This window comes from Miniopterus schreibersii (assembly GCF_964146895.1).
Source record: "Miniopterus schreibersii genome assembly, chromosome: 4".
Classification (NCBI taxonomy): domain Eukaryota; kingdom Metazoa; phylum Chordata; class Mammalia; order Chiroptera; family Miniopteridae; genus Miniopterus; species Miniopterus schreibersii.
This window is the reverse complement of record NC_138105.1, coordinates 91,839,576-91,911,664: the sequence shown is the minus strand read 5'-3', so window position 1 is coordinate 91,911,664 and position 72,089 is coordinate 91,839,576.

Sequence of the window (72,089 nt, the reverse complement as noted above, 5' to 3'; positions counted from 1 at the left end):
ATGCATCTCCAGATAGCCCCGCACCTCCCCTCCACCCAACACTAGCTACCTTTATTCAACAGATATCCACTTCTCTGCAGTAATAGATCCAACCTCACACCTCCCTGACTCAGCTTTAATTAAAGGTGCTTGACAAGTTTCATTTAGAATATCAATACAATAGTTACAGTAAGCAGTGCACAAACCATTCATTATTTGAGCCTAAGAAGATTGTGTGTGTGTGTGTGTGTGTGTGTGTGTGTGTGTCTTTCCCTAAGCAAGCTGAGTCACTTGTGTGGATAAAGAGAAAAAAATTCAAATGTTGTTCCTGTGCAGAGAAATGCAGTGTCAAAGCAGACCTACTGGCCCCATAGGCAGTTGTTCAGCTCTGCTCATTAATTGTAACTTGCAGTCTATTACATACTGCTGACCTCAGTGCATGGCATGAAACCTGTGTAGGAATGCCAGGAGGAAGCCCTGTTTAGGACAAAAGAGATATTGTATTAAAACATAATTATAATAAAAACTTTATTCTTCCTCTAAGACAAATCTTCAGCTATTTTAATCCTAAGTGCCAATCAATAAATTTTAATAGTCAGTCATTTTTCATAATGATTTCTAGTGGAGAACTATGTAAACATTTGAGTAAAATATCAGGAATAACTATAGTAGTCACTAGAATCATGAAATTGTGGAATATAAGATATGAATGGGAGTTTAGAAAAATGTCTGGTTCAATCTTTGATGAAAAAATAATACTAAAGTCTAGGGACTAATCCTTATCAGGACTTCATCAGAAGCAAAGCTGAGTCTAGATTCTGTCTTCCTTCAGTGTTCTTCCCAGCATGTTCTGGAATTACTTTTAAATGTAGGGAATTTTATACCCAGAAAGAATTTTGATATTCTGCCCAGATTTTGACCACGCTGTGTCACACTTCGGGGTAAACCCTAAATAATTCTACTCAAAGCATTCTTCTTCCTCACCCTGACCTACCTCAAGCAATCGTATCTGCCTCTCCTTGGGTCAAGTTCACCTCAGTTAATCATGGCTTCCCCACCCCTACTATCTGGTGGGAACTCCATATTCTGTGTTGTGTCTATTGTTAATCTAATAGCTTGCGAAGTAGTAAGAAAGTACTCAATAAAAAAAATTTGTGTTGATTGAATTAAAACAACCCAATATCTTGGCTCCCATGTGAACACTTTCCTTTCACATGCTGTCATCCTCTGACATATCCATGAGATTACATTAAGACAATCTGATAGCCACCCATTTCCACCCTTACCCCTACAGGATGTTAAATAACAGGTTTTCTTTTCCTCTGAATCAACAGAGAGCATTCTTGCCCATCAGAGAGCTAGAAAGAATGCCAATGAAAGCATTACCAACTTCAATGGAAAGAAAACACGTAGATAAGCCTTCAGGCAGAGGTGGACCTCAGAGTGCTTTGAGTCTTTGCCTGATCTGCTTCTGGACCTGAGCCTTGGAAAAGAAGACTTTGGTGTGCACCTCGGTCCTCCCCCACCACATTAGCCCCAGCAGAGGGGACCTTAAGCTGAGGGTTGTTGATAACTCCAAACAGTGTACTCAAGGACAATCACAAACTGTGTCTGACATTGGCTTGCACCAGGGACCCTCCAAAGAGACTGAGAATCCTAGAAGATCTATATAATACATAGAAACAAACCCAAATAGGCAGCCAAAATGGGGAGTCAAAAAACCCCACAAAACTGGGGAGACAAAAAAAAGCCACAAATGAAAGAACAAGAGAATTCTCCAGAAAAAGAGCTAAATGACATGGAGATAAGCAATCTATCATATATGAAGTTCAGAGTACTGATTGTAAGGATGCTCAATAGCATGAAAGAAGATGTGGAAACTATGAAGAAAATTAAGAATGACATATCAGAAATAAAGAATACATTGTAAGGAATAAACAGAAGATTAGAGGAAGCTAAGGATCAGATCAGTGAATTAGAAGACAAGGTAGAAAAAAATCACTCAATCAGGGATCCAAAAAGAAAAACAATTAAAAAACAGGAGGGCAGTTTAAGGGAGCTGTGGGACAACATGAAATGTAACAATATTTGCATTATAGGAGTGCCAGAAGAGGTCGAAGCAAGGGTTAGAGAACCTGTTTGAAGAAATAATGAGAGAAAACTTCCCTAACCTGGTGAAGGAAAAAGTCACACAAGTTCAGGAGGCACAGAGAGTCCCAAGCAAAAAGAATCCAAAGAGGTCCACAACCAGACACATCATAATTAAAATGCCAAAAATTCAAGACAAAAAGAGAATCTTAAAGGCAGCTAGAGAAAAGCAATATGTTACCTACAAAGGAGCTCCCATAAGGCTGTCAGCTGAATTCTCAGCAGAAACTCTACAGGCCAGAAGGAAATGGCATGACGTATTCAAGATAATGCAAAACAAGGATCTGAAAGCAAGATTAGTCTATCCAGCAAGACTATCATTCAAAATAGATGGAGAAATAAAAAGCTCCCCAGACAAAAAAAGGCTAAAGGAGTTTATCACCACAAAACCAGCATTGCAAGAAATGTTAAAAGAACTGCTGTAATTAGTAGAAATAGAGAGAAACATAGGCATACAGAATTAAATTGGCAATAGATAAGTATCTATCAATAATAGCCTTAAATGTAAATGGATTAAATGCTCCAATAAAAAGACACAGAATGGCTAAATGGATAAGAAAACATGACTCAGATATATTGTGTCTACAAGAGACCCGCCTCAGAACAAAAGACTCACGCAAGATGAGAGTGAAGGGATGGAAAATATTCCATGCAAGGGGAAATGAAAAAAAAGCTGGGGTAGCAATACTCATATTGGACAAAATAGACTTCAAAATGAAGACCATAACAAGAGACAAGAAAGGTCACTACATAATACTATAGGGATTGATCCAAAAAGAGGATATAACCCTGATAAACATATATGCACCCAATACAGGATCACCTAAATTTATTTTAAAAAACCCTCCAGAGGACATTAAGGGATAGATCAATGGCAATACAGTCATACTAAGGGACTTTAACACCTCACTGACTTCACTGGATAGGTCTTCCATACAAAAATTCTACAAGAAAACAGTGACTAAATGACACACTAGATCAGGTGGATTTAATTGACATTTACAGAACATTCCACCCAAAAGCTGCAGAACATACATTTTTCTCAAGTGCACATGGGGCATTTTCAAAGTTGGACCACATGTTAGAACACAAAACAAGTCTCTATAAGTTCAAAAAGATTGAAATCATATCATGCATCTTTTTGGATCACAATGGCATGAAATTAAAAATCAACTACAATAAAAATACTAAAAAATATTCAAACACATGGAGGCTAAACAGTATGCTTTCAAACAATGAATGGGTTACCAAAGAGATCAAGAAAGAAATCAAAAACTTCCTGGAAACAAATGAAAATGAACACATAACAACTCCAAATCTATGGGACACAGTGAAAGCAGCCCTGAGAGGGAAGTTCATGGCACTACAGGTCTACCTCCAAAAACAAGAAAAACTTCTAATAGACTCTGTAACCCTACAACTTAAAGGTTTAGAAAGAGAACAACAAGAAAAGCCTGGAGTAAGTAGAAGGAAGGAAATAATAAAGATCAGAGCAGAAATAAATGACACAGAGACTAAAAAAACTATACAAAAGATCAATGAAACCAAGAGATGGTTCATTGAAAAGATAAACAAGATTGATGCACCTTTAGCCAGACTCATGAAGAAACAAGGAGAGAGGACCCAAATAAACAAAATGAGAAATGAAAGAGGTGAAGTAACAACTGACCCAACAGAAATACAAAGGATTCTAAGAAAATGCTATGAACAACTATACACCACCAAGCTGGACAACCTGGATAAAACGGACAAAGTCCTAGAAAAATACAACCTTCCAAAACTCAATCAGGAATAGTCAGAAAACCTAAATAGGCTGATAACTGCTGATGAAGTTGAAGCAGGAATCAAAGGGCTCCCAGCACACAAAAGCCCTGGTCCGGATGGCGTCACAGGGGAGTTTTACCAAACATTCAAAGAGGAACTAACACTTATTCTCCTCAAACTATTCCAAAAAATCCAAGAGAAAGGAACATTTCCAAACTCTTTTTACGAGGCCAGCATTAACCTAATTCCAAACCCAGATAAAGACACTACAAAGCAAGAGAATTACAGGCCAATATCCCTGATGAACATAGAAGCTAAAATCCTCAACAAAATACTAGCAAATCAGATCCAGCAATATATTAAAAAGATCAGATACAGTGACCAAGTAGAATTTATTCCAGGGCTGCAAGGCTGCTACAATATTCACAAATCAATAAATGTGATACATCACATAAACAAATTGAAAGACAAAAATCACATGATTATATCAATAGACAAAGAAAAAGCACTCAATAAAATCCAACACCTATTTTTGATAAAAACTCTCAGCAAAGTGGGAATAGAGGGATCATACCTCAACATAATAAAGTCCGTATATGACAAACCTACAGCCAATATCATACTCAATGGGAAAGAACTAAAACCATTCCCCCTAAGAACAGGAACAAGACAGGGGTGTCCACTTTCACCACTCTTATTTAACATACTACTGGAAGTCCTTGCCATAGAGATCAGACAAGAAGAAAACATAAAAGACATCCAAACTGGAAAGGAGGAAACAAAACTGTAATTATTTGCAGATGACATGATGTTGAACATAGAAAATCCTAAAGATTCCACCAAAAAACTATTAGATTTAACAAATGAATTCGTAGCATGATACAAAATTAACATTGAGAAATCAATGGCATTTTTATACTTCAACCGTGTACTCTCAGAAAAAGAAAATAAAGAAACAATCCCATTTACCATTTCAACAAAAAAATTAAGATACTTAGGAATAAACTTAACCAAGGAGGTAAAAGACCTGGACTCAGAAAACTACAGGATGTTGCAAAAAGAGATAAAGGAAGATATAAACAAGTGGAAGGCCCAGCTGGGAGTGGCTCAGCCGTTGAGCGTCGACCTGGGATCCAGGCGATCGGGGTTCGATTCCCGGTCAGGGCACATACCCGGGTTGCGGGCTTGATCAACGACTCTCTCATCATTGATATTTCTGTCTCTCTCTCTCTCCCTCTCCTTTCCTCTCTCTGAAATCAATAAAGATATATTTAATAAATTAAATAAATAAATAAACAAACAAACAAGTGGAAGAATATACTGTGCTCATGGATTGGAAGAATCAACATCATTAAAATATCCATACTACCCAAAGCGATCTATAAATTCAATGCAATCCCTGTTAAAATACCAACAAAATATTTCACAGATCTAGAGCAAAGACTGAAAATTTATATGGAACCAAAAAACACCCCGAATAGCCATGGCAATCCTGAGAAAGAAAAACAAAGTTGGAGGGATCACAATACCAGATATTGAGCTATACTACAAAGCCACTGTAATCAAAACAGCTTGGTACTGGCACAAGAACGGGCAAACAGATCAGTGGAACAGAACAAAGAACCCAGAAACTGATCTACACCATTAAGCTCAATTAATATTTTACAAAGGAGGCAAGAACATACAATGGAGTAAAGACAGTCTCTTCAATAAATGGTGCTGGGAAAATCAGAAAGGAACATGCAAAAAAATTAAACTAGACCACCAACTTACACCATACACAAAAATAAACTTAAAAAGGACAAAAGACTTAACTGTAAGACATGAAACCATAAAAATCCTAGAAGAAAACGTAGACAGCAAAATCTCAGGCATCTCTCGTAGAAATACTTCTGCCAATACGGGACTACATCCAAACAGAAAGCTTCTACACAGCAAAATAAATCATCAACAAAACGAAAAGGGAGCCCACTGTATGGAAGAGCATATTTGCCAAAGACACATCTGATAAAGGGTTAACATCCAAAATATATAAGGAACTCATACAACTTTACAAAAGGAAGACAGAAAATCCAATTAAAAAATGGGCAAAGGACCTGAATAGACACTTCTCCAAAGAGGACATACAGATGGCCAAGAGACATATGAAAAAATGCTCAACGTTGTGGATGCAAATTAAAACCACAATGAGGTATCACTTCACACCTGTCAGAATGGCTCCATCAACAAATCAATGAACGACAGGTGCTGGCGAGGGTGTGGAGAAAGGGGAACCTGGTACACTGCTGGTGGGAATGCAGACTGGTGCAGGCACTATGGAAAACAGTATGGAGCTTCCTCAAAAAATTAAAAATCGAACTGCCATTTGACTCAGTGATCCCACTTCTAGGAATATATCCTAAGAATCCTGAAACACTAATCAGAAAGAATATATGCACCCCTATGTACATAGCAGCGCAATTTACAATAGCTAATATCTGGAAATAGCCCAAGTGCCCATCAATAGATGAGTGGATAAAAAAGCTATGGGACATTTACACGGCTATAAAAAAAGAAGGAAATCTTACCCTTTGTGACAGCATGGGGGAAGCTGGAGAGTATTATGCTAAGTGAAATAAGCCAGTCAGAGAAATACAAGTACGACATGATTTCACTCATATGTGGAATGTAATAAACAAAATAAACTGATGAACAAAATAGATCCAGAGACATAGAAGCATGGACCAGACTGAGGGATCTCAAAGGGAAAGTCAGGGTGGGAGAGTGGGTGGGGAGAGATTAATCAAAGAACTTATATGATTATAAGCATAACCCATGGACACACACATTGGTATGGGGAAGGCCTGGAGTGGGGTGGATGGGGGGGTGGAGGGAATCAATGGGGGACAAAAGGGGACATCTGTAATACGTTCAACAATAAAGATAAATTTAAAAAAAAAAAAGTCTCCTGGGATTGCTTGTGGGGATAGTTTCCTAGCTTATAACACAGATCCATAAGAAACGGTCTGTCTCTCCTCTTTCCCTAGTCTAGACTTTGTTGCGTCTGCAAGTGATACCTATAATGACTGGAGCCACCTTCCCACAAGCCCAGGCCAGGGCCAAAAGGGTTGCCACGAAGCTGGGCCAGAGCCCTGGTGTATCATGGCTGGAACCCATATGAGCTCTGGCCTTCTTGTTATGTGACATAATAGATTTGATTATTGCTTACGCCAGTTTGAGTTGGGATTGCTGTTACTTGCAGCAAAAAGTAATTTAGCTGATTCAGAAGCACTATTTTTATAGAAAACCCGAATTGTTAATAGTCATTTAATTTCACGTATTTCTTGAGTTGCTCATATACTTGATTGCTTTGATATAACCGTATGAAAATTGCTAATATTCTTTGAGTTCAAGTTATATGCCAGGTTTTGATATAGGGGAGAGTCCGCAAGGAAAAAAAGAAACAAAGAAAGAAAACATGTAATCCTCTGATTTTTAATGCCATCTTTAAGGTCTGCTTGAGAATATATCTAGAGGCCATTTCAGTCCTAACATGTGTTTCAATATGATGTGAATTTTTCATTCACGAATGAGATGATAGTATTAGCAGATGGGCACATAGTATATTTATACGACTCATAGCAGCTCTTCTAATTTAGTGGATATATCTCTCTATATATATATATCCCTCTCCCCACTGTTTTATTTGATTCAGTTACAAGGAGGCACTCTTTCTAACCCCACTATACCACTAATAATTATTCTGCCCAAATATCACAAGGCAAATTTGTAAAAGAACAAGAGCCCAGTTTTGCCATCTATTCAACACAATAATCAGAGAGCCTTACATTTACGAAGCACTGCCCAGTTTTCCCACGTGCTACCACCTCTGAGGTCATACTGTGTGACAGGCAGAGCAGGTCTGACTGTCCCCATTTGGCTGGTGGAGTTGGGCCTTGGATAAAGCAGGTGACTAGATCAAGATCATACAACCAAAAGGAAGCACAATGGGGAAATCACACCACAGATTTCTAACAAAATCGGTTCTCTTGCCTTGGCTTGCTTTGCATTTCCTCAAAAACATTCAGGTCTATATGCCACAAAATACAACAGATCACTAGATTGACATGGGTTATTTCTTTAAATTGTACATGTTCTTCAAATTTTTGAAAGGAAACAATTTTGTGTGGAAAATACATACAGATATGTTAGAAAGGAATGTAAAACTTGAAAATATAAATATACTATTCCAGACTTTTGAGATGTGGGCAGGACAATTGGGCTCTGCTCAGAACACAGAAAAGACAGCTTGGGATTTATAGCCACTCAGCAGAGGGAGGGGGTCAGTGGATAAAAATGTACTAAGAGGAGACATCAGGAATGAGAGAGTCTAGCTAAAATGACCTAATAGGATCCTTCCTGAAGTAAGGCCAATATAATCACATATTAAGGGTTGGAAATTATCCCTAAACTTTAGAGTTCTTGCTACATCTGGGCCAAGGAGGTTGAAGGTAGGACTGGGGGTCAGAGTTGGGGGCAAGGCTGAGGCCCAGTCAACAACAGAGCTCAGAGAAGCCTTGCTAAAGACTGTTCAAGGAGAGACTCTATGTCAATTCACCTGACATAGTGCTCTTAGTGAATCACCTCATTGGACTAGTTGCCACAGAACACATTTTGGAAGCCTTGGCCCTACTCTAGTCTTTGGGTTATAGTCCATTTGTGACACTACCAGACATAGCCCACAGATTGCACTGTATTATTTCTACAAGTCAACCACAGAATAGGTTACCCCATCTTGTAGACAAAAAGTTAACCTTGGGTCAAAATATTGGGATTCTATAGGTAGAGAAAATAAAGAATGGATTTAAGCTTCCCATTGTTCAATCTGAATTTCCTTCTAAAACAATATTTTCACTCACTTGCTGAATAAATTTGGGTAAGCCACTTAACCTTTGGGTCTTCAATTCCTCATTGGTATAATAAAAAGGGTTTAACTGAATGATCTCTGATGCCCTTTCCATCATAAAAAAAAAATACCTGTTAGGTTTTCTGTGTCTCTATGCAATTAACGTTTTATAAAGAACAGATTGAAATAATCAGTTTTCACTGTCATGGGCTGGGGAAATAAATAGATTTCGGAGAGGAAGGCAGGTGTCAGTTTCTAGTGTCGCCTGACAAAAGACATATCCATTCTGGTTTTAGGGAAATCTTTCCCAAAGGAAAGCTGGATTCTCTAAAAATAGAAAAAGGTTGTTTCAGGATGTAAAACTGAGGCACAAACATGAAATATAAATCCCAAATGAACTGCAAATAGAGAATATACACATCTCTCTTTGTGTCCGATCTGCAGTCTAGGATGTTGACATGCAAAGTCCTGTATAAATAAAGGTGTAGACACTTAACTAAACAGATTAAATTCACAGGGCATGCTTTGGAGGAGAGCGTTTTGGTGAGTGAATGTCTTCCAAGAAGCCAACCTTTCTTTGGCCTTTAAATGTACAAAATCAACATATCATATTTAAAGTTGGAAATCCCTTACTTTGCCCTATGTTTTAAAAATTAAATAAAAGTGAGAAAAATCATTCCAGTGTTTATTTTACAACTGTGTATATAGAGAGATAGAGATAGATTTTTAACTCAGAAGCAAGACTTGAAGAACAGACATTGAAATTCACACCTTCCCCTGTTTTGATAAAAATTGTCAAATATAATTACAATTTTATAGAAAAATTCAGAGTTGCAGTTGGAAGACACCCTCAAAGTCATCTGCTCTAACCCCTTTGTTTACAGATGTGAGGAGGGAGTCTCACAGAGATGAAGCCCACAGCTGGTGAGGGGCAGAGCTGGGTGCGGAACCCGGGCTCCTGGACTCTGGATGCCGAGGAGTTAGACCAGCGATTCAGGAGGCCTGACACTGGGCTCACTTGTGGAGTCAAAGTGCATTTGTCCCATGGAATTCGTTATCTCCAGTCGTGTCCCTGTTATGGGATTTGTTGTTCTGTTGTCTGACTCTGCACTTGATTTGCAGTTCGGGGCCACTGCAGTATGCTTCCCAGGGCACTGAGCAGTGGTCAGTGAATTTAAGGGCTCTCCTTGAGATCTGTGAGCTGAGCTGTCACAGCTCCACCTCGTGGAGAAACTCACTCAGAGGGGGACTGCGAAGGAGCCGGGCCCTGCTGAGGGCCACCCTGCGCAGGGCACCGGGCAGGGTGCAGCACAGCACAGAGGGTGAAAGCTGCGAAAGTTGCCCCTACGACTGGCAGTAAATGGAAGACTGTCATGGAGAAATCAAAGGATAATTATTAGAGGGGGGGAAGAAACCCATCAGCTTTCTCATTACTTCGAGGACCTCTAGAGATTTTTATAGCTCCTGGAGGATGCTGTTAGGTATGAAGAGAGACGAGTCAGAGGATGGAATTAATAGAGCTCAGAAGTGAAAAAGAATTCTTGGAATTTTCCTGAAAGTGAACACAGACAAATGTACTCAGCCTTTGGAGTCTGACTGCCTCCCCTGCCCCTCCCCGCCCCCCAAGATCCCTTAAGGCCTGCACAGGAAGGCAAGTCCTGGGCCAGAGGCAGACAAGCAAGCCTACCTGCCCGCCCAGGTTCATAGCAGGAGCACTGTGCCCGGTGCTTCGGAGGGGCCTCACTAGTTTATACCCACCCTCTGTCTTTCTAGAAAGACGTGGCCAGAAGCCAAAGGTCTGAGATAAGACACTATGATCCCCTGAGAGCAGAGGCAGTGCCCTGAGGAATGAGGTCCCCAGACCATAAGTGCTATGTGTGAGCCTGTGTGGAGGGGGCAGGAAACACCTGAGAGCCTTTCAAGATAATTGTCAGGGCCAGTCCCCCCCCCACCCCTGCCCCTTTCTCACACCTTGGGTGCTCATTACCAAGGAGCCAAGGAGCTTCCACTGCATGGTTTCCTGACTGTGCAAACATCCCTGGGCCATTTTCCTTTCCGAGAGCCGCGGACAAAACGACTGCTGATTTCCTTTTATTCCAATCAAGTTCATATTTTTCTTTTGATCAGCATCTATAGAGTGTGTTCAGAAAGCTTTCGCATCGATAGCAATTTTAAGAATGTCCTTGACGTTAACAATTTCTATATTTGAGACACAGCCTCTTCTGAGGAAAGTGTGTGGCTCTCTGAGGCAGCGTTGGCATAAACACAGCCGAACCACAGGTAAATGACACCTGGCATGTCGCACACAGTCAATAAATGCCTCTTGAATTGAATTGGAAAGGCAGTTTGTGGCGTAATAGGTTTGATTTGACATGGTTCCTGAGGCAGCTGGTTGAGCAACTGCAGCGAGAACCCCAGAGGGTCAGGACCCGCAGCTTCATGCTGAAGATTGTGGGGTTGGCGACAGAGCTGACATCAAGCCAGTTCTGCCTCTTACTTGCTGTGTGATCTTAAATAAGCTGCCTGAACTCTCTGTGACTCAGTTTATTGGACTAAAAATGACCAAGTAGGGATAGTATTTAAATCAGAAATTTCTGATGGTAACTAAAATGTACATAAAGTCCTTTGGACAATGTCGGGCACAGTAGCCCTGGATAAATCCTGGAAGCTTGTGGGCATCATGTTATGAAATCAAATATTTTGATAGAGAATGGATGCTTTTAAAGGCTTAACTTACAAAGGATGGAAAAAAATGATGAGAACAGAGGTAACTGACGAAGGATTATGTATTACTCAACTAATTTTTAAAGCGCCAGGAAGGACTTCCTTTTTTAAGCAAATCTCTCTGTGTCACACGAGTTTGTGAAACGTATTAAGCAGAAGTGAGCCAACACTCAGCAGGCGAAACTAAGAGGAGCTGAAGGGGCACAAGCCTGTACTTCGTCCTTGGTCCTTGGGATGTTGACAGTGTTAGTGAAGGAAGGCTGACAAAACACACGACGAACTGGCAAAATGCCCGCCCCGCAGGAAAAAAGGACAGCATGTATGAACAGTTCCTGCGAATAATGGGAATGAGTCCTACGTGCTAAGCAGAGGATACTGATGATAGAGAAATCCAGAAAAAAAATGGGCGTGAGGTATCGAGGCAGTCTCGCAGGATGCGAGCTCTGGAGCCAGGAGAGTGACACAGGTTGGTAGAGAGAAGACCAAAGGTATTTGGGATGGTTGGAAACATACAGCCATGTTTCCTGTGCAAGTAGGGGGGCGAAGAGATCATGAGATTTGTAATCTAGCCTCACATAGCTTCTGCTTTTGTGGTCAGTAAAAAGATATAATTTAAAGTTCTAAGCTGGCCCATGTGGGAGGCAGAATAATGGCTCCCCAGAAAAGCCCCCATCTCCAGAATCGGCGACTAGGTTACACACCGCGACAAGGCAGGTTAGGATTGCAGATGGAATCAAGGTGGCTAATTAGCTGATTTTAAAATTAGGAGATTAGCCTGGATTATGTGCCATATTCCAGATAATCATAAGGGAAGAGCAAGGCAGAAAAGTTAGTACCCAAGTGATGCGGTTTGAGAAACTGTCTACTGCTGGCCTTGAAGACAAAAAGGCGATGAGCCAAGGACCACAGGAAGCTTCTAGAGGCTGGAAAGGCCCAGAAAGAGATTTTCCGCTAGAGTCTCAAGAAGGGAGTGAAGTCTTGTATCCACCTTGGTTTTAGCCTAGGGATACCTGAGTCAGATTTCTGACTTCCGGGCCTGCAAAATCATAAACGTATGTTGTTTTAAACCACTAGGTTTGTATTAATTTGTTGCAACAGCAATAGGAATTAACGCATTCGGCCTCTCTACTTCTGGGAGTGTGGATTCAGGAAGCTCACATTATGGAGGTGTAGTTACAGCAAGACGCCTAGAGGGAATTTATAAATTAAATCAAGGAGGAGGAATTAGAGCAGAGATGATCCATTTCAGTTGCTAAAGATTGAGGTAGATTCTGTCTTCCTGGAAGTCCCTAAGAATGGGCTTTCTAGGGGATATACCATCAGACCCTCATATTGATCTGAGACTTAAAGAACTGGGGCAATTTTGACAAAGTGCAACGAGGGAGGTTGGCCCTAGAAGCACAGGGAAATAAGACTTACAGCAGCCCCGGCGTAAGGATGTAGCAATAAAATTCACACAGTATGCAAACTGTCGGGGAGCAGAAGAGGCCAATGAAACAGCCTGGAGAATAGGGCCAGTGGGTAGACTTCTGTGAAGCCCTGAATGTGTAGAGGCATTGCAAGAAAAAAAATGAAAATTTTGGCTGCATTAAATGTTAGTGAGGGAAATAAATTCACCTGATAGAATCAATTAAAATCCTGCCCGGCAGTGTTGAGCATCAACCTAGGACCCAGGCGATCGGGGTTTGATTCCTGGTCAGGGCACATGCCCGGGTTGCGGGCTCGATCCCCCATCGGGGGCGTGCAGGAGGCAGCTGGTCAATGGCTCTCTCATCATTGATGTTTCTCTCTCTCTCTCTCCCTCTCCTTTCTTCTCTCTGAAATCAACAAAGATATATATAAAAACAAAACAAAACTAACAAAAAAACCCTACTCTAAAACTATACTTCTTAGGTTTATATACCAGCTTATTTACTCACAAATTCACTAATCTATCCTCTTGATGTTAGGTAGTTTTCTCTCTAAAGTGGAAATAACAAGATCTGTGTCATGTAATTATTTCAACAATTGTATCAAGTCAGACAATGAGCATAACATCTAGAGCACAAAAAGCTATCATTATTGTGGTTATCAGCTCTGACTAACAAACTATCACAAATACACGAGAAGGAAGTAATTTATGATTAAGACTCTGTGTTTTTATAGCTTCTTATATCTCTATAACAGCCACAGATTAGAACAGTGTCTTTCAAATTCTAGTATGTATTTGAAACACTGGAGAGCTCATTAGAACAGATTGTTAAACCCTATCTGGAGAATGGGACAGGGCTTAGATTTTGAGTTTCTAACAAGTACGCAGATAATGCTGATGCTACTGGTCCAGGTATCTCACTCTGAGAAAACCTGGCTGAGACTACACAACTTGGATTTTCACTATAAATTGTTTATATTATGGTATTGTCAAAAAGGTCCTTGTAGTTTTAGACCCTATAGCACATTAGTGTATGTCTGATTGGAAAACAACATATACAGAAAGAGACTAGAGTCCATATGATTACCTCCTTTCAGTGAGATTAGAGAGGAAGTGATGTGTATTACTTCCAACCTAAATAATTTAAGAGCTCATATGTGACCCTCACGTTTTCACCTTCTTTGGTCAGTGCTAAGGAATCACGGGGTCACTGTGTTCCAGACAGTATCTCTACCAGACAAAGAAGGAACATGCCAGCCTGGGTTCTTGAGCAGAGTCTCTCCACTGACTCAAGTAAGCTTATAATGTAATCAAGGAGAGAGAGAAAAAAACAACCCAACAACTTTCACCTACGGTTCACCAAGGAAGTGATGTTACTATAACCCCTCAGTGCCTTCCCAACCTCAGTGCCTTCTAGGTAGCAGCAGCAGTTCACATATGCTTTTTTTTCACATCTAAAATAGTTTATTTTAAAATGTGCCATAGAGAATGAATGTATCCATATTAGTTTTATAAATGAACAGACGCACACAACATACTCATTTTGACACCCATCACATTTGCCTTTCCCTCTGTCCTCACACATTCATTTTTCTTTCTTCCCTTAAGGGCTGTGCACTCTGGTCTGCCCAGAGCAGAAACAAGGAGCTGTTTGGAGAAACAGAGACAAGAGATTCGATGACCTTGGAAAGACCTTGACTAAGTATTTGCCTGGATTCATTAGCAACTGGAGTGCAGGACCCCAGATCCTTGAAATAACTCCCTTTTCTACTATAGCCAGCATGAGAATGTTCTAATCTAGACCTACCCAAGGGACCCCTCGCAGAGTTCCTCAGGGGGCCTGTTCCCCACGCACATCCAAAATTCAAATCATACAAATGAATGACAGGTTTTCCAGAGCTGATTTGAAGCAAAGGTTGGAAGAAAACCAAGCAGGAAAAAAATGCAATTATTACAGTATTTGTTTAAACAGTTCTAAAAACAATCCGTTGACATTTGTTATGTCAGTTTTTGTGACATGGTAACACTTTCTGCAAGAGGATAACAACTGGAATAGGTCTTTTATAGAAGCAAAGAAACAAGTAGTCTGTATATAGCTCTCTCTCTTTCTCCCCCCCTTCCCCCACACACATTCCATAACCTTTATTCTCATGATAGGCTTTAATAAATAGAAAGTTAAAAATTCTAGTATAAAATATTCACAATCCTTAGAACTGCTTCTTATTTCTCCTTACTCAACAATCTACCTTTTAGGTTCTTCTTTAAAAAGTGATAAAAAGAAACAAAAATAAAAAAATAAAACATCTCCTTAAAGTTAGTTCCCCGTAGAAGCCTCTCCAGCAGCTGGCTGGAGGCGCAGGGTCACAGCTGGTGGGAGCCCCCTGGTGCGGCGCTTCTGTTCACGCGTCGTGGGAACCCCTCTCCCTTTTCCTTCATGACCATCTGCTTTCTACTCTAGATTGTAATTTGCTTGAGGGCAGACACTGCGCCGATCCCTTTGTCCAGCACAAGGATTTTGAAGCAGCCCTCAGTATTAGGAGCACTCAGGAGTTTGTTGATGATAGTGATGTTTCTGAAAATGTCTAAGGGAAAAAAGCAGACAGCTCTGACCTGCTGTGGCCTCCGCTTTCTTAATCTAAAGTACCTTTCCTTCCTCCCATAAACAATAATGCACCCAGGCAGCGCGCAGGGAGGAGAGCGAGCCGGAGGAGCAATCCGTTTTTCCAGTGCCCTTATGTGGCTCCTTCAGTGCCTTAGAAATCTGCGGCAGGATTTATGTTAAGCGTCCTAGCCGTGCAGCTTCCAGACTCCATAAGCACCAGATTTGATTCCACTCAATCCGCACATTCTTAATGCTTAAACTGTGCCCTCGCGACTTTTCTGTTAGTTAAGAGATGTACAACATAGGGGCAAAAATCAATCTTAATTAAGGTGAACTCTGGAATTATGATCGAAGGAAGGTACATTAGCCCAGTGCTTCCAGCCCCCCATACACTGTTGTTATTGATGTTTGGACAGATGGGGAGAGTGAAACAGGAGTCAATACTTCGATCTACTGTGTTCTCTAAGGATCTGAATTTTAACACATCCATAAGGAGTACTGGTGGTGTTTAATAAATACCCAGCAGCCCCAAAGAGTGGCTCTGCATGTGAAAGACACCAACAAAGTCCCCGAAGCGTCCGGCTGCTGCAAAAGTGGACGCAGCCTGGTAGAAGTCAGAAGGTAAGCGTGGTCTTGCCAATCACTTTAACATCGGGGGAGCCTTTGCACCCAGGAGACCATCCATAACCTTAGGCTCTTACCATGCTATGTGAGACGTGGAGATAGAAAATAAACTTTCTGCCCCAAATAGATCATGGGGTAATTGGTAAGACAGGTAGTAAAGCAACAAAGTGTAACTCAATGCTGTAAGTGAAATGAAAGAATCACTGTAAGACCTGGAGTCACTCAGCAAGTGGGTAGATTGACAATGTGGAGAACAGGTTTGAAAGGGGAGGTACTACCTGAGACAGGTTTTTAACGGTCAAAGATGTTTCCCTGGTAAATAAGAAGGCTAAAAACATTGTTTGTAACAGGGACAGAAGATATAAAAACAAAGAGGCCTAAGAAAGTAATATGTACTTGACGATATCAGCAACAAAACAATGACAATTATTTTGACTTTTGAATGCAAAACTAGCCAACAGAGAAAAAAGCTAAAGAAAGAGAGAAGGTTCTGATTCTACTTCCTCCTAAAAAGCTTAGACTTCTGTTACATTTTAATAGGTAACTTACGGACATAGGGACAAAGCTACACTCATTGCTAAGGAAAATGCCCCAAATGGAAGCATCTCAAGTACTAGTGTCAGGCCAGCAACGGAGGCCAATGGATAAGAAGGGCCTCCGAAGTCTCCGAATACCAGCTGCTTCTCAGGGCTCGCTCAGATTGTTAGGACTCCTGCAGCCCGCACAATCCCGCTGTGCATCTAGTACATGTGGATTTGGCAAGGATCTATCCTCCATTCTTGGCTTATGGTCAGCCTGAGGATGCCCATTTATCTTTGCTTTTCACTAAACCTCAATAGGTCTCTGGAAAAGGGAGGGATTCCGCAGGTAGAGAGTAATTTGCTTTGGCGTGAAGAGATTGAATCCATCTGTCCATGATGAACACATTCCCAGTTTTCTCATATAGCACTGATTATTCCAAGAAAACGGAGAAACCTTTCAAGAGGGAGTTCTTTTAGAAAGAGTCGTGGGTCACAGAACATGTAGAGAAAGTAATGATTTGTATTATCGCAAATTACAATAATAACTAACTTGCTATGGAACCTTTAGTAGGTATCAGGTACTATGCTCAATGTTTAATGTATATATTCCAATACAATCTTGCAAGAATCCTCTGAGTTATATATACAATTATGGACCCCAATTTAAAGATGAGAAATAGAAGAATTAGAGATATTAAGTAGCTAGATGATTTTATACAACCAATAAGTTTTAGGGACACTTCATACATTATCTTTAATTTTTACAATAATGTGAAATATCTTAATACACTAATTTTTATTTTACTGGTAAAACAAAAACAAAAACAAAAAAACCCCAAACAAAAAACACTAGACTCCAAGCACTAAGTTATAGCTACTATTTACTAAGAGCTATTTTTGGCCCTTTGTTTCTTCTAGTTCATTTAATCATCAGAAATACACTGTGAAGCTGATACTGTTGTTATCACCATAGAAGACTAATAACAGGAACTGAAGCATCTGTCAAAATTAGCACTTGTGCTAGGTAAAATAAAGGTGCTTTAAAGGTGTATATATCCTAGTGCCCTTAACAGGTCAATATGTTAATTTATATGGCAAAGGAAAATTAAGGTGGGAGATAGAATTAAGGTTGCTAATCAGATGACCTTAAAATAGCTGGATTATCCAAGATATCCAGGTAACTGCAAGGTAAACCACAGGGATCTTTAAAAGTGGAAGAAGGAATTGAAAAATAGAACTAGAGACATGTCAGCATGAGAACTTAGTCTTATATTCTTGTCTTTGAAGACGGAGGAAGGGGCTATGAGCCAAGGAAAGTGTGTGGTCTCTAGGAGCTGTAGAATGCAAGGGCAGGACTTTTTCCCTAGGGCCTCCACAAAGGAAACCAGCCTGCCTTGATCTTAGCAAGTAAAATCCACATAGGACTCCTGTTCTATAGAAATGTAAGATAATAGATGTTGTTTTAAGCCACTAAATTTGTGGTAATTTGTCACAGCTGCCATAGAAAACTAATACAGCACTTTACAACCATTTTGTCACTTAATCCTCACATGGGCCTTACAAAATTGACCTTATTATTCCTATTTTATTGCAACTTTGATTCCTTAATTAACTTTCCCAGAGGCATTTACCTAGTAAACACGAACCTGCTTTCCCTGATTCTGAAACCTCTTCTGGGCACAGATCTACTGTGGGTGACCCAATAATTTTATCAAGTTCCTAAGAGACATTTTGGTTGATTTATAATTGGGTGTTTCAAAGAATTAAATAGTTCTCTAAATTTCTTAACTTTACTACCAACGACTTCTCACATCAAACTGTAGAAATCTTGCTGTTCCTCAGAGATATGCTAACAGTAGGAGGGATTTAAGGATAAATGCCTATTATATTACCTTTTAACCTTTCCCCAAACCTCAAAATTTCAGTAATGTACGTGGCGCGCTCCAGTGCTGCGGAGAGAAGCAAGGGATTAGTGGGGATTCCTCCCCAAGCCCACTCTGCTCTAATGCCCTACGCTTTTTCCTAGTGGCCAAGAATTTTCAGTCCTTCCTAAGTACCTAATTCATTCACCCGTGAGTTACCTGAACAGGCGTGGGGCTCGACCACAACTTTGTTTCATTTTGTGTACTGCAGAGTAACTTTCGGGTTAATAAAATTCATGGGGAAACAAACTACTAACTTTTCCAGTGTTTATTACTTAGAAATGTCTTTTAAGATTATTAGGGTATCTCCAGAGTGCGTTATTGCCTCGAAGACTACCAGGCCTATGATCCTTCTGAAATCGATGAAGGAAAGGAAACACCTCCGCCTACATGGCATATCTACTTCTGACCTTTAGAAACGCAGCAGGTATGTTTATTATTCCAATGCACTATGTCAGGGCGGGCAGGCTAACTCATAATTTTAATAGGAAGGTCGGAGTATGCTTCATGAGAAGGCAGTGTTTCAGCCTACACCTGAGAAAGGCGAGGGAGCGAGCCCTGTGGGTAGCTGGGTGAACAGTGTTGTAAGCAGGAATATAACTACTAGTGTAAGGCCCCAGCGCAGGAAACCATCTCGCCTATTTGCAGAACGGCAGGGAAACCAAGGCGACTGGAATGGAATTCACAGAAGGTAGATGAGTAGGTGATGCCAGAGAGGCACCGAGTGGCGGCTCATGGAAGATTTGTAGGGCATTATAACAACGGATTTAGCTAACACATTGAGGGAAGTGGGGGGCCGCTAGACAGTTTTGAGCGAAGGAACACTAATTTTAAAGAGAATTAATCTGGCTACTGTAAGTAGTGAAGGGAAGACACATTTAAGCGGTTATGTCCATGGTCCAGATGTAAAATGATGGCAACTCTAACTAGGGTGTTAAGAGGAGAGGTGGTGGGCAATGCTCAAATTGGAATTATTTTGTAATGAAAAACATTAGGATTTCTTAGTGAATTGGTTGTAAGGTTTAAGAAAAACAGAAGAGTCAAGAAGTTGACAGATTTTGGCCTTATCACAAAAAATAATGCAATATTCAATGGGAATAGAGAAGTCTTAAAGAGGGTGTGTGTGTGTGTGTGTGTGCAGATTTAGAAGAAGGTGGATTAGGAGTTCTTTTTTTTTTTTTAAATATATCTTTATTGATTTCAGAGAAAGGAAAGGAGAGGGAGAGAGATAGAAACATCAATGATGAGAGAGTCATTGATCGAGCCCACAATGTGCCCTGACTGGGAATCGAACCCCGATCGCCTGGATCCTAGGTCGATTCTCAACCGCTGAGCCACGCCCGGCCGGGCAGGAGTTGGATTTTGAACATGCTGAGTTTAAGATGTCTACTGGAACTACAAGGGCAAGTGTTGAGCAGAAACTCTACGTAAGACTCTAGAATTTCAGACATCAAGTAGAGGCTGGGAGAAGAGTGAGCAGCAAAGGGCACTGAAAGATCCCTGAGGAGGTTATAGGGAAAACTAAAAGTGTAGTGTCTTAAAAGTCAAATGAAGAATGTATACCCAGAAGAAGAAAGTTACTACCAATAAATCAGATAAAATTCAGGCTGACAACTGACCAACAGAGTCTGGCAAAACACACAGCAGCATAATTCTAAAGCTCCCTTTCACTCTCACAAAACAATCAAACTATCAACAGGACAAACAAAATACAACCACACAGGATCAACATTTTCAGCATTCCTAGGAGTCAGGGAGAGGTAACCTTCAAATTCCTGTAAGCAAAAGAAAAAAGAAACAAGTTCCTACAACCCCCTCCTGTGGCCACTATCACAAGACCGTGGGTGGGATGAGCAGAAGAGCGGAGGCTGAAAAGAGTCTATGAAAAATAGCAGAAAGGAACCGAGGTCTTATGGAGTCTAGTTAAAGTCACTCCCAGAAATAGGAAGCAAAAAATAAATGTAAAGAAGCTGAACATCAAAGACAGCCTTGAACTAGGAACCATACCCGTGAAATAAATAAAAATGGAAGAGGGCAGACCACATCACACAAAGTTGCTGGAACTTGCTAGACAGGCACATCAAGATCTGCTGGAGAAAAGATTTCCAGGATAACCATCGTAGGAAGAAAACTGAAATACAGCGCCTCGGGTTGAGTGAAACCTCCTCACGCAAGTATTTTAGGAATATGAAAACACTTTGATTCAAAAATTCAAAAAGTAAAAGAAGAAATGGGCAAATAAAATGAGAAAAATTAAGATAGTGATGTTTGAACGAATGGCATAAATAATCTAACTTAATGGCAAATAAATGTCACAACCACACGGACAGGAAGGAAGGAAGGATGTCAGGCCAGCCTAATCTAAACTATTTATAAACACAGTATATGTCTATGCGCCCTCTGTATGGGCCAGGACAGGTGGTAGCCTAACTTTTTTTTCTAAATAGCTTTGTTTATTGTAGTGGTATGAACCTAAAAATTCAAAAGCTACTTTAAAATCCTAAATTATATTAACTATTTTACATTTTATAGAATTGAGCACATTTTAGTAATGGAAATCTTACTCTTTTTCTAAGTCTTTCCCACATTCTCTTATTGTAAGGGTTGGGCAAACGAGGGAGTGTGCTGGGGTTGCTGGGAGCCCCGATTCTCACTAGAGGAAGAACTGGAAGGACAAATACCAAACGTGGTAAGGGAGGAAGAGCCCCCTGATAATGGCTTGGAATTAAAGGATTCTGATCCGTATGCATGTGTAAATTAGTGTGTATACGCATGTGTGCAAGCCATGCGTCAGCCACTTCACTGGGTGCCAGAGACGTGATGACGAACTGAAATCATGCCCGCCCCGGAGGCCGTCCAGCGCACACGGGGCTGCATGCCGAGGCGGGGAAGAAAGAAGGGTCCCAGCTGAGACCTGGAGGCCCTGAAGGCACCAGCCAGGTTAAACCACAGCGACCTCAATGCTCTTGGCAGAAGCCCGGAAAGGGGAGCCTATAGGACGGGGTACTGCACGCACCTCCACAGGGTAGAAACAGCCTTTGAGGTGGTTTGAGGATGGTGCAAGTGAGGCAGGAGAGAAGCAAGTATCAGACAATCGGTGTCCTTCTCTGCCACGTTAGGGACATGGGTCCTCATCTTAGTGACTGGCCATTTAAAACAGTGGTAAATAAACAAGATGCGTTTGCTCTTTAGAAGACTACCCTTGCCGCTGTTTCGTGGGGCAAAATGAAAGCAGCTAAATACTGAGTGCTGACTTCTGCTAGGTAATGTACAAAACTCCTTATATATGATATCACTGATCCTTCAACAGCCCTGTGAACTAGTTGCGGTTACCACCCACATTTCATAGGAAAGTCTAGCAGGTGAGCAAATAACTTGCGGGAGGCCTATGATAGACCGCACGCTGCTTTAGGTGTCAGGGGTAGAGGAGAGAGCAAGCCAGAGCGAGGTCCTGCCTTTCTGGTAAAACAAAATGTATGAGTAATAAGCAAGTCCATTTCTGGAGCTGCGACTTGCTATGACTAAGATAAAAGGGTATATTTCTAGAGTGTGAATTAGAGTGGAGGTGGAAACTCTTTGAGTTTGGCTCGTCCAAATAGGCATCTCTGAGGTGACATTTAAGGTGCAATCTGACTGAGTCAAACATCCATTCTACTAATATCTGTTGAGGGCCTACTGCACCCTAGGGGCCCAGAGAGATAGCAGTAAATAAAACAAAAATCCCTGTTCTCCCCAAATTTATGTTCTTTTGGTGGGGTAAGGAAAAAAGAAAACCAAGCATATAGAAAAGGGGAGATATTCTAACCAGGGAAGAAACTAAGGGTCGAATTGATTAACAGAAGGCCTAACGTATGATAGTTAAGAGGCCAAATCTTTGAAGTATTGATGAGCTTAAAGAACAGATTTAGGGCAAGTAATTAATAAGGAAGCTACAGGGATATGAAAATAGAAGGCTTGGTCAGATAAAGGAACGTCTGAATATCAGATTTCAGTGGTAAAGCTGACAAGATCCAGGGAATTATTATGAATATGAAATTGGATGGCAGTGAATGTGATGAGATGTGCATGAAAAGAAGTGAGACATCACAGTGTTTGGCTGTTCAAAGGCATGTCGTTCAAAAAGGGTAATAGCTGGGATGGGCTGCAGAGTAAGCCCAGCTGCAAAAGCCTTCAACAAGTCAGGAGAAATGGCCATGTCAATGACAAGAGAGAAAAGATGATGGCAATAGTTCTCAAAGGACCAGGGGCTGTTCCGGAAGGGTGGATGAGTCCATGGATAATGTCTTGGAAGTCACATTAAAGAGCAATGTCCTTAATGATGCTAGGTTTCAGGTCAGTGATGGATATGGTGGCCACTTACTTTTCCATACAAACAGTTATGCTCTTTTTGAGTGAAAGGGAGAACTGGGCAACTCAAAATCTGTTACCCTAATCACAGAGTGGAGGGACCACCCAGGCAAGATGTGGAGGAACTGAAGACTTGTTTTAATTACATTTTAATTAATAAATATGATGTATATAAATGTTATTACTAACATGAAATAATATTTTGTCAATATCTGTGTCAATAGAAAAACATTTGTCTAAGTTGGCACCTTGTAAAGAAGACACAGGTATGGTAGAGCATCTATGGGTAAGATGTGCAGCCATACACAACATAGATTCCAAATAGAACAACACACAAACAAAACTAAAAACCAAAAAACTCATACAATATGAGCCAAATAGCATGTTTAGAACGTTAGAAGTATTAAATGACTTATAATAACATGAAACCAAGGACATGTGAACATTTAAGACATCACATGGACAGGTAATACCACCGGATACAGGCATGGGCATTACAAGTGATTTTTAATTTTTTGGGTTGGAATATTGGGTCTAGTCACAAACATCAATATTAACGGGATATTGATTACTTTCATTTAAAAACAAATGCATTTTTAATAATAATTATAATTATAAGGACAATTTTTAAAGTTTTACTTTTTGTTTAGTTCTCTAAAACAAAAACAAGAAACCTGAGGTGAGTTCACAGACCCTCTCCAAACTTCTAGGTATTGCTGATATATCCAGCAACTAGGATTAATGAGAGTATGTTTGCAGCCACCAGAAACTATGCGGTATTCCGTGATATGTTAAGCTTCACATCCCATTTGAGACCATTTAAATGGTAACAGAGTGAAGCTGAGTCGATAGGCTGTTAAAAATTCTTCATTAACTTCTCACTGTTTAGGAATGGCTTCTTTCATTGGCTATTTCAGAGGTTATTTCTTTGGTGCATTAGATTTTCTATCACACTACTTACTCTGGTAGTTGATTGGGAACCGAAGAAAAGAAATACAACCCCCAATTGTGAAAGGAGAAAAGGATTGTAATCTATCTTCCTCAGTCACAATTTGGGGAGGAAGGTCGAAAAAATTTCATATGTTCTCTCTCTTTTTCTGAGAAAATTTAACACTTCCCCTCACAAAGTCGCCATCCACCTAGCTTTGTTCTCTTTTTCTTTTGTAATTTAGCAATTACTTCTTAGCATATACATATATTTCTTTTTATGGTTATCGCTTATTGTCTTTTTCCATTAGAATTTAAGTTTCTTGAGGGCAAGGGTCATTGTCCGTTTTGTTTATTGATGTACCAAATGTCTAGGATAGTTCTTCGCATACAGTACACACTAAATAGATGTGAATGAATAAATCTTTCAAAAATCATTTAATTGTATCTATGACCCAAAGAAGGAGATTCATACCATGAACAAATTGATAGGTCAGTGAATGAGTGAATGTTAAACGGTTGGAATCAGATGAATGAAAGGTTTTATCAGGATATAACATATCATTTTTTCTTAAATGGATGTATGAAAACACCAGATGTTCCTTGAGGTTACATGTATTCCCTACATATGGAATGGGCAACTGGGGAAAGATAAAGTCCTATTCTGATAGCCAGGACCATGAAAATCAGGTTATGGAAAAATCATTTGAAAACCTGCTATGACCCAACAATGTAAAGCAGACTTCTAACAACAAAATTCCAATGCAACCAAATAATATGGATTATGTTTAATGATTATTTGGCATTGTATGTTTGTTGTATACCTAATATAAATTCAGAACTGAACTGATATTGGGCAAACAATGTGGGCCTTATTGGTTTCCATACTCTAAAAAGTTACATTTTAGGGCAGGCACCACGACTTCACAAACACTGAATACCGGGTGGAGAAGAAAGACTGACTCAGTAAATAAGGCCACCATTAGTTAAAAATAATAATACAGGTGAGAAGATCAGGTTTGAGGGGAAAATAAAATGAGATTGGTTCTGAGTGGGTTTAAAATGGGTCTAGATAGAGGAATCTAACAGATGAAAATACAATTAGAAACAGATACACTAGAATGGTTGACTGTTCAGCCCAAGGGTGTAAGATTGCTCTAGCAGAATACATAAAACAGAAAGATACAAGGGTTGCCCAGTTGGTGTGGCTTAGTGGTTGAGCATCAAGCTATGAACCAGGAGGTCACAGCTCGATTCCCTGTCAGGACATATGCCTGGATTTTGGGCTTGATCCCCAGCAGGGGGCATGCAGCAGGCAGCCGATCAATGACTCTCATCATTGATGTTTCTCTCTCCCTCTCCTTTCCTCTCTCTGAAATGAATAAAAACATATTTTTTAAAAAAAGATACAAAGATTGGAGGAGATATGTATGAAAGAGAAGATCTAATCATAATAGTAGGATTATAATCAGGTTTAAGGGGAAGAAAGAAGTGATTAAAGGTACCAGACTTTGGGATGAAATAAAATCAGGATTAAGAACAGCATGTAAGCTTTGGAGGTTGGTCACCTTCTGCCCAACTTGACAGCAGCCTCTCATCAAGTGAACAGAGAAAGGAAATTTGAAATTTCTAATGATAAATCTGCCATGTGGGTTCAGTGACCACACAGGTCCATTAAACTGGCTTACCTATTCTCTCTACCGATGTACTTTTCAATTTATTTATATTCCATGCTCCGGCATAATCTAGAAGTTTAGGGAAATGAGTATCTTGAAGAGTTATTGCTGTTGCCTAAGCACCTGAAAGATAAACTGACTCACTGGGGAGAACAAGACACCATATGTCTATTTGGAAAATTTATAATGCAGGTAATTACTCACATTACTTGTCACATGTGAGTTATTTCACAATAACAAGTCTAATATTAGACCTCCCATAATACAGTATTATTTAAAGAATAAAGATGAGGTAGACCAAGAAGGAAAAAAGTCAACTTCAAGTCCTGCTTCAAAGGTAACAGAACGAAGAGCAATGAACAATTTTGCCACCAGAAACCAAGGGGAAGATTATAAGGAATAAAGAACATTTTTTTTTTTAATATGTCTTTGTTGATTTCAGAGAGAGGAAGGGAGAGGGAGAGAGAGAGAAACATCAATGATGAGAGAGTCATTGATCGGCTGCCTCCTGCACGCCCCTGCTGGGGATTGAGCCCACAACCCAGGCATGGGCCCTGACCAGGAATGGAACCTGGATCTCCTGGATCCTAGGTCAATGCTCAACCGCTGAGCCACGCCCAGCTGGGCAAGAACACATTTTAATTGGAAGCAAAACCACTCATTTTATTTTAGGAACAAAGGTAAAAAAAAAAATTAATCATATTCCTAAACCCTTCTTCTTTTCTCCCCCTGCAATTTCCCAGGTTTTTTTGTCATTTTTTTTAATGTCATGATATTTAAAGTTAATTTTCTAAATTTCCATCAATGCAAATGAAATAAAGCAGATTATCCCGATAATCTTTTTTTTTTCCCTCTGTCACCTTTTCAAATTTGAATTCATGTCTATTAGGTGAAAGACATTGTAGACAAAGATTGTTAGTGGGGCTCATGGGGCCTTTTTTCTGGTTTTGAATTCCTGGCAAACAGATTGCTGTGGCTCTGACAGTAAAAATAGCAGATGGGATTAATTAACTGGGTGACAACTCTTCAGACCTACCTAAATTAATATTTTTCTCCAAACAATGTATTCTGATTATCATAAAACTAAGTGACATTTCTAAAAATCGATTTTGGTCCCAGTGTTTTTTGTTTTTTTTCCCCTTCACTTTCTTTCTTTTTTTTTTCTTCTAAGAGCTGGCTTAGTCTGTTATTTGCATGTTAATCTCTCTAATCATTTTCTTGAAGGAAGCAATCATATACAAGGAGGTATATCTTGTTTGTAATGCTAGGGTTTGTCCTGGATTCAGACACTCCTTTCTCTGCAGGAGTAAAGGGTATAGGAGATTAATTTATTCACAGAAATTCTCCTCAAACCCAAACCTCCAAGGGGCAATTAATTCTCTTTTGTATGAAAACTGCAAATCAACACACCAATAGAACATTTCACCAGGACTGTTTAAACTATATAGGGTCTTAGGGTAAAGAATAAAAGTGCCATATTTAATGAAATCTAACATACCACAGACTGGCAGGACCATAACGATTTCATATACCTTAAAGTATATATACATGCTCTCCCTCTTTTTATGTAGAATATCTGTATATATGCATATATAAAAGGTTCTAAAAAGAAAATCCAATTTTCACAAATATATACGTATACATATTTCATAGAATACATATGTACATATATGTATGCATTTATATTCTATGAAACATTATATTCTATGTAATTCTATGTTATATTCATATATATACATCTATATATACATATTTTATTAAATATGGGATTTCCTTTCTAGAACCACTTGTAGGAGCACAAGTTCCAATAATGCCTTACAAACGGTTGCGAAGGTTACCATGCCACTCGTCGGTAAGGAGCATCACTTTGAGCTTGGGGTCCCTCCCTGTCTGAGAACGAGAAAACCATTGGGAAGGATCCCGCCTCTCGGGCTCCCTTAGGCGCCGTTCCGCAGCAGGAGCTCCGTTCACGCTGAGAGACCCTAAAGCGAAGAACATCAAGAACCTGCTATTTCATTGACTGTGCGAGCACCGAGGACGCTGGCTCTTCCTCACCCTACTGCAGTGTCCCGGCTATAAAGTCTAGCAGGAAATTTTTTCTTTAAGGCCAAGAAAACCCTTTGGTCATCCTGTGAGAAATGACAATTGATTGATTAGGTTTCCTCTTAAGCTTTGACGGCCAAAGAGCATAGAACCATGTTTGTTGCTAATTTCTGTAACTATAGGAAGTAGTGGTTGGCTTTGGTCTGCCTTTTCTTTGTATATAATAAACTGATTTCCACTTTGGCCTTCACCTCTCATGTGCATCAGAAAATGCCATCTGTCCCTGCGACTCCAGGCAAGAAGCCGACTGGCCTTAGCTCTCCTAGGTACAGCACCCAGATGAGTGGTTCCCAGGCGAGGAACCAGCTACGCTGTGGGGCAAGTCGGACGCAAGAAGATATGACTGGGAGCTTCTGGAAAAAACCAATTCCTCATATTTTCCCGACTGGATTGGCATTCTCCTTCTGGGTGTGAGCAAGGAAGAGCGTAGTCACCAGAACCTGCTGAGCGCTGCCCTGCATCAGGGAGAGAGCTCAGATTACAATGAGAGGATTGCCTATCACCAGGCAAATTCTCTTCGGAGAGTTTATTGTGTCACTGGATCAAGCCTCATCTGGAGACAGCTGTCCCTACCTCTGTACCTTTCAGTCAATCCTATTTAGTGTTTAAGCCCACCAGAATGGATTTTTTTTCACTTGCAATGGAAAGTGTCTTGATAGACTCCATACTAAGTATAGCCATTTAGAAGATGGCATCAAATTGCATAACATTGATGAAAACTCAATAAGTATTTTTTGGGGGAGGTGAATTGGGAGAATTGGAAAGCCAAAGGAGGAAAAAGATTGATGCATTTCAATATCTATTGTTCTTCATTTATCTTGATGAAAAATTATTAGGATTATAGCTCTACTCCTATTTATTTCCCTAGAAGCTGAGAAATCAATGTGTCAATCTGATTAAAGCTTCCACCAGAGAAGCAAAATTTGGATTTAAGCAGATAATTAGGGAATACAAGGAATACATAGGAATCAGGGATATCCCAATTGGGATTGCTCGAGCCATCTCCAGGTCTTATTGGCTCTGGTTTAGAAACAACAGAAATTGACATTACTGGTTCTACAATCTAAATGTGCAAAAGAAGTGCTTGGTGAAGTTATAAAAATGATTTTACTTCATTTCCACCCTTAAATATTTTTTTAGTTGTTCTGGGGTAGAGCCAAGGCATCTGCATTTTTCACAGCCTCCCCGTATTATTTTGTTGCAGATGTTCCAGGGATCACGTTTTGCAAAATACTGCTTTAGAGTAATGTAGATGTTAACATATTTCATTAAACCTGAAGGATTCTCACCAGAGAGCCCCTCACCAGATGCCTTCTTGCCTAGTGTTTGGCTGAACAAAGCACCCAGGGAACGGTGACCTAACTTTCCCAGGCTTCCTCAAGACTCTAGAAATTGAATATATTCCAGTGAAAGAAGGAGCATGGGGAGCCGATTCCTTGCCTACACGAGAGCTCATGAAAGGCGAGCCTTGTGAGGAGCGACGTCCCCCTCTCTCAAAGAGAGAGACATGGCCTTGTGCCCTGCTTATGCTTGGTCTTCATTTAATTGTCTAATTGACTTAATTTATGGGAGAAAATTGAGATTTCAAAACCTATGACTTAATTGAAGAAAGAAACCCAAAGAAATGTTAAATGATGAGCCAAGTACAAAGGTTATAAGAACTGCAAAGGTTACCGCTACCTGTTGAAATCTGGAACTCTGAACTCAAGATGCATTTTAAACTTCAGGGAGAAGATCAGTGACACCTTTGCAAAATTGTTCTGATGAAGATATGATGGTAAATTGTGCTTGGATTTTTCTCTAATAATATAGAATTAGCATTTTATCTTAGAATGCACATTTTATGCATATTTTTATATTTTTTCTGCCTTATGTAACATTTATTTCCCAAAAAATTAGTAAAAAAAAAGTAGAATTAAAGAAAAATAAAAATTACTCTGGCCTCATCCTCCAAATATATATGCTGATATCTTTTTATAAGGATTTCTTAGAATCATTTCTGTTATGCATAAAAAACATTTCCTAACATAGATTATGAAAGCCATTTTGTACATTAATGTTTTAAACATATTTCTATATGTTCTCCATTTAACTGAATAATATTTATAAAAGCCTTTAATAATGACTGTGTTCTAATCTCTCAGATGTATGTAATATATGTTATTAATCCATCCCTTATGGTTGGATGTTATAGATGTTTCAATTTCAAAATGATGATGATAATAATAATATTATACCAAAATGCCTATTCTCTTTGAGGGCTTACTATTTGCCAGATGCTATTTCTAAGGTCTTTGTATACATTACTTGATATATAAAAATTAATATTTCATATTATAAAACATGCAGACTTGATTCTTAATTTCTTATGTTATATTGGGAGATACACGCAAAGCAATCATAAAATTAATTTTGAAAGATTTAGTCATGTAACAAAAAGTAAACCATCTGACAAAAAACAAAACAAAAAAAGTCTACTGTAAAATGAATGTATATTGCTTTGACATTTAGCATTAGCATAAATTTCTAAGGAGGGTAAAACAGATGATTGTGCAATTTACTAGATTTTTTAAATAAGGAAAACATTTTAATGATTGTATTTCAAAACAGGCAGAAGATGCAGCCTGATGTTCTTTTGCCAACTTCTCTACCATCTAGGCAGGTTGTATATGAAAGATGCAACTAATAGAACTGGCTCCAAAGTTAAAAACACAATAAGAAAAAAAAATTGAAATAGCTGATTTCCTTCTAACACCTCACCTTATTTTCTGAACTTTAAGGAGAATCAGAAAAACACTGGAGGCCTCCTGTGTGGAAGCCCTTCTAAGGCTGGGGGCAGCGGTGCATCGGAGGTGGGTGAGAGGAGTGTCACAAAGGCCATACCTCATAGACCGGGGGGCTTCAGAGATGCGGGAAAGACATGAGAGCCTGCATTGTACACAGGGTAACAAAGACACTGCTTTTCTCTTTGAAAAGAACCGTGCCTTATCTTTTTCTTGGATCCCTGGTACAGCTTGGCAGAGCACTGAATCTATTGATTCTCTCCATATACGTGATCACAAATTAATATCAGGGTTATTGAAAAGATGGGACTCCTCCAATAAATAATGTGTATTGCATCTAATCTTAGCTCTTTGGTGGGTAAAAATCATTACGCACCTGTGAATTCCAGTGTTATCTAAAGATCCCCTTTATAAGATCAGAAAAGGAGAGAAGGTGCTAAATATAACCAAGAAACCGCTTCAATCCTTTCCTTCCTTCTTTCTACAGTAACTTAGAGGTCTTAGGATCAGAACAGCCCTCCTTCCTAACTAGGAGAAACTATATTTGGAGCGGATTAGAGCTTTACACCTTTCCCCCCTTTTTACTCTTTCTCAGTGAAATCACAAATTGCCGTCACATGGTGATTTTCTACCTGCCCATATACTCCTAAAACCACTACTAAGAAAATACTTACATGTATAAAATTGCTACCTTGGGTTTGATCAATTACTGGAGAAAAGCTATCATTCCCATACCCTTAAAAGTGACATTTCCAACTGCCTCCCACAGAACGTGCCCCTAGGGGATTCTTGGAGATTCAGAAGTAAAAATTATCCATTTTCATTTTTCAAAATTTCTGAAGGGTGAGGCAGATTCTCCTTAAGAGTCTCCACCAAAAATCGCAAAACTAACCTGCTGTGACTTCCTCCTCATGAAGTAATGCTCAGCCAAGCTCTTTCCTTCTTGGCAGGAATCTATTTATATATTTATTTTGGATGTAAGGCCTACCCTTAGGCATCCCTGAGCGTACTTGTCAATGGCAAAAAGTAAAAAAGAAAAAAGAAAAAAAATAGGGCAGCACATGCTTTACTAAATGTAAGTGAAATTAGGTTAAACGGTGATAAGAGCGGGTAAAGGCTACGGGGAAGACCAGGAGAGGGGTGCGAGCAAATCTACTTGCCTCTCACCTTTTGCATCAGAGCTGACCAGAAGGAGACAAGGCACAGTAGCATAATATTAGCCAGCAGTGCTTCACTTTTAAAAATGATTTTGTGTGTTAATTCTACAATTAAAAAAGAAAAATTAAGAATGTTGCAGCTTGAGCCCAGGTTGTATATAATGTGTTTCCACTCTGTCCCAAACTGCCTTCCCAAGTGGTACTAGGGTATTGCCCACAAGTAGGAAAACAGGACCAAATAAAGTTTCTCTTTTCTTCTTCTTTTTTTAAATATATCTTTATCAATTTTGGAGAGAGGAAGGGAGAGGGAGAGACAGAAACATCAATGATGAGAGAGAGTCATTGATCGGCTGCCTCCTGCACGTGCCCTGCCAGGGATGGAGCCCGCAACCCGGGCATGTGCCCTGACAGGGAATCGAACCACAATCTCCTGGATCAGAGGTCAATGCTCAACCACTGAGCCATGCTGGGCCGGGCTAACGTTTCTCTTTTCAAATAGATTTGGGAATTAGAATATGTTCCTTATATTAAAGTCGTCTGAAGAAAACAAGCCTATTTGATCATAGAATGTGCTTTTCATGGAACATCAAACAGACTTGTGGACCTAATTCTGTGGTCGGTGATTTGTTAAATGCTGGACTAGAATGACACCCACGTTACTAGGTGAAAAATTAATACCTAGACTGTACCCTCAACCACAATGATGGGGGTATTTAAATAAGCCAACACGCTAAGTCTTCACTTACTGTTCTCAAAGGGTTCTTGGAAACTGCTCCTTGAAGTGAAATGACATATCATGAAACCATTTTAACCACAGGCTCATTGATATAGATGAGTTAAGTCCCTAAGGCATATTTCTGGTCATAAAAACTGCAAACTTCTAAACAAAGATACAAAACACTTCTAATGTTAAACATTCAAATAAATGTGAGTTTTACATATATTTAAAAATATTATAAAAACAAGTAGGGCCATTATTTTTCAACCTGCTTATTCCAGTTCAGCGTGAAACCAACCCTGGACAGGCTGCCCTTCTGTTCAAGGGCTCACACCCACACTCACACTCCCTCAGACTAGGACAGTTTAGATGCTCCAATTAACCTAATGTCACATCTTTGGGATGTGGGAGGAAACCAGGGGGCCTGGAGAAAACCCACGGAGACCTGGGGTAAATGTGTAAACTCCACACAGATAGAGGCTCCAGCAGGAATCAGTTTATTTTATATGTCAAAACAATCTAGGTTAAACCTGCAATGTCCCATTAATTAGGTAAGATACTGTACTGAAGAAACACTAATGTCACCAGATGCTTGGCTCAGACTTCTTCTTTTTATTAATATCTCTACTAATCTCAATGTTAGGTAGTTGCATACAAATCAGCCTTATGTTAGAGATAAATTATACCTCTTATATTAGAAAACGGTAAGGTATTGGATTTCTTTGGTAAAAGTAAAATGTATTAAACCATCGAGTTCTGGTAAGATATTATAGAAAATACGAACAAAAACATGAAAAAGAGACCAGAATGTGTCCACCTTATTCTAAACATAAGAACTAATGATCCAAGTGCAGAGGTGCAGGTGGACCAATAGAGCAGTAAGCTCAATTAAAGGTTGCAAATCTGACACCTGCTGTGGTTCAAGACCCACGCACTTCCCCCAAATTACGGCACCTTGGCATGTTGGATATTTTAAGCAGAAGGAATTTAAAAACCAGCAAGTGCAGGAAAAACTTTCTGACTTTCTCCCTCCTCCTGCCCTGAAGCAACTCGGAGGACCTTCATGAGAGAGGTGTCCCCGTACCTGAAGGAAAGGAGTGTCCTTATATGTGAGGCAGGAAGGACACCGAGGGAAGTCTGAATTCAAGAGGCCTTCCTGAGTTGCTTCCTGTTTACCGCCATGAGTTCTTACCCCTTTGTCCTGTTAAGTTTTTCTTCCACCTTCCCCACGTTGGCACACCCCGTACGCAAATGCTCAGGTTCAGCTGCTCCCTCAGCCCGTCACTTCCTCATTAAGGCTCTTGTGTCACCCAAGGCTTATGTTAAATAACTGCGTGTGCTCCTGTCTCGTTAATGTTCATCAGTCCAACTTGCAGGACCCCAGCCAGAGACCCTAAGATGGGTACAGAAAGGGGTTTCCTACCCTGCACATGTCTAGTTATTTCAATTTATGGCTCAATCTTCATGTTAATAACAGAAGAGTTTAAAATGTTACATCAAATAAAATGCAGAGTGAGTATAATAATATATCTAAACTAACTGGCTCAACTTCACAGAAAGCTCTGACATAGAGTTTAAATATAATGGGAAGAGGGTGACTTGGTATATAAAGGAACTGAACGAAGCCTACGAGCTGGCCGGCCTCTTGAGCATTACAGACCTGTGTCTGCTAATGTGCTGTCATCAGCGTAAACAAGCGAGCGTTTTAATAATTCCATGGTGCTTCACCTCCTGTCCAGGAGGGAATCCCAGAACTGACCATGGCTGTGGCTTCGGTAAATTGGCTTAAGTTATCAGCGATTATGCAGCTTTGTTCCTTAGTTATTTTCCTTGGCCCTGGCTGCCACCAAGGACATTTGTTTCTGATCAAATAGAGTAGGATCAGTGGTGAGAGTCAATCTGTCCAACTACATTTTGGTTTCACAATTATAACATCGTTGAGACTGATAGAACTCGCAATGGGAATGTGTCCACTTCTAGACACAAGAAAACCAACTGGCTTTGAAAAGACTTTCAAAAATGGAAATTCCTTAACCTTCCTTGGTAATACAGAAGATCAAAATGTGAAATAAATAATAATAGTTAGTATTTGTGAGTGATTTGCTAGCCACTTCATATAAATCATCTTTTTAATTCTCATACAATTCTATGATGTGTACTACTATTAATATACTCATATTACAAAAGAAAACCCTGAACTACACAGAAGTATAATTTGCCCAATTTTCAGAGTTGCAAACAGTAGTCAGTTGTCAAAGGTGAACAGTTTGACTAAAGAGCCTATGTTCATAAACATCATGTCAAATACATTAATTTTCTGTGAATCCTGTAACAAATTACCACAAACTTGGAGGCTTAAAACACAGATACTTAATCTCTTACAGTTCTGGAGGTCACAGATCAGTTTTTACTGAGCTAAAATCAAAGCGTCCGCATGGCCCTGCTCCCGCTGGAGGCTCCAGGGGAGAATCCATGCCTTTCGTTTTCTAGCTCCTGGTGGCTGCTGGCTTTCCTTGGCCTGTGGCCGCATCGCTCACGTGGTGGCACTGATCCTGCTGCTGCTTGCGGGGTCACATTACCTCCTCCGGTTCTGTCTCTGAAACCTCCCACTGCCTTCCTCCTATTGGAACACCCGTGATACTATTTAGAGCCCATCGGACAATCCAGTATAATCTCTCCATCTCAAAACCATTAACTTAATCATATATGTAAAGACTCTTTTCCCTTATAATATTATTCCTAGGTTCCAGAGATTAGAACCTCAAATCTTTGTGGAGCATAATACATTCTGCTATATGCCTATGACTATCCAATTTAATGATCTTAAGTACAACATTTTTATTCAGTTAGTAAGAAAGTAAGCTAATGATTGGTGAAGTTATTCTTAGCCTGTGTTTACTAGAGAGACTACATTGGGTAATAAATAGACTTAACAAAGGGGTTTTCTACAAGAAGAATAGAAATGGTGGACCTGGATTTCCTTCCTAGTAAACTAAGCCCAGGGCTTCATACCCAACTGAGTAAGACTGCAAAGCATGAGACTTGGGTATATCTAAAATCAGCATTCTATTTAGGATTACTTAAAAAAAAACTAGGCAGGCATTCTTATATGTGATTGCTCCAAAATAAGAGATAGAGAAACAAGGTGAAATAAACAATGTTTGGAAAAGAAGGTAGGTTTAAAGGCTGGATATAATCTTTGAGATACCAAATAGTAACATCTAGAGCCTTTTTTAGAATAAAGGTAGAAGGTGAGGGAAAGACAAAGTCGAAAGGAGCAAGAGAACAAAAGTGGGAAGAAATAGTTTGGAAAGTCAATCCAGTATTTCTCATCTTTGATGATGGTGCCAACATCTACCCAATGTCTTGAAAAAGAAATCTGGGAGTCATACTTGACATCTCCCTTTTTGTCCCCTCCATATCTAATCCATCACCCAGGACTGTTGCTCTCAGCTCTTAAATAGCTCTCAAACCCATCCATCATAATCGTGCCTTTTCTATGCTAAGAATATCTCTTACCAGGATAACTTTAATAGCTTACAAAAAGATATTCAAAATAAAACACAGTCTACCCTTCATTGACAGATTTATAAATCCAATGTACGTAACACACCTTAATAAAGTGGAGTGATTATACTTTTCAAATAGCCTAACAAGAACTCTCTAACAATACTTTACATACATATAGAGAAAAGTTTCCAATTCACATATAAACTACGAGCCTAAAATTATCATTAAGTAGAACTGAGAGGTGACCATCATGAGAAATGTACCAAAAATATGTGGAAACACATTTTTAGGATACCAAACTGATGTTTCCTCTTAGAAAAAATTTCCATTGGAAATAAGGAAGAGCGTGCCTGTGTCCCCTGTAATACATTACTGTATGATTTACTAAATTATATTAAAGCTCCTACAAGAAACAACACATATGGGATGACTTTTTATTTGAATTTTTGTTTCTTATACCAGGGTTCATCAAGCTGTTTCATATTTATTTCTCTGATTAATGAGATGTCAAAATTCTAATTCTAGTACAAATTTATGGTGTGTTGGCAACTGGGGAATGAAACAGCAACGAAGACAAAAGGCAGAATTGATTTTTATCCATCTTCTTTGAATTCCAGTAAATGTTTCCCAAATGTGCTTTTCTGTTTCAACCAAACTAAATATTATAATCTTATTTCTCTCAGCTGTTAATTATGCTTCTTCCGAGAGTTATGATTTTCTTAAAGCACAACAGTATATAGTTGGGTGATATGATTTACCGTGTCGGTCATTCTGAATTAGAGGTTGCATATTTAAGAGTTCCTCCTATTAAGTCTCTTCATTCATCAAGACATATCGTATCTTTCAAAGAAAAGGTGGTTTAGCACAAATGAGTTTCATAGGAATTTTTAAAATCAATGTGAATGCTCTGCATTAATACGAAGTGAAATACAACTGGATGATTTACTGCACATGGGGTCAATCAGAAGGGGGGGCAAGAAATGAGCTAATGAAAAGCAATCGAAACAGAAAGATGAGAACAAGAGGGGAACAAAGAAAGTGCACAGCAAATGCCCAGCTCATAGATTCAGGAGGTGGAAGACTTACTCCATCTGTTTAACAAGTGAGATAATATCAAGAGAGTTCTAAAGAAATAAGCACTTTTTCCAGAGGCAACCACAGCAGCAGCAAAATGGAGATTAGGACATTGAAACTGCTTGTGTTTTCAATGTTCTTATGGATTCAGGGCATGAACTATTGAGTCAGACAAGAAAAATAACTATTGGCATTCATGGCAAAAAGCGAAGTTCTTATTCTTTTTTTTATGTCAAATGGGATTAAAAAATAAACCTGAAACTTGTTTGTAAAGATTAATGAGCATATTCTTTCAGACACAAACATCTTTGCCGAAGTTCAAATAGAGCAACTGTGCTTAAAAACACACTATTCATACTTACGAATCTTGCCACTTTTCAAGTAATGACAAAATTGTTATTTCAACAGTATTTATCAAACAAGACTCCTTGGAGACCTGATGATAATGGGATTTTGGATGTTGACTACAGGGAAAGCAGCTTAGTCCGATTCAAATCATTGTTGCAACAAGTCATCTTACTCTACCAGGAGTTTAGCTTATATGACAGTTAATTGGCGACACAGAGGTTCACCTTCCTTCCATTAGTCAAGGAGAAACTAGCATCTTGCATGCACGATCAGCGCATATCTAGGGACCAGGGCAGAATGAAACGGAATGTGACTCACACTGAGAGTCTTAACTTAAGAGTTGGACGGATTCCTGATTAGTTTTTCAAACAGGATGAGCTTCAGGTACCGATGCAAAGAAGAAGCTATAAACCTGTGTAGCTCCGGAGGACTGCCCGCGTCCCGGGGAGATCTACTTCACAATGTTGGGGGCATTTCTCATTTGGGGTCGCTCAGGTTCAGTCTCTTTTTATCACTTCCATTTTCTTTTTGGGGAATTGCCTCTTCATCCCTGTGTGTAGATTTTGTAGGAAGGGTATATGTGTTGGTAGCTTCCCAGATTGGAAGATAAAATGACTTAATATCCGAGGCACTAGTGGAGCAAAGAAGAAGGTCACCCCGCATCCTCACTGCACTGTCTCAGTCACAGGGTCATCCCTGGGCAAGTTTCTTCTTAACTTCTACTGATATCCAAGTTTGGCCCCCCAGCTTCCTATTGATTGGCTAAGCCTCTATAATACTTCTACTAAACTCATTTTACTTAGATGCCAATACCATCCATGATTTCATATTGAAATGAGCAAAACAGAGAACATTGGAAATGAAATTATTGCCATGTGAATTACCTTATATTAATTATTAAATAGTGAATATATTTAGTTAGCGTTGGATCTTGTTCACTTAAAAAAAATAAATGATTTCTCAATAGTGCAATCATAGGCTTTCATAATTAAAAACACCCTTGTTATTTTCTATCTAATCCCTACTTGTGATTTCCTGGCTTCTGCATGAGTAATGGCAGTAATGTAGGTGTAAGAGTGTGAAGTACCTTTAAAAAAAGAAAGTCATAAACTGAGTTCAGAAGGAAGAACAAAAATTCAGTTATATTTATTTCTGTACCTCAAAAAGGATATTCTAAAGAGAGATAGGTAATATTTTTCTTCTTCCTAAAATTTTGAGGCATTATATACAATTGTTACAGTACTGAGGCCCTTTATCTTAGGCCCCCAATTCAGGAAAGTAGGTTTATGTAAAAAGTTAATTAAACAAACTCTCAGTGCATCCAATAATATTTTTAATTAAATGAACTGGGGTGACACTGGTTCATAAAGTTATATGTTTCAAGCAAAAGATTTCATTAAGTTCAATACACAGAAAGGTAGGCAACAAAGAAGCAGTCAATGGCCGATGTACCTTTTTTCCAGTGAAATATGTTGAAAACTGAGATGTCTAATTAGATAGCTCTATATAACATCACTATTAAAAATATAAGTGATGCCCAGCCGGTGTGGCTCAGAAGTTGAGCATCTGTCTATGATCCAGGAGATCGAGGTTTGATTCCTAGTCAGGGCACATGCCTGAGTTTCGGGCTTGATCCCCAGTAGGGGGCATGCAGGAGGCAGCCGATCAATGACTCTCTCATTATTGATGTTTCTATCTCTCTCTCCCTCTCCCTTCCTCTCTCTGAAATCAATTAAAAAAAAAAAAAAGAATATAAATGAAGAGACTAGAATGAACTACAGCAACAAAAGCTATGTATTGCACAGGCCATGCAGAACCTTCTGTATGTCATGGTAGAAGCTGAAATACACCACTAGGTTTAAACTACACAAAGGTGGAGCTGCAGTTTGAGAAAAGAGAAGTTTACCATAAGAAAAGTCTTGCAGTAAAAACGAAGAAAGCAGTGGGAGCCATCTAACACCTACATACCTGCCAGCTCTGCGACGTTTCTTTTGCAGTGGCCCTTACATCCTAGCCAGACTAACTCTACAGATCTGTCACCAGGGGTCTTGAAGTCTATAGCTTTTTGGTAAGTGGACACATATTTCAAATCTGGATGAGTTGGCCCAAATCCTATTTAATGAGAATCTTGAGTCTGCTCCCACTATGATTCTGGAAGACGCTTGGTGTTGATGATGTTGAGGACCACAACCTGGAGAGCAGCAGCGTGAGAATATAAGCTATCGGTGCCCAGAAGCTTGGGAGAATTACAGGCATTTTCATAAACATGGCTCATGATCTTTCTTTCTCCTACATCTAACTAAGAACTAATTTAAACACTGGACAGAAAATATGAAAGCTGTTTTAAAATGCACATAGATTCAGTATATATTGGAAGGAGAAACGTTTCCACAAAGCTAAGCAAGAGGGTGCATCTGTGATTGGAGGAGTCAGACAGATGCACCCGATGCTCACCCCACTTCGGAGGAGCCCTGGGAAAAGCAACACACTCCCCTTTGTTTGGAAATGAATCAGAACCACTCTCTGCTTGTGCTGCTGGAACACAGTTTCAGTTATTTTTATTACAAAGAAGCACTCTCGGCAAGAGGAGTGAAACAATGTCCATGCACTTAAAGAAAATAAGTGGAAAGGGAAAAGGCACTAATTGATCCTTAACAAATCCCCCCACACCTCCATTTTAATTTTTTCCTTCCATCGTCACCTCTCTTACATGAGTCTTTTTCTTCTCTGTTCTGAGTGATTGCTTAAATTAATGGTGTTCTTTTAAGTTGATGGAAACAAATGGAAATGAGAGTGCAAACAGAAACACCTATTTTCCTTCGAATATTGGCCTTCAGGTATCTTACGTCATGATTCCCAGAATTAAACAAAGGAAGCTATAATTTTTTTAAAGGATTTGTTAAAAATACTATGGAAATGATGGTCCTATATCATTATACCATTCCCATTTACTAATACAATATGTGGTGCCCACCTGTGCACTCTGAGGGGCACGGATCTATTTTCTGAAATTATTTTTTGGAGCATCTGGGTCAGTTCTACCATTGTCTCTCATGCCCTCTTCAAATCCTGTGTATACCTGGTTCCTCATCTTGGCTTCAGCATCTTTGACTTTGGCTTCCCTGTCTTTCCCCCTTGGATTCACATTCTGGCTCATCCTTAGTCTGCATGATCTGAGAAGCAGCTTACAGGATAGAGGCCCTGGCACCCAGGACCCTTCCTCGTGCCAGCCTGCTGGATTGTCTCACATCCCATCCCCACCCAACCCTCCCACTGCCTAGCCAAGCATGTCTGATGAAGCAATAAGTGATTTAATATTTTAAAATCTGTTCCATATTCTGAGCCCCAGAAAGGTGAACAAAGTCAGTGGGGACAATTATAGAAAATTCAAAGTAGATTCTTGTTGGCATAATGTTTGCTTTAATATTTCAGATTTCCATATATTTGAAATTGTGATAAGTACAATAGTCTGCATCTAGATGAATAAAATGAAAGTAGAAATCATTCATCTAATAGATTATAATTATTAGCATACTCTCGGTAGAATGTATTCATTTAATTAACCATTTGATCAGTGTAGTTAGTTCTAAGTAATTCTTACTATGAGAATAGTATTGGTTTGCCAAATGATTACTGATTTCCTAGTCAAGAATTTTGCTTATGGCAGAAAATAATGTGACAAAGAGTTCATTATGAAATACTTTATAATAAAAGAGTAGAGTTCTTTATCATGGTGTATTTACAAATCTTACTTTTATTTCTAACTCATCTCCTTCTATGCTTTAATACAAATTCTTTGATTAAATGAAATACTCTAGACTTTCCCAAAGCAATGCGCCTTTGCATTTGCCATTTATCAGCTGCAAAAGGCCTTCTTCTTTCATAGAAAATCCTGATGGACTACTATTAAATAATTTTTCAAGACATATCAGCCATCACTTTCTTTGAAAGCCTACCCTGACCAAAGCCACAGTCAGCCCCTCTGGCATAAGGGTCTTTCTTTCTGTCCTAAACGTATGACTCATATATGCTTTCTATCAGTCACAATATATGGCCCAGTAGTATAGGTTTATCTTCTGTCTTGATCACCCCTACCTGACTACAGCCAGATTTAAACTTCTGATCTTGTTTTTATCTCTTGCTTATTGTGAAATACACACAACACCTGACACACAGGAGGCACTCAGCATTGTTAAATCAATGCATGAGACTTATAAGGTTATTTAAAGTAATATTTGGATATTAAATGTCAACTGCAATTTAATTTTTTTAATTAAAAATAATAAAATAAAGTAATACTTAGTACTTTTTAAGGGTCATTTACTCTTTAGTGCATAAAATCTTATGTAGTTATGATAGTTTCAAAAATTTTAAAAATAATTCATGTGGAGATGGAAAGGGATTAGCTATTAATCCACCCCAAAACATGAATGAATCTGAAATGCATATTGCTAGGTAAATAAAGTCAGTGTGAGAGAACTTGATGGAATATCATAAATGGAGTATGTCTCCACTCGTATGGCATTCTGGAAAAGGAGAATCTGTAGAGACTGGAAACAAATCACTGGTTAACAGGGCTTTGGATGAGTGTTAAGTAGGTGACACATAGGGGATATGTTAGCACTATGGAACTCTTCTGTACGGTAATGTCACTGAGGATACATGGCACTCCATTTGTCATAACTCATAGAACTATACCAACGTTTAATGTATACCAAAATATCAACTAAGAGGAAGAGAGACCACAAGAAGGAATGCAGACTGTGACCAAACAATCTAACTGTATCACAAATACATGACAATCTTACTGAACAAAGTGGGGGGAAAAGTGAGGCTGATGGAAATAACCATGGAAATGAATGAATACAGTGAGGCTGAAGACAAAAAGAACTGTATATAAGTGCTAGACTCTATCTAGTTAGTAATATTATTTTTCTCATGGAAGTATGAGTTAACAATTCTCAAAATGCTGTAAATGCATGCTGGTATTAAACAAATACGAAAATGGATTTCTCACTGTTGGAGTGGGAGGTTACGGATAAGCAACCGAGATGAACCGTGTGATTTGGTTTAGAATCAGTGTGAACACATATTTATCTTAATATATGTTCTGATATATATACATATACACATATAGTTACATATACTGATATAGCTATAATTTTTTATAAATAAGTTACCTATATATAAATAATTATAGATGCATGTACATACATGGGTTACTATCCATAACATATTTCCTAGCTTTGTCCACTGAGAAGCCCAAAAGCGATGGTCCTCCAGCACAAACGAGCACACCCAGTGCTCAGCTCTTTGCATCGAATACCAACCTCCAATGAAAGAAACCTGAGACTCTTAAAGAAATTGCTGACTCTAGTGCTGGGACAAGGAATTTACAAATGAACTGGGGGCATCTACTAGGGTCACAAAGTAATTAAATAATAAAACAAACAGAAAACAACTTTGCGGGCATGTCAAAGGGGCACGGGGGCCAAATGAAATAACTACCAATGGCAAAACTGTAACAGAATAACTAACATAGCATTGGGTTATAACCCAAACTGTAAACGTCCATAAATCCATACTACCCCCCCAAAGAAAAGCAATGATTGCCTCAATTAATAAGGGAAAGATAAAATTTCCAATGCGCAAGGACTCCAAACTATTTACGTAGATTCTCCCCACTGAAGAAGTGGAATATAGCCCGGCCAGGAGTGGCTCAGGTCGACCTGGCATCCAGGCGATCGGGGTTCGACTCCCAGTCAGGGCACATGCCTGGGTTGTGGGCTCGATCAGTGACTCTCTCATCATTGATGCTTCTATCTCTCTCTCTCCCTCTCCCTTCCTCTCTCTGAAATCAATAAAGATTTATTTAAAAAAAAAAAAAAAGTGGACTATAAATCTCCACCAATTATCTAAGGGCTACACTTAGTGACTTGCTTTCAAAGACTACTGGATAGGAAAAGGAAAGAAAAACTTGACTGTGAAGAATCCTTGCAAAGACTGCCTTGGGGTAGTCACAATCAGATTGGACTCGCGGGTGTGAGACACGTGGATAGGGTATACACTATAGTACGCGTGATATGTCCTGTTGAGAATCTTAGTCTATCTCTCTGGTATTTGTTCTAATAACCCCTAACCCCTCTCTAATCGTAATAAATATATCAGCCTATTGAGTGACATTGTATAAAATACCTGACAAGCATTTAAAACTGTAAATATAAAAAAAAAAAAAATTTAAAAAGAAATAGAAGCAAGAAAATATAAAAAACTCTCACAGTCAAAGGAGCCTAAGGGGACATGATGACTACACCTGTTTTCAGGATGCCATCCTGGAAGGGACTAGGGCCTTCAGGGAAAAATGAAAATTAACATTAATTTATCAATATTTGTCCATTAATTAAAAAAATGTACCATAGTAGTATCATATATTGACAATAGGAGAAATTATATGCAGGGTGTATAGGAAATACTGAAACCATCTTTGTAACTTTTCCGCAAATCTAAAACTCTTCTAAAAGTTCATTTCTAGAAGTGGAATCCCTGGGTCAAATGGCAGTTCAATTTTTAATTTTTTGAGGAAACTCCATACTGCTTTCCATAGTGGCTGCCCCAGTCTGCATCCCCACCAGCAGTGTACCGGGTTCGCCTTTCTCCACACCCTCGCCAGCATCTGTTTGTTGATTTGTTGATGGTGCCATTCTGACAGGTGTGAAGTGACACCTCATTGTGGTTTTAATTCACATCTTTCTGATGATTAGCAATGTTGAGCATTTTCTCATGTGTCTCTTGGCCATCTGTATGTCCTCTTTGGAGAAGTGTCTATTTAAGTCCTTTGCCCATTTTAAAAAATTGGATTGTCTGTCTTCCTTTTGTAAAGTTGCATGAGTTCCTTATATATTTTGGATGTTAACCCTTTATCAGAGGTGTCGTTGGCAGATATGCTCTCCCATACAGTGACTCCCTTTTCGTTTTCTTGATGGTTTCTTTGGCTGTGTAGAAGCTTTTTATTTTGATGCAGTCCCATTTGTTTATTTTCTCCTCTGTTTCGTTGCCCTAGGAGATGTATTGGCAGACATATTGCTACCAAAGATGTCTGAGATTTTGCTGCCTACATTTTCTTCTAGGATTTTTATGGTTTCATGTCTTACATTTAAATCTTTTATCCATTTTGAGTTTATTTTTGCGTATGGTGTAAGTTGGTGGTCCACTTTCATTATTTTGCATCTTCCTGTCTGATTTTCCCAACACCATTTACTGTAGAGACTCTCTTTGCTCCATTCTATGTTGTTGCTTCCCTTGTCAGATATTAATTGAGCTTAATGGCGTGGGTTGATTTCTGGGTTCTCTGTTCTATTCCACTGATCTACATGTCTGTTCTTGTGCCAGTACCAGGTTGTTTTGATTACAGTGGCTTTGTAGTATAACTGGATATCTGGTATTGTGATCCCTCCAATTTTATTGTTCTTTCTCAAGATTGCCGTGGCTATTCGGGGTCTTTTTTGGTTCCATATAAATTTTCGGAGTGTTTGTTCTAGATCTGTGAAATATGCTGTTGGTATATTAACAGGGATTGCATTGAATTTATAGATTGCTTTGGGTAGTATGGACATTTTAATGATGTTGATTCTTCCAATCCATGAGCACGGTATATTCTTCCACTTGTTTGTTTGTTTATTTATTTATTTAATTTATTAAATATATCTTTATTGATTTCAGAGAGAGGAAAGGAGAGAGAGAGACAGAAATATCAATGATGAGAGAGTCGTTGATCAAGCCCGCAACCCGGGTATGTGCCCTGACTGGGAGTTGAACCCCGATCGCCTGGATCCCAGGTCGACAACACTCCATAGCTGAGCCACGCCCGGCTGGGCCTTCCACTTGTTTTTATCTTCCTTTATCTCTTTTTGCAACATCCTGTAGTTTTCTGAGCCCAGGTCTTTTACCTCCATGGTTAAGTTTATTCCTAAGTATCTTAATTTTTTTGTTTTAATGGTAAATGGGATTTTTTTAGTTTCTCTCCCTGAGAGTACATAATTGGTGTATTGGATGGAACTGAAGAGTATTATTAAGCGCAATAAGCCAGTCAGAGAAAGATAAGTATCACATGATCTCACTCGTATGTGGAATATAATAAACAAAATAAACTGATGCACAAAATAGATCCAGAGACACAGAAGCATGGAACAGGCTGAGGGATCTCAGAGGGAAAGTGGGGATAGGGAAGTGGGCGGGGGGAGATTAATCAAAGCATTTATATGCTTTATGCATAACCCATGGACACACACATTGGTATGGGGAAAGCCTAGGGGTGGGGTAGGTGGGGGATGGAGGGGATCAATGGGGGAACAAAGGGGACATCTGTAATATTTTCAACAATAAATATAAATATATATATATAAAAACACAATAAAATAAAATTTAAAAAAAAATGGGCCTAATCCTCCTTGCTCGTGGCATATAGAAATGTGCTGTCCTAGTAAATTACAGTAAAGGAAGTAGCCTTAATTAAGCTCTCTCCCTGGACTTGAAGGCTTAGCATGGCCTAACTTTTTATTGAAAAACAATGGGGGAGTTTGCTCACTATGACAGCAGTTTTCCAAGTTCGCACAGCTCTAACAGAAATCTATTAGAGATAAAAAGAAGCTTAAACAGCCCATATTACGACTCCTCGCTTTTGTTTATACACGGTGCAGAGTATTCAGAATGGACTTCATCTCCAGCTTGCGCTAATCCCTAAATAATTACAATTCATCAACTCGATGCTGGAAACACGTCATGGAAGGTGACTGGGTTCTGCTGCCTTCTCTAATCCGATTCAATTACTCCAGTTCCCTCTCCCAGAGGCTTCACACTCTGAAACCGAGCTCCGCGTGCAAAGGAGAACATGGGAGGGGTGACTCAGTTTCAATCAAAATGAGCTGAACGTTAAAAATACATCTTTTAAGTCCTTTCCCAAATATCAGTCCATCCATAAACATGAGAAACAGCTTGTAATTCACAAAGCTTCCCGCTCCTCGGGTGTGATAGGGGCATATTGGTCTGGCTGAAAAAATGCTGGATGTGGGGATAGTTCACTGGCTTGGACCAATTTGAATGGATAGAAATCACAAAAGTCCCCAAAGCTAGAGAAAATGAAGCTTTAAAAGTGGCAGAAGCTTGTTATCTGCATGCAGAAAGTGACAGATATTACAGATTCCCCGTACAAAGGGAACTCCTTCAGTCACCTGCAAAGAGTCCCCCTGTCAATTAGGACCCTCAGAGAAAGGCCGAGACAACTGAGGGGTACCTCCTTCCTTCCCTTGCCAAGAACAGCTGCCTGCCCAGAATTAACACTTTGATTTAAAAAGAGAATGAAAACACCAGACTTCAGTGATTGTTCAACAGAAATGCCATAAAAGACACTGCGATCCAAAAGAGCAGGGAGGCAGAGCACATGCTAGGCCACGTGCAAGGAGGAGTTTGAAACTGTGATCTTCTCAAGATAAAAAAAAAAAAAAAAAAGACCAAGGCCTTAATTAATCACTGGCTTTTGCCAGCCTTCAACGGTTTAATGAAATAAAAGGGTATTGTCATTCTACTCTTATGCCCAACTCCTGACCCTTTGTTATCTTACTTTCAGTGAATAGTGCCTTTTATCTCAAAATTGTCTTCATCACTTTCCTAAACTGCCGACAATTTTGCAATTGAAGAATGAAAAATGAAACATGGGGATGCATAAGGGATGGATATAGAGACGTAATATTTAAATGGAAATTTATATCTTTCTCCAGGTTCCTGCCTGTAGTGAAAACCAAGAAAACATTTACTCCTCAGAATTAAGAGCGTGTTTTGCTATTGATGTTGTTACCTTCTGGGTAATTGGCAAACTTTCATGGATGCTTTTAAAAGCAGTGAAACATTCCAAAATAAATGCTGCTCTATGAAAAACATCCCGCACATTTTCAATTTAATGAGCTTAGTTTTCTCCCTTGACATTGAAGAATGACAGTAAATAGATTATCGGGATTTGGGAAGGTGGCCGAGCACAGATTAAAGAGCTCTGCTTTCAGAGGCAGAGAGAGAGTGTACAAGTGACCCTGTGGCTTCTTCAGGGCACTGTCTGAGGCTAAATACTTCAGTTCTCTTAGCCTCAACTACCTGTGAAATGGTGATGGCCTTACTACTTAGCATAGCCTTGCGAAGATTAAAGAGATAGGGGAGGGACATGGGGGAAATCTGCAATAGTGTCAACATTAAAAATTTAAAAAAAATTAATTATGAAAAAAGAGATTATGTTAAGGGCTTACCTGCAAAGCCTATCACATAGAAAGCCTGCAATCATTGTGGTTGTAACCCGGATGAAAGCTATGCTTATACTACTGGTGAATGTCTCAGATAAGTAAGCACTAAGCATAGCACAAATTCTAAATAAACTTAAAACTTAGTAGGTATTATAAATAAATGAAAGGAAAATATAATTCATTAATTTATTATTTCATGTATTCAGCAAGTGTTTCTTGAAGTCCTCTCATGAGCCAGGCACTGTTTTTGATGCTGAGGACAGTGCAGCCATGAAAACTGACAGACAAGATGACTGTGCCCAGGGAGCCTCCATTCAGTAGTAACATCCTGCCATTAAACGGAATGACCTAAAACTTTGAACGATTTTTGAAAAAAATACTGTTTATGCCATTACTGTTCTCTTGATTTTCCCAGCAATTACCCAAGTTAAGGTTTAGAGATATTAATAGTCAATTTTTCCCATACACTTTACCAAATTTGCTTTATTGCCACAAAACAAAGGGTGGGGGAAGTTCGGTTAAGCATTTTCAGAGATGGCAGGGTGTTTTAATCAGTTGTTTTATACAAATACTTTATACTTCACATTTTTTTTTATCATTCCAAGGGTTAATCAATAAAAACTCAGTCCTTCTGAAATGCAACCACTTAAAGATGAGAACAGTAGAAAGACAGAATACTATGGAGATGTTTTCACTAAATTCCCAAGTAGAATTCTGTTCACAGAGATACTGCAAATTACAAAAGCTCTCAGAAGATCACATCTGAACCCTGATACAGAATCCACAAAAAAGGCTAAAGCATCCCCGTAAGAGGTACTAAGGCATCACAATACAAATGATACATGGAGGAAAAACCCTGCTCTTTGGTTTGTCACTAACTTCCTTTAGTGGGGACAAAAAGCCCACTTAGTCCTGGGAGCAATGATAGTGACACACAACCACCAGCTCTTCAATGAAAACGACTGAAATAAAGGCCACAGCAAAATACACCAACTTCACTTGCAACTCTCCGTGACTTTATGTGGCACAGTTAACAAAACACAATTTTTTTCTTCTATTGAAATTTCTCATTCTTATGGCCAAGGAAATAAATAGATATCACATTATTAATTAGTAAATCTGTTAAAAGCTTACGACTTCTTGTGCTGTGAGTTTAATTCAAGTAAAGCATTCAAGGCAAAGCATTCAAGTCCTGTCCAATGTTTGCTAATCTTGGGCTGTTTATTATGTTATGTTTGTCCCCATAACCACTCCCCCCTCATTTGGAAATGAAGGTGAAGATATATAGAATTGTTTCAAATTGTACTCATGTGTACACAGAAAGATCTGCCCAGGGAAAAGACTGATAATTAGTTCCATAGATGTTAAAAACAAACAAAAAAACACCTGGATGGATGTAAATCACTTAAGATGAACACAATTCCTATATTAAAACCAAGAAATAGAGAAACTACATTAAAGTTATAAAGGGCATGTACCATGAAGCTACAGGGAACCTCTTACACAATAATGAAAAGATAGAATTATCCTTCTTAAAATCTAATAAGACAAAGATATCACCATCTCTGTTCATACTCAACACTGTTCTGGAATAAAGTATGAAAAGTAAAATAAGCGTAAGGATTGAAACAAAGAAGAAAACAAAATGACATTAATCATAGATAATATTGCATGATAACTTCTATAGCTATCCAGAGGAAATTACTAATAATAAGAGTTTTACTGAGAATTCCAAATACATAATCAATGTTTAAAAGTCAATGCAATTCTTTACTCAGTGCCAACAGTGAGAAAATATTTTTATGATAATAAATCCCTCAAATACAATGCACTTAGAGAATAAATGTAACAAAACTGAGCAATTAGATCGATGGAAATATATTTCATTTTCCTGTTTGGCGTGACTAAAAATCATGCAGGTGCACATTTGTTACACATCAATCTATTAAATTCAAGCCATTTCACTAAAACGCTCCTCAGAACTTTTTAAGGTATAACAAATTTTCCTCAAATTAGCAGAGTATAGGAAGACTCAAAATTATCACAGAGCATTTTGAAGAAGAATGAAGCATGTGGTTCCCATAACCAGGTATAAAATTTTACTGTCTAGGCTTTCGTTTTAATTCTGACTCTGGGTAAAGAATACGTTCTCATGTAGATCATGGCATAAGTTGTTCAAATATTTACAGGCAAACTATTAAATACCGACAGAAGCTAGAAGTGGCTACAAGAAAGTGCTTTTTATCTTCTAACCCTAACCTGGGTGTCACCTCCTCTTTGAAGCATTTCTATACTTCTCTTGGTAGAATTCAAAACACCCTCCTTTTCCCACCAGTTAATGTCACCCTGTTATTGTAGCTTTAGATTGTATTTGAACCGTGTCCTCGCTTACCTTTTTCTCTTGAATAAACTGGGAGTTTAGTCAAGGCAAGATTGATGGCATATTAATATTTATATCACCAGCTTCGTCAAAAGAAGCTGTATTTATCAAAGTATCCGATGCAATATATGTTTGTGGAGACAAATGCAACTGCGACATAGAGGTCATTTTCCAGGGGGATTCAGCATGACCGTCTCCTTGGTGTTTTTAAGAAAGCAGAACAGCAGAACCTTTTCTAGACCGAGAAACAGTGTTTCCGATGCATTTCCACGTGTGCATCACAAGTATACGCATTCATACATATATGTGCTATATACACGTATACACAAATGTGTTTACCTAATACAGTAAGCAAACAGGTATGAGCATGTATGTGCATTTGTTCATAGGTAGGTGGATCACGAAGTAATCGCACTTGCCCAATGTGACATGGACGTTGCTGAAAACGGGGTTCTGCACCTGGTGATCCCAGGCCTCAGCCTTCCTCCCTGTGGACCCAGGCACTTCTCTGACAGTTCTCCCCTCTCTGCTCCTCAGCTCTTCCTCGCTTGTCCTTCTGTCTGCCTTTTAAGTTAACACTCTTAAAAACCTTCTTTTAAATGTTTACTAAAGCGAGCATCAGACCATGTTTCCTCCCTGGTGTTAAATCAACACTTCCCACTGCATCTAGTTTTTGACTGCTGAGTTTAACACTGGGAGGGGGCGAGGGGTTCTGTGTCTGCCAATTGGCACGGCGTGGGAGGAAATCTGGCATCAGAACAATTGCACATTTAAAGTCGATGTCACCAGGCTTTTTTTCACTGGGCATTTTCTCTGCTCTTTTCATGGACTTTTGTTCCTTTGAAACTTCACGTGACCTTCACAAAGGAAAATAAAAAAAGTGCGTGCCTTAACACAAAATAGTATGTGTTATCTGGGCATGATATAGCGGGAAATTGAGAGTATCAAGAGAAAAAGGCTAATGCTTCGATGTGGCTTAAAGAACCAAAGTGTATCCAGACAAGAATGAATTTTTTTTTAAAAATTGAAAGATTTGGTAAATTGACAATTGAAGAGCAAAAGGATGAAATAACGCACTTCGAAAGAGTGACCAGCCTGAGATTTGTCTTTCTGGTTAGGAGATAGTAGAGTAATATTTGCACAGTAAGAATCAGAAAAAAAATTGTATGTTGTATAATCATATTTTTAAATAGATTATATTTCTGAGGAGAAACAAATACTGATGAACTACTGATTTGAGAGAAGAAATAGCCCTTGCCAGGGAAGCTGACAGTTTTTGACCTTTGCTAATTCTGGATATAAGCTAAAGATGAGGCTTGGGCTGGGCACACAGCACTTAAACTAAGAGAAAGAAAATCTAGCTAAGTACTGATGGCCAAGTGGGGTGGCAAGGCAGGTTGGAATCTAGACAAGACCATAAAGCATGGTCAGTTCTCCCTAACTGAGACTTGATGAGTTCTGAGGCCACATGAGAAGTTAGGGGGCCTTTCCAGAAACTTCTAAAAGGCAGAAAGAAATCTCATTTTGTCATGGGACTTAGGAGACAAAGCCTTCCTAGAAAGAGGATGTCTGCCTGGGACTAGATCTCCGTATGCCAAAATAGAAACTGTGTTGGGCAGGAGACTAAGGAGTTTGACTGAAAACCTCTAAAGAAGAGAACTGAATTACTTCCAATCTTTCAGAACTGAAGACACAAAGAACTAACTGTGAGTCCCTCAATCAAGAGTCTGTGAGGGATGTTTTTGAGGAACTAGAGACACAGCACTAAAATTGCTACCCAACTACTAAAATTTCTATTCCAACACAACCTGACGGTATTGAGTGATTAGACCTTCACACAACCTACCTAAAGGGAAAAAGAACAAACCCTCTGGGAAGAAAAAAAAGGTTATCTACAGATTCTATGGCTCTCTTACACAATTTCAAGATTTCAATAAAAGTTAATAGGCATGCAAAGAGGGGTGAAAATGTGACCAACATTTTTTTTAATATAAAGAAAAAATAAGGAAGACTCATAATCCAGATACTGGAATTTTTATAAGAGGACTGTAAAATATCTATCTATCATCTATCTCTATCTATCTATCATCTATCTATCTATCTATCTATCTATCATCTATCTATCTATCTATCTATCATCTATCTATCTATCTATCATCTATCTATCTATCATCTATCATCTTTAAAAAAACAACAAAGAAAGAAAGAAATGGATAAAAATAGTTAGAATTTCAACAGGAATTTAAAATCTACTTAAAAGAATGAAAATGACATTCTAGAATTAGTCATAGATCAGAAAGTATAAGTGACCTCAAGGAAAAAAATCCCAAAAAAAAGCTTAGACAGGGAAAATAAAAGATCGGAAGTAAAATAACAGACTGTTAAAAGATGTATAATACTGTAAATTATTTACTTTATGTGTGATTGAAACCACAAAAAGAGAGCAGAGAAAAAAGAACATGGTCAAAGTATAACTTAAGGAGATAATAGCTGAGAAATTATTTGATATACAGATTAAATAATGTACCCACAGATTCAAGAAGTTTAGCCAACCTCAAGCTGGATTAAAAAAAAAAAAAAAAAAGAAACCATATTTATTCACATTTTAGTCAAACTGCTGAAAACCAAAAGCAAAGTAAAATATCAGCAGGTTAAAAAAAAAAATGACATTTTTTTCCAAAGGAGCAACAATGAAACTAGTGGTTAGCTTTTCAATGTAACTGTAGCTTCTTGAGACGATGAATGGCATCCATAAAGTGAAGGAAAAGGGAAAAAGAATGTCAACCTAGAATTCTATACCATGTTCAATTATCCTCCAAATATGAAAGCAATATAAGAACGTATTAAGATTCAAATAATCTGAGAGAATTTGTTACTAACAAATCTACACACTACAAGAAAATAATAAAGGACTTTCTCCAGATTGAAGCAAAATGATGTCACATAAAAGCATGAAACTTCAAGAAAAAACAAGGAGCACTGAAAAGGGTAAAACTGTAGAAATACTTTCAGATCATTACTATTTAAAACATTAATGACAGCAATTCCCTATGGGACTATCATATGCGCAGCAGTTAAATAATGTGATGGCACACACACAAGAAGGTGGGAAAAAGCAGTTAAACTGAAAAGTTCCTTGCATTGTGTGAAAATATTTTAAAATATTAAAAATTTAGATGGTAAATTGTCAAGAGTATATTTGATAATTTTTAGGGTAATCAATAATAGAATAATACAAACTATATAACTCTAAGCTAATAGAACATATAAAATAAAAGAGTGAAAAACAGTTGATCAATATAAAAATGAGACAAGAAAAGAAGATATTAGCATTCGATAAAAATATTTTCTCATTTCCACTGTGAATTTTAATTTAACCCATTTTATTGTTGAATTTTAGAGTAATTTCTTTCTGGTCAGAGACTATATATTGTATGTTTTTGATCATTTGAAATGTATTGAGACATGCTGACAAATGGATAGTTCTTTCCTAATGTAAAATTTCTTTAGAGTCCTTAATACAATTCAGCTTTAAATTGTGATTATACTGGATCATGAGGTTGATTAGAAGGACACGATGTATCAAGCTTCCCAGAAGAGAACAAAATCACAGGGTCTTCTCTTGTCAGAAATAGAAATTATCATGGTAAGAAATGATTAGAAAGTCTATATTAGGTGCCTTCACTTTTTGACCTTGAAAATTGGGTTACTAAGGTGAGAACAGGCCCAGAGAATGTCTCCTTCCTTCAGTTGACTGACACCAATAAGAAGAACAATTTTAATTTAATACTAAAAAGAGATCTCATTAGCTTCACATGGAAATGTTTTATGAGGAATCAATCGAAAATACTGATTTAGTTCTTCCTTCAAAGAGGTTAAAGGCAGGTAGGAGAGACAGATGTAAATAATCACATAAAATGTACTGAGGAATAGAGAAAATCTCATGGTGTTCAGAGCTCAAGAAGGGAAGAGGCACTTGTAAATATAATATGGGAGTCCAGAGAGGTATGATTTAAGCTGGGTCATAAAAAATGAGGAGGTGAAACATTAAACGAAGGTGCTGTAGCGACCTCATGAGAGAGAAATGACTCAGGCTTCACTAACCCGAGTCCATGTCACCAATTCCATGATCATTGCCCAGGATTTTCAATAAAGGTCACTGGATTCAAAAGGACTCCTTGGCTGTCACTGGATTTTAGTTATAACAAATGATAATAGTCTTAATTTAAGCAGAATCTAGATAGTTTCCTGTAATTTGGGGACCTCATTCTAAGTTATTTTTATATAATGAGATTTTGACCCATATTAAATCACTGTCACCTCTGCCACCAAGTCAATGTTAATGAATGGAAAGGCTATGATTTTCCAATCAAGTAATATTCAGAGTTAAGTAGATTCCATTACTCTGTTTGATAAGCAACAGTCTGGCCAAGATGGACTATTGAGAAATTATTTTCTCTGGAACAATTATGAAATTTACCAGCATGAGGACACTATTTTAAGTAGACAGAGTATGTTTGGTTGATTGAAATGAATCTTTTCAATGGCAGAAAAACACCCTTGAGAATGTTGTTAAGACAATATAACAAGTTGGATTAATATGGATTTGACCAGCAAATGATTCTTCACTTACTGGCCTTTGGATTTCACTAACATTTAGCCAGAGACTGTTTTTCAAGGGCTGTCACTTGGGCTTTTTATAATGAAAAGCAGAAAAGGAGCTTTAATGAGCACTACTCGAGTTCATCACATTCAGGCTCTAACCCAGGAAACAATACCAGCCCCCTGTAAATGTTTAACCCGCTGTTTGGAAGGAGATTCTTTGAAGAGAGGTAGAGATTTTTCAGAATATAGAAGTGAAGATGGGAAAATACAGAAAGACAGAACTTTCTTACTTGCAAATTTAACAAAGCCAGCCTGACTCTATCCTTTCAGGTAAAGTTATTTAGGCTTACATTCCCACAGTGATCTGGAAAAATAGTTTGCATTGAACACTGTAATCCATGTGTTCATCTGTTACTCCCAGAGTCACAGTGAATGAGTTAAAAAAAATTTTTTTGAATAGTGCAAATATTAGGAAATATTTTGGAATATCTCTAGAAAGAGGAAATCAGGCTGTATCCCATAGAACCTCAACTCCACGTCTACCATTTATTTGCTCTGTGGGAACTGATATACATTAGCAAAAGGGGGAAAAAGGCCTTATGAAAGCACAAAATAAATTGTTCCATTTGTGAAGTGCTTATTATGAGCACTTGGCTAGATGATTTATTATGGCCTCTCTACAAGGGAGGTATTTCTATTTTACAAGCAAGAAAACTGAAGCCCTGAGAGGTAGTGACTTAGAAAAGGTGATATGGCTCGTAAATAGAGAGGCTGGGATTCAAACACAACATTTTCTGATTCCAAAGAATAAGCATTTGTCTTGCATGATCTTAATTTATTTCCCCCAAATGTGAATCCAAACTATACCTATTTAAATTCACATCTTCCTGGATTATGTCATTTAGAAAATGGGTTTTACAGTCATTGTGTGTGTGTCTGTTTCCCCTATAGACCTGGAGAGCATCTGACGAGCTGGAAACATCCCCTCAGTATTGTCAAATTCTTCAGCATTTGTATGTAAATTCATAAAGAAAAACTGGGGCATGAAGGCATGATTTTGTGATTATTTTCACTGTGGCTTGTTTTTAAGGTATTATTTAAAACTTATTTGCTTGAATAGAGAATACTGGCACTTGGCTCCTAATTTAAAAAGTATAAAAGCCTATGTACAGTAGTCCCCCTTATCCATGGGGATATGTTCCAAGACCCCCAGTGGATGCCTGATCTGAGTAGCAAATACATTTTCCCTCATTTGTCTTTGGTTTTTTAAAATGTGTTTATGGTATTTTTTGGCCATGCCTGCCTCATCTGTGCATCTTCCTCTGGAAATACACACTTTTGAGGGTTTTTGTGTTTTGAACTAATAACCTGCTTGCTTCCGAGCTCCTGTTTTTGCTTTCTGCTAAGTGAGCTACTCATACACTGCTCTCATTTACAAAATTTTATTTTTGTCATTTATGCTTTTCTTTCTTTCCATCTGTACCCTTTATATCTTTGTTAAAATAACAGGATACTGGAAGGGCATGTGTTTTATATGCCTGGATTTGAAGGTGAGATTTTTAGATATTTAAATTGAAAGAGACGCTTAAAAAGTACAAAACTCATAAGTATACAGCTCAATAAATGGTCACAAATTAAATACTCCTGTTTGTTTTCCAAGGGAACTCTACCTCCATAACCACAGCACTTCCTAGAAAATATTTATAGACAAAAGTATAACAGATTAATTTGGATCACACTGTTTGAAAATTCTCTCAAGTCCAATGATCTGGGTGACCTTGGGAAGGTGTTTTGACCTTTCCAAACATAAATCTGATTCCATTACTCTTTTGCTTAACGCCTTTAATGTAGGGTTGCCAGACTTATCAAATAAAAATACAGGACACCCAGCTAAATTTGAAATTCAGATAAACAATGAATACGTATTTGAGTATAATTATGACCCATGAAATATTTGGAGCATACTTATACTAACAGGTATTCATAACTTATCTGAAATTCAAATGTAACTGCTATCCTGCATTTTAGCTGGCAACTCATTACGAATAATGTTTTTTCCCGATGCACCATGAATAAAAAATAAACACTTGACTGTGTCCTCTGTGCTTTAAAAACCAGAACTCCGCTGGCCTCTGACTCTGCGTGGATCTCACGCCGTTCTCTTCACTCCTCCCATGCTCTAGCCACGCCGATTTTCGCGGTTCCCCCGCACACTCTTTTTCCCACCTCACTTTTCTCATTATTTCCCTGACTTTCTGCTCCTCCTATGCTCCCGCTCTCACCTTCAATGGCCTTTCTGAAGAGAGGCCGCCCGCCTACCATTTTTTCGTATCTGTTTTCTGCCTCTCTCATCATTCTAGCTTCTTGAGAGCAGGGACCTTGTCTGGTTCACTCAGCAGCACTTCTGACACATGAAATATGCTAAATAAATACTTTTCAATACATTTTCGACAATAAGTATGCCCAAGTGTGCTCGTCTGTGAATGGAAACAAGTATTAGTGTCTACCTCAAAAGGACTATTGTGGATATTGGATAAAGGAGGGCTCACAGAGGAAACAGCTATGTTTTCTACAAGGTGTAAGTGATCAATAACTGGTCGTTATCTTTCACACTGATCTGATAATGGTCTTGGGAAATGATCGCTTTCTTGCGGGATAGAACCTTGAGATAATATTCTTGTAGGAAACCAACAGATGCACAAAGAAAGCACCATGGAAGAGCCCTTTGGATGCCCATTAATACTAAAACCAGCCCCCCTACACGTGTTTTCATAATATACTTTTTTCACCTATAGGGCCAGCTCCAGATTTTGTTATTAGCATTTTCTGTAAATACAGTAACTATTTTATTCTTACTTAATAGACCATCTCCTTTGGGCTTTAGAACTAATCATCTCACTCTTGCCCTCTAGTCTCCTTCCTTTCCCGCTTCTTCCCTCATCCCTGTCTCTCATCCTTCCTCCCCACAGTTTTTTATCCCACCTAACCAGAATTAATCTCACAAAGTAAACATCGAAAGTTCCTTAGTTTTTAAATTTATTTTTGAAGCTCCTATTTTCACTCCCCTTTCTTCCAAATTTGTTTTGCCCAAATTTTACCTTGACAATTAGCATCCCAAATCATAGCTTCAGAAGAGACTGAAATCTTTTACCAGTATACAAACTCAAAATGAACAGATTATTTAAAAATTGAGATAGTCTGGCCAATTTGAATGTTTTTTGTTTTGTAATTGACACAATGAGTAGAACATCATTGGGACATTTTAAACTACTGAAAACTTATATTGCAATGTGTGATTGTAAGTACACAGAACACAAGTACTCAGATCTCCTTCCCAGAGTTTCATTCAGTCAGTCTTCTTTCACAATTATTCACTGAGCGGTTATTTCATATAAAGCACTGCACTTAAGTGAGGCACAAACTGCTCATCTAGTCAGTGACATAAATACAAATCAATTACATAACCTCTTAAGGACATTAGAAACTTATACATGAAGTGTTATGAATATTTGGAATAAAAAATAGATTAATTACCCAGGAGAATCAATAATGTTTGGTGGAGATGGTGCCTTTTGAAGTACCATATGAAGGACGGCTAATATATGTACATAGGAATGAAGGAAATAAAAATGCTCTTATCTATTAGATGTAGAACATTGCTGTTTAGACATTTTAAAAAAAACTATTTATTGGCTATTGGTTGGTCTCATACAGAACCTTCAATATCAACCTTGAGTTAATTAGACAGCTCTCTCTAAATTATACTACTAAGTAAAAGTCTTAGCGGTTTACAGTTACAGAGACATATTTCTCACTTTCATTATGAGTACTTTTCAGAGTGGCTGTAACTTTTTCCCATATCTTCTTTATTCCGGGACCAAGACATAAAGTAAATCCCTTACTAAAGAAATGGTTTGTGTCGAGGGAAAAGAAAAGCTGTAGATCCAAGGAATAGCTCTTAAAGTGGCTGCTCAGAAATGGTCATGTGTCACCCCCACTTCCCTTCACTGGCCAGAGCAAGCCACATGATAAAACCTAACATTATTGGGGGGAAAAAGACGGGCAACATTTACTTGTCAAAAACTCCCCTAGGCATGAGCTACATATCACAGGAAATATGAACCTATTAATAAGCTTTAACGTTTGCTAAACTTTTAGGTTATGCTAACATTGATTATAATTCTTACACATCTTTACTACTTTTGCCTAGATGCTTTAAGCAACTTAACCTTCTCTTTAAATACTTGAATTTTGGGAATGTGTTTGGACAGAACATTTTAAGAAAATCATTTTCTAACCTTGTGGAAGCTCAATAGCACATTTCCAATATTTTTCAGTGTCAAGAAGCAACAATAGTGAGGAAGTATGAGAGGAAAATGGCTATTGGATTGGCTGGGTGAATGGCTACTTGGGGAGAAAGGAATTTCAAAGCTAAGTCCTACTGGACAACATATTATACTATTATGAATGCAAAGAGAAGCAGCACCTCCAATAGGCTGATAACTTGATGAGATACTCTATTAAAATAATCCTCTCAAATGTAAGCCACTTGCAAGTGATTCTGAGAAAATGTACAACGTGTGATGTTTTGGAGTATCCCTTTTAAAGCAACATTTTACCCTTTATATGGTGTACCTTTACATTTCATTTGATTTGTGACATAAAGAAAGCAACTTTCAACCTAGAAGGTGGGGCTCTGCGGGATAGTTGTGTCATAGTTGATTAGCTTTGCAGAATGACAGTGGACTTTCTACTGTCCATAGAAAATTCTAAATATTCAAGGAAAGCAAGCGGGACCTTATCATACGCACACTGCACTTAAAGCAACACCAAGGTAAAAGCATCTCACACAGCTTGATTTTGACCCCATGGTCTCCGAACCAGGGTACAGGGTAAGGAAAGAGCCAATGCAGAAGGGAAGCCCAGCACAGCGAAGGGAGACCTGCAAGTCACAGAGTGCAGCAGGGCTAGATCTAGTTAAATGAAAAGAAAACTCACAGATCACATGAATCACAAATGCTGTTCCATAGCATGGCCTTCTGTGTTACCCATCATCAAATTCATGGGTGCACCCTAAACTACCACTTAGCGAGCACTTATAAATGTGAGATTTTTACACACACAGCCCCATTCCATCCCCACCACAGCTCAGCCAGGTGGCCATTAACAGTAACGTTTACAAATAAGGACATGAAAGTGGAGAAATCAGGTAAAAAGAGAAACTCTGCATAGCAAGTAACTGATAGAGAATGGGTTATGAACCCAGAAAAGCTGATCTCAAACCAGATCACATACCATTGCCTCATAGAGAATGAGACGGAAAGATTTAAATTTGAAGATTCATCTAAGTTAACATCTCCTCAGTTAAACTTCGTTCTGTTTATATCTTTAAAATGGAAAGCCTGAAACTAGGAGTTTACAACCAGTTACCACAGCCTTAATGCCTGATTACCTTTAGTTATGTAATTTTTAAATTCCTACAATAGAAAAATGTTACAAGTCATTTCTTAGAGCTCCATTTTAAAGAAAAGACACCACGGTTTTGGTTTTGGTTTTGTTTTCTTTCATTTTCAGTGTCACTTTCCTGAGGGCTAAAGTATATCTGAAAGAATGCAGGATAAAATTTTCGTGACAACTATTGCTTAACTTCTAGATAGAGACTTATTCAGCCATTTGTGTGTACTAGACAAATCACAAAAGGGGCAAGGTCTAGCTGGGTAATCTGTTCAATTATGATGATGATGATTGTAATTGTTAATGTGGTTCATATTGTATTAAAATTGTTTTTATATTGTGAGAATTGTGTTGCCCTGTGTCCCCTGCAAAGCATCAATAATAGGGGCTTGGAGAGATTGTCATATGGAGAATAGGGCATTGCAGAAGTGTTCTTCCTCCACTCATGTGACACTAATCAACCTGTAACTGAAAATGCCACCTTCAGGTGTGTATCTCCATTACTAAGGTGGACTTTGCTTTTATGTTGCTGTTTTGTTGTAATTCTTTATAATGGGCAATTATAGTAGCACTGTGACATAATTTTTAGGTTGTGTACCTCTTTTTCTAAATCAAAGGGAAAGAAAACAATTGGGTCTGTCTTAAAGCCTGCTGGCTTTTGCATTGCAATTCTCCAATTATACAAGGAAAAACACAGTGTCAGAATGTGTTCTAGACCATTTTCACGTGTAATAAATATTGTCTGTACTCAATTCTTCTTTTATGAACCAACAGTAACTCAAACAGAAGCTGGCAAGCTTATTAAAGCACCTCATTTGATGTAATTATACCTGTAGAATATACTGTATCTACTGTCAATTCTATTTTCTGGCCTCATCAAAAGCCTTTTTTCAGCAATAACTTCCTATATACATTTTTAATTGAAATTATTGGGGTGTCATTGGTTAACAAAATTATATAGGTAACAAGTGTACAGTTTTCTAAATACACATTTTTAAAGTAAGATCCTGCCTAAGGATGTTAGCATTCTGCTCTGCATTTAGCATGTGGGAGGGAACAGACAAAAAGGCCAGATGATCCATATTGCAAGGATGCAGTGAAGAAACGGATGGTTTCAAACATCTGAAACTTCAGTAATGCCCGTGAATTTCAATTTCTGCATTTTAAAGTATAATTTTGAAGTAACATGCATAAAATGCAGAAAGAGAAATAACATATTCAGACAGAAATAAGTCCAAATTATTTCAGATTATTGATCTCTAAATCATAAAGTGCATAGGTTATGGGCGATGGCTTTGAATCCTCTCGCAGCTTCTAGCTGAGATTCTGGGCATGGGCATACGGGCAGGAGGACCTTAGTGTGGTGCACGGGGCATGAGTCACAGTCCCTATGTGGAGCAGCTGCTCAGTGGATGCTACTGACTCTCATCCCTTATGTCTGCATTTTCTATTTCTGTTCCAAAATCTTCCATTATCTGGGACTCCTGCTTTATCCTTTGTTCTACATCTACAGCATTTACACCCAACCCTCTGCAAATTTATTACTCTTTTCCAGTCCCACTGCCCCCATTCCTCTCAGTGAAATGCCTGCAACCAGCCTTTTAACTACCTGCTTCCGTGAACCTGCTTTTTCTCAGTCTGCTCGATACTTTCAAGTGTTCCCATAATCTTATCCCAACCAACTATTCGGATTGGACCCTACTCAATTCTGTCTTATGTGTTCCACTCAATTATGTCCCACAAAACTCAATTCTATCTTCTCAAATGTCTTGCTGCTACATTGCTATAAATTTCACTCAACTAAAAGAAAAATGCCATCTCCTCCATAAAGAATTTCCAAATCTCTTTAGTTTTGAGTAATCTAACCCTACTCTCAATTTCCAAATTTCAAGGTGACGTTATTTTTCCTATTGGGAAGTGCCCTGTAGTTATTTTGGAAAGTACATGAAAGCACATAATAAACTAAAGTTATGCGTAATTCCACAACTAAAGGACATTATTAGTATACAGACTTATATGCCTCTGGAGGAGTGGGCTGCACAATGCTTGCATGGTATCTTTTATACATGCGTCTGTTTATTTTTGTATAAATATATAGAATTAAAATGCTAGTTAGAAACAGTTGAAAAATTCTAAAACCTTGTTACAGATTCACAAACTGACCTCAACATATTATGTAAATTTATAACTCATCCATCACCAATGTATGATGATGCCTGTATCCTCACATATTGGCCATCACTGGAAAGTGTATTAAAATGTTTCTGTATTTAAATTTTTCAGAATTAAAATCTTTTCCAAATTAATAACTAAAAATAACCCTTTTCTCAAATTTTCTTAAAAATAAATTATATTTCATGTATTTTCACTAGTTTTGTTTCACTATGGCATTGTTGTGATGTTCAGAAATTCAATTTTTTTATGTGTTTATATATTTAAATATTTCATTTGTTTCTCGATTTTCAATTTATATTAATAAATATTTTCCATACCTCAATTTTGGACTAATATTTACTGATACTTTATTTCTGGTTATTTAATAGTTTAATATTGATTTTTAAATATTTTACCCCTTAGCTTGATTTCCAGTATCTTAGAATGTGACTGTATTTGGAGATAGGGCTTAAAGAAGGTAATTAATTTAAAATGAGGTCATATGAGTGGGCCCTAACCCAATATGACTGGTGTCCTTATAAGAGGACCATGGGAAGGCCAAGCCAAGCAGAGAGGCCTCAGGAGAAACCGATCTTTCTGACACTTTCATTTTGGACTTCTAGCCTCCAGAACTGTGAGAAAACAAATTCTGGTACATCAGACCCCTAATCTATGGTACTTGTATGGCAGCCCTACCAAATGAAGATAGTAAACCAGGAAAAAAATACCTAGTTTTCTTCCCTGATAAATAAATAATACATAGTTTTTTTTCAATGTTCTTAATATATATTTTTCATCATGAAATAAATTCTTACATAAAATTATGTCTGTTTCTCAAGAATTTTATTCTGTGGAGCTATTTTATTATATTTTAAAATATTGGGTGACACAGTTCCCTTCTTTACTCTTGCAATTTAAAAAAAATTGACTCTTCTCAAGCATTTATATCAGAGATGCACTTTTGAACTAGGCTCACAAGTTCTGAAAACTAATACTGGGAGTTTCTTTATAATTGTATTACTCTGGATATTAATTTGAGAAGAATGACATATTTTTATTTATTTGTCTCTTAGCCATTTAATAATATTTGGAATTTTCTTTATATAAGGCATGTATATTTCTCCTATATATTTTCTAATGTTTTATTAAGTTATTGATTTTATATCTAGCCATCATATTGAATAATCATATTAATTTTCATAATTTCATCTAACTTAAATAATAAAAAATGACAGTTTTGATCTCCTTTCTCTCATGGACACCAAATATTTATCTTTCCCCCCAGAAGTCTTTATTTTTTTAAATCAGTTTTTATTTTTCAATTCAGTTGACTTACAATATTATATTACTTTCTGGTGTACACTCCAGTGACTATACATTATATAACTTATTAAATGATCGCCCTGATAAATCTCAGACCCATCTGGCACCATACATAGTTATTACAGTGTTATTGACTATATTCCCTCTGCTGTGCTTTACATCCCCGTGACTGTTCTGTTACCACCAATTTATATTTCTTAATCCCTTCTTTTTTTCACCCAGCCCCCCAACACTCCTCCCAACTGGTAACTGTCAAAATGTTCTCTGTATCAATGAGTCTGTTTCTGTTCTGCTTATTTTGTTTTTTAAACTCAACTGTTGACAGATATGTATTCATTGCCATTTTATTGCTCATGTTTTTTATCTTTTTTTTCCTTTTCAAAGAAAACCCTTTAACATTTCATGTACTAGTGGTTTGTGGGTGATGAACTCCTTGGCTTTTTCTTGTCTGGGAAGCTACCCAGGATGCCTCTCGCATTCCTTACTTTTCTTATTGCGTTAGATAAAAATTCTATTACAGTGAAACTAATAATGGTGATACCAGAAATATTGTTTTCAAGAGATTCTTGGCCAAGCATCAAAACAGATATCCATTTCCTTGGCTGCATTCAATTTGCATAATAAGTTTCTTTGATAAGCCAGTGAGTAAAAAGTCCGAAACTCGAAAAAGACAACCATCAGTTACTGTATTGGTCAATGAGAACTATTTTATTTTCTACTAAAGTCGACATTAATAATCAGATATAATCCACATTATTTTCCATCCCTTGATTAATGAGGGTTATTTTCTTGAATTATTGCAGTTGTTGAGGCAGAAATGGAGAACTCCCTGGCTTCCCTCCCCCTACCACATACACATATAGACACACAAACCTAAGAGATTCACCCAAGGTCCCGGCTTTATGATCATAAATGACTAGATCATGCTTCTATCATGGTGATCTGCCCCTCCTCCATTTTTTTTTTAACACAAATAATGTAAATAACCATACTTCTAAATCTGGTTCTCTTTTCATTGTATTTAACACCTTCTTCATTGGAAAGTGTGCATGTGTACGTGTGTGTGTGTGTGTTACTATACAAGTCTTACTTCGTCTAGAGAACCCGAAGCTCCTCAAGTGCAAAACTCATGTATGATGTGCATCTCCTGAGCCTACTCCAAACCTTCTACACCATGCAGACGTTTAATGAATGTTTGGTAACAGAATAAAATTTATTATTCTGTTTCCTGACATTTTTATTTACTCAGTGCTTTGTTTCTAAATAGTTATAAATTAATCAATGTGTTTTTCCCTGTCACTTGTATTAGAAGAAGTATATTTATAGAGTTCTTAATTGGCTTGTTATATATCTTGAGGGAAAGTTGTATCTTTTTGTTAATTCCCCAAACATACTCATATAAAGAATGTTATTGAATATTGGGGCTAGGAACATTAATTTCTGCCCCCTAAGATTCATTGTTAGTAATCTCAGATATTTGGCAATAAGTAAATATACTTGTTTGAGAGCACTTTGGTTATATATTTCTCTCTTTTATAATTTTTTTTGCAAATCTGTTATATTTGTTTTATAAATTATAAATAACTTTAAATTTTTAATAAACTGTATAATCTAAACACATTTGTATGAATAAAATTATAATGTTAAATACATTATGCTTACAATTATAGTAAGCGGCATAAGACCAGTCCTCAAAAGATAAATCCACATTAAACTGAAGTATCATAAAAAATGCATGGAAAATGCAACAGGAAGAACCATAATTACTCTAGATTTAAAAATGTGCATGGGGTGGAGAGAACAAGTCCCTAGATTATATTATCTTTATTGTGACAAACTGTAAGAAACTGATTATGATCAACACTATTCCTCTTAAAATAAAACAAAGGTTAAAAATGAGCTTGGGAAAACATTGAGCTTGAGCCCTAACTTTATTTTGTCAGTTAATCCACTTGTGCAGATACACATAAGAAACACAGGGTCTTGTAAAAATACAATGGACTGCAGCTGGGAACACAAGCTAAGCCAGCCTGACGCTGGGCTGGACTGTGTTCCAACATGGAACAGAAACTCTGATTTAATCCTAGCTTTGCTGAAGATGAGATGGGACGTTTTCCCTCATGGGGTGGAGGGAGATGGGACCTTGGAAACTCAGGGGGGTTAATTCCATGCAAATAAATATCACTCACTCTGCTGTGTGAGTCTCGGAAATCCCTTTTCTCATGATATGACAAGAAGCGCACTTCCACCAGCAAGAGGTGGGGACGTGGAGAGCTCCCCAACAGATGGTAAGGATCTAGGGTATCTAAACCCCGGTTCCTCACATGTCATCGTTGCAGGCTGCTCCCCATAGATGGTTGGTTCCCTGCAATTTTGGAATCCTCTGCAGGTAGAAAAGTAGCTGCTAGCAGCCGAAGAAATTCCCTTAGCAAGGATTTCAGTTGCTGGCAGTGAGAAATTTGGTCAGAAAGCTCTTATGTGCTCAGGCTCTGGGATACAGAGGATCACCACCCGTGCTTGCTGCAGAGACCTTCAGACAAAACCACAGCTCAGAGCTGATGGCGTTATGAGAACAGACCTAAACTATTTGTAGCTGAAGTAGGTTGGAACTGAATGGGCAGGCCAAGAAATAAAAATAAAGGGAGATTTGAATTGGAGGACTATCTTAGAACTATTTATAAATTCCACTAGAAGGATGGCTTGTCTTTGTAAATAGCGACGCTTCCTCTAAATTCCGAGAAAAGAGCTTGCCCTCTCTGATGGAAAGTTGGTCATTTTTCTTTATCATTAAGTTTTTTATGTTGATTTGACTTATACATTTTTAAGCTATATGTTTTCTAATTCTCCCCATTTTTCATACCATTCAGTTATTCAATCACACAGTGGTATAACCAGTATAAAAAGTCAATCCAGCCTTAGCTGGTTTTGCTCTTTGGTTAGAGCATCAGCCTGTGGACTGAGGGATCCTGGGTTTGATTCCGGCCAAGGGCATGTACCTCGGTTGCAGATCCCTAGCAACCAATCGATGTGTCTCTCTCACATCAATATTTTTTTTTCTCTCTCTCCCTTTCACTCTCTGAGAAGCAATGGAAAAAAATATCCTCGGGTGAAGATAAAAAAAGAAAAAAAAAGTCAATCCAGGTGGGGGTTGTGTGTCTTCAAACATACAATAGAAAGTAATATCTTGCAAGGTCACTATGGCAAACAGGTTGAAAAATACCTCCCTTCTTTAAGAATTTTTGGTGGCTTTTATTTCCTAAGAGCCCGAAGTGTTCTCCAACTCATAAACATTTTATCAAGGAAAAAATAGTGCACTCCTCACCACAAAGTTCCTTTTTTATAGGACCCAGGACATCAAAGGATAAATTATTCACCCCAAAGGAAGTAGCACACCCTACACAATATTTGAAGTGTTTATCACAGAAAGTGGAAATGCTGTCCTGTGTCTTTCAAGCATAGTAATCTTTGCCAAACCAAGAACAGAATGACCCTCAAAGAAGACATAGTCTCTATGCTAATCAGTCTTACACCTTTCAAGTGAAAAAATAAAATAAAAAAGTGATTGCATCAAACTGTGCATTTCCCTTTGAAGCCAGCGGCAACAAGGGATTCCTGCCTTTCAACAATTCAAGACTGTCATGCGTGTGTCAGCTCAGAGCGCGCACAAGGACAGCAACCTACGGCTGCAGAGCTTCTATTTTCCGTTTAAACTGTTATTATAATATCTTGGGAGTCTGAGGGGTGAGAGAGCAGAGAAAGAGAACAGAGAATGCTTCTGTGACCTTCTACAAGAAAAGAAAAAGGCCATTTGGATGCATTATAAATTCAGAGCTAATTAAAGGTTAAACACGAGTTGCCAATTAGTATGAAAGATAATTGTTCTTTGTTGGAAAGGTGATTGTGTGAACTATTTGGTAAAGAAAAATCAGTGTTTTCATGCTACTGGTGAATGTGGTCACCAGCTCATGCTGCAGCTGTAACTTTCAAGAGACTTATCCTTGGAGGCTGAGGTTGAGATGAAATCTTCCATTTTTGTTTAGAAAAAAAAATGAATGAATGCAGTTTGCAAGACTGGACATTTGTGATGATTGTTCTTAGTCTACATGGTTAAAAATAAGTATTAGGAAGTACCAAAAAATTCTATATCAGAGAGCAAGAAACTTTGTCCAATGCATGTTCTTTGCTAAAATTATAAAGAATATAGTAAAACCTGGCGTGGGCCTCAATCGTGGTTGCAAGAGTAGACAATGCGAGATAGAGAATGAGAGAGATGTGTAGGGGGTTTGCGTTAGCAGTGGGTGTGTGCATATTAGCATTTAGAAGAAAGTGACAAATTATGCAAGGACTGCGTAGGGTGGAGACATCATCACCACATGGCACAGAAGGAAAGGATCTGAGGATAACAACTCAGAAATACAGAGTTTCAGTGCATAGCAAACTTCCAACCCCATGCAAGTACTGTCCAGAGGTGATCTCCTCAATGTTGCCACAAATCATTGGCTCTGACAACTGAGGTACAGGTCAGGCTGAAAGGCTCATGTTACTGACTGATGGTAACCCGGCTGTTGTTTTTTTCATGACTTTGTGAATGTTTGTATAAGCAACTCAAGAGGGCACTTCACCACTATGGTTACTGTACTTTCTCATGTTCACAGAATTTTTGTAAAACTAGATATGTCTCTGCCTAGGTATATCATAATGGCATAATTACACTCTCTCATTAGAAGTTCAGCTCAGTTTAATATTCATTTAGCGAGTAACTTTTATACTCCAGACATCATTTTAAATGCTGCACTATGGAGGAAATGCCCTGCTACCATTTCCGCTGTGTGACTTTGAACTTGCTGTCTCCTTCCTCTGAATCCCAGTTTCTCCTTTGTTCAGGCACTCATGCACAAGAGGGTAATAATACCTACCTTTACGGTTGCCCTAAAGAATATAAAGGTAATATATGTGAAAATATTTAACAAAACAGAGAGGGATTGAAACACCTGTGTTTTTCCCACATCCCGTTTTATTTTTATTTTTAATCCTACCCGTGGGTATTTTTTCCATTGCTTTTGAGAGAGAGTGGAAGGGAGGGAGGGAGGGAGAGAGAGACATCGAGGTGAGAGAGACACACTGATTGGTTGCCTCTCGCACGTGTCCCAACTCAGGCCGAGCCTGTAACCAAAGTGTGTGCCCTTGGCCGGAATCAAACCTGGGGCCCTTCAGTCTGCAGGCTGACTCTGTAACCACTGAGCCAAACCGGCTACGGCCCCGCGTTCTTTTTTAACATGTCCTAGACTCTCGGGGGAAATCAAGAAGAAAAAGACCCTGTCTGTGCTTCCAGAACCTCAGAATTAGAACACGACCACCAATTCTGGATCTTTGTAGACATATTCTCAGGGAAAGACTCAGGGTGGGGGAAGGGATATTTCCTAATTAGCTTGATAGGTGGGATCATCTTTAAGCATCTTACACCATAAATATGTGATGATATTTCTTATTTGTAAGAAATATTACTTAAATCAGTTTGAGGAAGAAACAGCTTTTCTTAAGATCTTGGAGACTAAGGAATCTTGGTAGGTAAAGTAAATACAACCCCTCGTAATCTATCCTGATACCTAACAATTCCTGAGTGTTCAGCATGTGCCAGGAACTGGGACCGCTGGTGTACATGCGTTAGGTCAGTGACTCGTCACAATAGTCCTATTAGATTAGGTGGTTTGCTCCGAAGATACACAGACAGCCCTTGAGAGAAACCTCTGAAGAAATGGGCTCCGAAGTCTCCAGTCACTATGTGTGTCCCTGATCACTCCACTACACTATGAAGACGTCTCCAAGAAAAAGCCCATGAGGAAATGAAATTGGATACAATGGCACCAAAATGATATCCAAAGTATTTCCTAAAAAGTGATACTTCACAATGTCAGCATATTAATAATGTGAAGTTCCTGAGTACAGACAAAACCAGTGCCTTTCATCTGATGCCTTAAACTCAAAAACGTGTGTACATTTCAAAGGGCAGCTATAACCCTGAATATCAAAATAATAATCTTTATGATCCGATACTCAGATACATGTTGCTATTTAAATACACGACTGATTTATTTGTCAGTCTAGAAAATACTGATTGTAACATAACAGTTTTAGGCTAATCATATTTTTTTCCTATTTTTAGAAAATTATAGACCAATTACTGCAAAATTAATATTTTCATTGACACACATTGTTTTTGGTTATTTAAAAATAATAACTAAGTTTTCTTTTTCCATAAAACAATAATAAAGTCCTACAATGATGTGTTTTTAAGAATTTTATCATGAAATACCTAGCTGAAATAATATCTTAGTGTCTTTCAATTTAATTTCTGAAAATAAAAAATAAAAATGGAAAACATAAAGTCTTAGAGATATGTATAAATTATGTAAAGTTATAATTGTTTTGATTTGATGTTTTTATTATATATATTACAGTAATAAAAATGAAAAATAAGCATGATCCAAAATGTATATTTAAAAAAAAAATACAATATCTTAAAATTATAAGTCCATAAAAACTTTAATTTCATCTTTGGTTTAAAGTTTTCATGTTCATTTACATGAGCAAATTGACTTTATTATTGAAAACTACCTGATAACTTTAAACAACACTAATTGTATTTAGTTAAAACTAAAACAAACTAAAAGACCCCTCTTTTTCTGAAAAGGAAGTGTGCTTTTTATAGTAATTTGATGTTTTAGAGTTCTGGTCCTAAAGATAAACTATGTGGGTTCAACTCCAAAATTTGACATTTATTAACTGTATCATCTTGGAAAATGTGCCTAAACTAGGTTTCATAAAAATAACATTAAAATTGTACCTGCCTTGTATGACTCTTCTGAGGAATCAGTGAGCATGTGTTCATGAAAATGAACTAGCAGAGCAAGCATTCAATACACATGAACTATTAATATTATTTTTTAACAGTGTAGACCAACACACCCTTTATAAATGGCCAAATAGGCATGCTGTAGCATTGCATTGGCGATGCAGTGTCCCTACAGATAGATCATGATGTCTTAGGTTCCAAGTAGCTACATCCCAGGAAGTAAAATATTTGCCACTTACTTTGACTTAACCTGAATGCTTACACTCTAAGCCTTGAATTCCTACACAGCTTTCCCAAATCTACACTGGAGCAAACAGAAATGAATTGCTTAGTTATTTTTTTTCCTATCCGCGACACCTTTTTCTCTCTGTTTTATAGCACCGAAGGTCTTACCATAAAATAGGAGAAAGTTTTCCAAAAAGTATGTAGATATTTTGGAAATATTTTTCACTGGAACTTCAGCTCAGAAGTATATTTAGTGGAAATATAAATCCTTTCTAACCTCATTCAGTCAGTTGCTTACATTGTAGGTCTCAAGATTTCAAACGGCGCTCTCTATTTATTGAGCTCAGTGAGGCAAATGTCTATTAAAACCTCAGCAAGCAACTGAGAAACTATTAAAAATCTTCCAAAGGGACGTCACTGTTAAAGTCAGTCAATAAATTAAGCGCTGGGTTAGGCAGGAGAGAGACTCATCTGTCTTTCTGAACGCTGTTAATGAAGCCTACACTTTGGTATGTTTGTTCCGGAGAAACTGCCTGTGACACATGTTTCTTAGCGACTCTTCCTCGTGTCCAGGCATTAAGTGTCTCATAGTTCATTAGAACACTGATGATGTGTAATTATCTCACGAAAGTTGTCACCAAATGGAAATTTAGAGAACAATTGTAATAGTCAGAAATTATCATTACAGACACTTTATCTGGGCATGCTACATGGCTGCTCTTATACAGACTAAAGAGCCTTCAATGGTAAACTGATGGACTGACCACTTATTTTTTTATACATTCCAAGTTGGAATGTTTTAAAGTCACACACACACACAAACACGCATTCTTAGAAAATTGTTAAAAATGTTTCACAATATAAATTCCAAAGCCGTTTTTACCAATGATATCTGATTTTCTCCCCTCTTTGATGACAATTATGAATTATTCCAGTATCCTGTGCTACATAATAAGGCAAAACGAACTTTGGAATGGAGACTTGTTTTCAACCAAGTGAATAGTTATTATAGTCAGCATCTATATTTCCTTGTTATTTTTCAATATGAAAATCATCAAATTTTCTGGAAAACTAGTAGGTCTGTATATTTTCTAGTGTTGCTGATGTTTTTAGAGGGTGAAAAGGAATGTTCTAAGGTTTTTTGAAATATTAATTGGCCATGATGAGGCTTTAATGAATTTTACAAGAGCACCATGATGACATCAAATAACCTGTCAAAAATGAACTATGTCCTGGGATATAATCAAATGATTAAATGACAGTGGCATGCCCACTGTGTGTCACATTAAGTACTTCTTATTACAGAGATTTTCTGGATTACTTTCTACTCTCAATGGTAGCAGTATAACATTCATAAAATCAGAACATGATGAGTAAATAGAAAAGGGAAATTATAGGAAAGAGATTTGGAACTTCTTAAACACCCTACAATCTTTTCAAAATATGATCTAAACACCATTTACAGCTTATAAAAACTTACCATACTGTTTAAAAGTTAACATTTTGCAAAACTGCTCATCTGTTTTCTGTGGGCCAGGTGTGAGGTATGGTGGGGATGAAGAGTATTTTTCATTCTTCTGTGGTCCTAT